Below are 72,089 nucleotides of genomic sequence, written 5' to 3' on the forward strand. Positions count from 1 at the left end.
GAGTGGATGCTTCCTCGAATACATCGTCACCAAACGGGGCATCGAGGTGAATTCGAGCAAAGCGAAGGTGCTACAAGAGATGCCCCCGTCTCGCAACTTAAAGGAGGCCCAATGGCTGACCGAATGGATCACCGCACTATCAAGGTTCATCTCCAAGTCGTCCGACCAAAGTCATTCGTTCTTTAAGGTGCTTCGTCGAGCGACAAAATTCCAATGGGATGCCGAATGCGATAAGGTGCTGGAAGAGCCTAAGGAATATCTCAATTCCTTGCTTGTATTGGCCAAGTCAAGTGCTGGCGAGTCGCTCTGGATCTACTTGTCATCCATCGAGTATACAGTTGGCTCGGTATTGGTAAAGTAAAATGGCTACGAACAACAACTTATGTATTTTTTAAGTCATATATTGAAAGATATAGAATCCCGCTACATCTGTCTTGAAAAATTAGCATACGCATTGGTGCTAACTGCTTGGAGACTCCGCCCATACTTTATGGCGCATCTGATCATTGTTATAACCAAAAACACCTTGGGAAGGGTCCTTCTAAACCCAGAGGTATCCGTACGGTTGATCAAGTGGACGACCAAGCTTAGTGAGTTCAACATTCAATATCAACCCCAAACGGCGATTAAAGCTTAGGTCTTAGCTGATTTTGCCACAAAAGTCCAGAACACGGAGCCAGAGGCAACTTGGAGAATATACATCGACGGCTCGTCCACTTAGCAAGGCAGTGGGATCGATATTTTATTGATTTCTCCTCGGGAGGATCGGATATAGCTGTCCATTCGGCTGGATTATTGGGCAGTGAATAATGAAGCCGAATATGAGATCTTGATAGTCGGCTTACGGCAGCTCGGCACGTCAGAGCAACAAAAATCCTCATCCACTCGGACTCCCAGCTAGTCGCCCAACAGCTATCATGGACATTCGAAATAAGTAGCTCCCGACTCAAGCTATATGCAGAAGCCTTCGAGAAGCTGAAGTCAAATTTCCAAGAAGTAATTATACAGAAGATCCCTTAAGCAGATAACTAGGTAGCAGACAAACTAGCTAAGTTAGCTAGTTCATTGCCCTCGGTTGTGATAAGCTAGCCGATCGAGCAGGTCTCATTGGTGGCGCACATCGATCAGATGGAGGGGATCTCCTTTCTGAGTGATTGGAGGACACTGCTGATTGAATTCCTCTGATCAGGAAGCACACGATCTGATCAGGAAGTAGCTCATCTATTGAAAAAGATGGCCGGATGATTTACGCTGATCGAGGACCTGCTTTAGAAGCAAGCCTTCTCGAGGCCGCTGCTCAAGTGTGTGGGATCGGAAGACAAAGAGTACATCCTCCAAGAAGTACATCAAGGTTCCTGTGGAAGTCATCCGGGTGGTCGATCACTAGCCCGGAAGATCCTTTTGGCTGGATATTTTTGGCTCGTGTTGTAAGAAGACACCGCTCAGACAGTAGCTACTTGCTCGTCCTGCTAAAAATATGATAATATCTTGCACCAGTTGACCGAGGAGATGAAGGCGCCCAAAGTTTCTTGCCCGTTCGACCAATGGGGAATGGACATCATTCGACCATTTCTAATGGCGACCTCTGAGCGAAGATTCTTGCTCGTCGTCATGGATTATTTTTCAAAATGGGTGGAAGTTGAGTCGTTAGCCAAGATAACCAAACAAATGGTCATCAAATTTGTCTAGCAGAACATCTTGTGTTAATTTGACATCCCCCGTCAGATTTTCTCGGACAACGGGAGGCAGTTCATCGACCGGAGGCTGAGGGAGTGGTGTGAAGGCTATGACATCCAGCAAGCCTTCACCTCACTGGCTTGCTCCAAGAGCAACGGCTAAGCAGAAGTCACCAACCGGGAGATCCTCAAAGGTCTACGAGCTTGGTTTGACTACACAGGAGGTAGCTGGGTCGACGAGCTCCCCAACGTCCTGTGGCCCTTCGAACGACTCCAAAGGAGGTGATCGGCGTAACATCATTTCATCTGGTGCATGGCGGTGAAGCGTTAGTCCTTGTAGAAGCCGGGGTAGAATCCGATCGGGTGTAACTCTACAATGAGGGGAACTCTGAGCGAAGACTTATGGAGCTTGATCTAGTGGACGAGGTATGGGATAAGGTGGTCGTTCGACTGATGGTGTACCGATAGTGGATGAAGCAGAACAACAACCGTAAGGTGATCCCAAGTCCTTCTAGGTCGACAATCTGGTGTGAAAGAGAATAAAGTAAGTCAGCAACGTCACCAAATTAGAAGCGCCATAGGTGGGGCCTTACAAGGTCATGCAGAAGCTCCGTTCGGGAGCCTACTATCTTGAGGACGAAGAAGGAAGATAGCTCGAGCGGCCGTGGAGCGCGAAGCATCTCCAACCCTATAGGGCCAGGTGAGAGGTGCGTGAATAAATATAAATGTACTTGTATAAGTGCATATATAGCTTCTGGATGCAGGATAAATATGAATAAAATCACAAGTGTTCTAGACTCTTGATTCAATCGGCCAAGTTAAAAGTTGAGCGATGACTATAAACCCTAGTCTTCACCGACGGTCGAGCGACGACCTTAAACCCTTGTCTAACTTAGTGGTTGAGCGGCGACCTTAAACCCTCATCTACATCAGCTGTCAAACGATAACCTTAAACCCTTGTCTACATCAGCGGTCGAGCTACGACCTTTAACGCTCGTCTACATCAGGGTCGAGCGGAGATCTTAAACCCTCATCTACGTCTAGGTCGAGCAGCGACCTTGAATCCTTGTCTACATTAGCGGTTGAGCGATGACCTTAAACCCTCGTCTACCTTAGCGGTGGAGCGACAACCTTAAACTCTCGTCTACGTCGACGGTAGAGTGGCGATCTTAAATCCTTATCTACATCAGCGGTCAAGCGGCGGCCTTAAACCCTCATCTATATCAGTGGTCGAGCAGTGACCTTAAACGTTCTTCGACATCAACGGTCGAGTAGCAACCTTAAACCCTAGTCTTTATCGACGATTGAGTGGTAACCTATCCCAGTCTTCATCAAGAGTCGAGTGGTGACTTTAAACCTGAGGCTACAACAAAAAATGACTGATCGACCGCTCTAAAGCTAAGCCTACTACGAATAAAGATGATCGACAAATATAACGTCGCTAATCGATAGTCCATGGAGCCACACTTAAGAAATTTTTTATAAAATGGTAAGTAGTTCGTAGTCCTACTTGAGCAGAGCGGAGATTAATGCATAAAAGGTAAAAGCATGCTGAATGGGCGATCTTTCATTAACACTTAGAAAAATTCTAAGGATCAATACAAAATGAGACAAGATTTACAGGAGCAAGTTCACTTGAGGTAATCTAATACATCGTCGAGGAACAACTCAGTCATCTTGTCCCAGTTGATGACCTTGTTTGTCTGAGCGGTCGGGATATAACCACCACAACAGCCGACCTTCCTCCCGAATGACCCTCCTTGCTGTCGATCACTGTGGCTTCTGAGTCAGCCACATCCGACGAACCCCAGCAAAGGCGCGAGAGACATCGAGCTGAAGGGTCTTCCCGATCTGCAACTTTTGCCTTGCAGACCCCAACACCGGTTGCCTCCCGACCCTCCTTTGAGTGGGGCAAGATCTCCATTCCTCCTCTCAAGAAGGGAGTTGTAGAGCTCCCTACTTCCATATCATCCAATCGAACTCCCTCGTTGTTCGTGCTACCTTAGGGGACAATTTGCGTGCCGCCGGTCACCTTCATGCCACCATCTTTGTTGGTGGCCCAAGTGTCCTAGATCCAACTAGTTCCAATGTCCCAATCAGGAGGCAGGGTGACTCAGACCCCTCTAGCCCGAGCAGGCAAAGGCAAATAACGACGATTATTCATTTGTCGACCAACGAGTATCGCAGTGTAGATGGCCCAGCATCCCTCACCTCGAGCACCAGATAAGGATCCAAGGGTCGTTTACACAGATATGAGTCGATGCCCGAGCCCATGCAACGGTCATCTCTCCAGGGGAGTTCGCTAACAGTCACACCCAGATGTCTACTGGGTATGTACGCTATTTTTGCATTTACTTTTTACTCATTTGGCACTTTACAATTTTCCTGTTGTTGTAGGTCTTGGTGGAGAGCCTGGCCATGTGCCATAGGCTTACCTATTTGGAGCACGATGTCCAGCAGCTACATGCTCCGAGCTACCAATTGTCTGCTTTACAGACACACTTGGAGTAGATGAGTGTTGAAGTGGCCTAATTAAAGGTCGACCTACAAAGGAGCTTTAAGCTGCTGGAGGCAGAAAAGGGCAAGAGATCCTAGCAGGCAACGTAGCTGGTGAGACTCAACAAGCAGGCCACCTCCTTCGACGCAAAGATCCACTCGGCCAACACTAGGAGGCTCCGAGCTATCGAGAATCTGGAAATCAAGAACAACGAGTTTCGGGTGTTGGCTGAGAGTCTAAAGGAGATGGAGGCTTCCTTGAATGTCGAACGGGAGGGTCGGTCGGAGCGCTCCACCGTGAAGACCCAGCTTGCCGCTATCTGACTTCTCCCAACTCCGCTCCCCAGCGCTTGCATTCCCTCTTCTTCGTTGAGCGGATCCTCATGAGAGCCGACCGACTATAGTCCACGACTCTCCAACTCGGCCATGGTTACAGTGTTGATCTCTGCGTCCACGAGCTTGCATTTGCCAACCAGACGTGCTCGTAACATGATTCGAGCTACAAAAGAGGAGGAGAAATCAATTAGATTCAGAGATTGGGGAAAGAAAGAGCATACCTAGATTGGACGGAAGCTTCGTGTATATTAGACTCAAGTCGAACACGTAGAGGACGCCCTCCAGTAGAAACTTATGGATGTGATACTTTGACTAGACAAGCTTGAGGCTGCCTGGAGATAGTCTGATCGGCTTTTATACTTCTTGAGTGGTGGTGGGTTCGTCACTTCTAGCTGCCAGCTGGTTGGAAAATCTGGCCTCTTGGGAAAGCGAACGAAGAAGTAGTGGTCCATCCAGTGCTTATTGGAGGATGATATTTTATCAAAGAAAATCAAGCCCACTCGGGCTTGGAACAGAAAAGCCCCCGGCTCAGATAGTTTTGGGTAATAGAAGTAATGAAAGAGTCAAGGAGTCAGAGAAATGTCGTGCAGGCAGAACAAAACTACAACCCCGCACAGTAGTCGAAAGGAGTTCATAATTAATTGATTAACAAAAATATGAACATATTTACAAATTGTGGAGAAAAAAGGGTGGGCAAGGAACCATAGACCGGTGGTGAATTGATCCTTAAAGAAACACAAAAAACCTAGTGGAGGTGTGCACGACCGATTGTACGCAGAAGGAATGGCAACTTCATGGTCGGATGGAAACTCATAGATGGATTTCAGGCTTTCAATATTGTCCTCGTCGAACCTGGACTCTGTGGAAGTATACTAAAGCCCAGGGACAGGGATAGGGACAGGGACAGGAGGTTGTGAGGAACTGCCCATTGAAAACAGAGGCAAGGAAGAACAACGAACATATTCAAATGAGAAAAAGTAAAGGAGCTTACGGGAAAGATCACCGGAGAAGAAGAAGAAGAAGAAGAAGCAAGGTGCCGTGGAGAAAGCTCAAAGGCGAAAGTGTGAGAAAGGAAGAAGAGGGCGATGCACGTGGGTTTATAAGTCTCACGGTTGATCGACCTGGGCCGTCCGATCTAGGATTACGAAAAACTAGGAGAAGATCCAGCCGTTGAATTTGAAAAGGTGTATGTCGTGTCGCCAGCGGATATCTGCCGGTCACATCAAACACGCGGCCACAAAAAGTGAGACACGTGGCGTTTAGCTAGTGGAAGACATTAATGAGGCTTAATTAAAAGGTATGGTCACGTGCTCGACCATAATAATCAAAGATTTGCACGGTCTTTTAGAAATCTGGATGACGTCAGGATGTTTAGTCGAAGAGGCACGAGGAAAGGAGAAAATCGCCAAGGGTTGTCGCTCATCGTCCCAACCGGGCATAGATAAGGGATTATCATACAGCCGAACGACCGAGGCACAATCCGCTTCAAAAGGCGTGGTTTGAGTAGTAGTTACGGACCTAGCCTGGTGATATATAGCCGAAGGGTGAAACTGTGGAAGCCACCAAAGACTCTACTGGTCCATCAGTCGGACTTGCAGCCTCCTTCGACTAGACTTGAGGGGGAGGCTTGTGATGCGGTGATAGAGGGAGGCCCACTTGGCACAGGGTCAACTGCCAAGGTGGAGGGCAAAGTCAAGGTGGCCAATGCCTAGGTGTTAAAAGGTCGAATGGAGGACAATTGTGACAGCTAGTTGGGACAGTCAAGGCTCGATTGGTGAGAGACATGTCCGAGCCGACCACGCGTCCAGCTCAGGATGATACGATAAGATAATTAGGCGTTTAGTACGGAGCTACAGGACGCCAAAGGAGACCGCATAGCTTGCCCGAACGGAGGAGGGCATGTTACTACACAGTCACCACACAGAAGAGCAATTGAGGTCAACAGAGTGGATGGGTCTCGGCAGAGCGGAGGGGTATCAAAAGAGCAATTAAGGTCGACAAGAGATTTTATCCAAATAAAATGTATTAAAGATGAATGTAATAGGGTACTAGTAAACAATGGATAAATAAAAGAGTGATGAAAGAGATATTTTCATCAACTTTTTATATAGGTTTAGGTGACCAACTTAATTTAGATAATTTAAGTATGTTAAATGAATATAGAAATTTAAACTTTTATCATAGAATTTAAACTTCATAAGTAGAATCAGTTTCAAATGAAATGCAAAATGAAAAAGTCATTGGACCATATGATATTCTAATAGAGGTATGGAAGTACTTAGGAAAATAAGGTATTGAATGACTTACAAAATTATTTAACATGATATTACAAAAAAAAATTGATTAATAGAAGGTAAGTACTCTAGTTCCCTTATATAAAAACAAGAGAGACATATAAAATTGTGCAAACTATAAGGGTAGTAAATTAATAATCATACGATGAAATTTTGCGAAAGAGTAATAGAAAAAAATGATTAAGGAGACCACGGTGACTGAAAATCAATTTGGGTCCATGTTTGGAAGGTCGATAATAGAAGCTATATTTCTGCTTAGGCAACTAATTAAAAAGTATCAAGATCAAAAGCAAAATCTACATATGGTATTCATTGATTTAGAAAAAACGTATGATAGAATTCCAAGAGATATTATATGGAGAATTCTAGAAAAGAAAGGTTTTAGCATAGCATATATTGAACTAATTAAGGATATATATGAGGATGTAATGACCAAAGTGAAGACTTTAGGAGGATTAATTAAAACATTTCCAATAAAGATAGGGGTTGTATCAAGGATTAGCTCTAAGTCTCTATCTTTGTATCTGAATCAAGGATGAATTCACTGGACACATTCAAAACAAAGTACCATGGTCATGTTATTTATAGATGATATTATTTTAGTAGATGAGACATGTGAAGGAGTAAATTGTAAACTAGAATCTTGGTAGGAAATACTAGAAGTGAAAGGTCTAAGAACTAGTAGAGTAAAGACAGAATCTATAGAATTTAAGTTTAACAATATTAGACGTAATGAGATAATTATTAAGATAAGAGATGACAAGTTGTCTAGAACTAAAAGTTTTAAATATTTAGGATTATGTTTATAAAATAATAGAGGGATTAAGATAGTTGTTTTACATAGAATACAAGTAAAATGATTAAAATAGTGGAGGGTGACGGGTGTTTAATGTGATCGTAAAATACCTCTAAAACTTAAATTGAAGTACTATAAAATGACGGTTAGACCTACTATGTTATATGATGCTAAATATTGGGTTATAACTCGAATACATGAGCAAAAGATGAGAGTTATAGAGATGAGGATGTGAAGCTGGATGTGTAGATATACAAAGATGGACAAAATAAGAAATAAGAAAATTAGAAAGAAAGTTGGAGTTACATCTATTGAGGAAAAACCCTGAGAAGCATGTTTAAGATGGAACAAATTTGTACTAGGACGACCAATAAATGCTCTGATTAGATAATATGAAATTATGACAAATATGCACATCAAACGAGAAAGAGGAAGATAAAAAAAGACTTGGTTAGCAACAATAAAATAAGCTAAATTTTATTTAAGTATTGATACAGGTTATGATAGGTCGGCCTGACAAGTGAAGAAGGGGTCAAGATCGAGAAAGATAAGAAAGATATATAGTCGGTCGAGTGAAGGCTGAGCGAGCACCCATGTGCTCATATATGCTCGGTCGGGTAAAGCCTGCCCGAGCGTAAAGGTACTTAGCCTTATCTATGAATTTTAATACATTACCGACCGATCGAAGGCCGAGCGGGCACCCACGTGCTCATATATGCTCGACCGAGCAAAGCCCGCCCGAGCATAAAGGCACTTAGCCTTATCTATGACTTTTAGTATATTACCGACCGACCGAAGGCCAAGCAAACACTTACGTGCTCATATATGCTCGGCCGAGTAAAGCCCGCTCGAGCATAAAGACATTTAGCCTTATCTATTACTTTTAGTACATTGTTGGTCAATCAAAGGTTGAGCGAGCACCCATGTGCTCATATATGCTCGGCCGAGCATAGTCCGCCCGAGTGTAAAGGCACTTAGCCTTATGTATTACTCGTAGTACATTATCGGCCGACCGAAGGCCGAGCGAGCACCCATGTGTTCGTATATGCTCGACTGAGCAAAGCCCGCCCGAGCATAAAGGTATTTAGCCTTATATATGAATCTCAACATATTATCAGTCGACTGAAGGCCGAGTGAGCACCCATGTGCTCATATATGCTCGGCCGAGCAGAGGCCGCCCTAGTGTAAAGGTACTTAGCCTTATGTATTACTCCTATTACATTACCGGCTAACCGAAGGGCGCATATATGCTCTTTCGGGCAAACCTCACCCGAGCATAAAGGCACTTAGTCTTATATATAGTTCTTAACATGTGACCAACCGATCAAAGGTTGAGCGAGCACTCATGTGCTCATATACGCTCGGCCGAGCAGAGCCCGCCCGAGCATAAAAAGACATGCTCAATAAGAGGTATTCTTAATATATGTAGCTGGCTTGAATGATCGACCAAGACATGTTTAACAAAGAATGTCCTTAATATATGAAGTTGGCTTAAACGACCGGTCGAAACATGTCCAATAGAAAATTTGGCAGGAAATATCTTCTAGAAGCTTCTTCAGTTATAATGGCGTGTCCCCAGCATAAATATAAGTCATAAATGACAAAAAAGGTACATCTGGGGTATAAAAAAATTCCTTAAAGGATTATTGTATGAACTATAGAAGATGACTTCATCTCCTAACAAACCCTAATGAACCAGGGACTACTTCATGACTACGAAGGTCACATGAAGTAGTATAAAAAGGGGGATCCTCTTCGTTGGCAAGGTACGTAAGTTCTAGCATCTAAACTCTGTTTCCAAATACATCAGTTACTGTTCTTCTTCTTCTTCCTTCCACCTTTGAGTGAGAAACTAACGTGAGCGTCGAAGGGCCTAGCTAGGGATCACCGCCCCGGTCTTAGCTCGCTAATGCTTTGTTGATTTGTCTCACTGTGTGTAGGATCGCGAAGAGGTTCTTTTAGGTCTCCCGGGGGCTATCTTCATAAAGGATCTTCATTCACCGGAGCTAGTGCACATCATCGTAAATTTTAGACAGTATCAAGTATAGATGATGATATAGTGTAAGATAGAGCCCAATGGCATAGAATGATCCATATAGTCGACCCCGCCCAGTGAGATGAGGCTTGGTTATTATTTTTATTATCTGGTCAATGTAGACTTACTTGACTTTTTACTAAACCAACTTAACATATTGATCGATTGTAAGTATCTGGTCAACCTTGACCTCCTTTACGTCTCATTTGGCCAACTAACATATTGATTAAACATTGAAACCCCAACTCAAGTCACCTTAAGCTTGATCAACTTGGTCAGCCTTGATCGGGGGTCAATTATGTTAGGACCCTTGGCGGCCGGTAAAAGGGGGGTGAACAACCCCTGCACAAATAAAAATAAAAATATCTTTCTCGGACAACTAACTTAATTAAAGAACACTTGCATAAAAAATGATAAAGAAATCAAAAAAATAGAGGCACAAAATTTTTTACTTGGTTATAACCGGAGAGATTGTTAATCCAAGGAAGTAAAGTGCACTAATATCTCCTTCAAGCGGAGAAGTTTCTTTACAGCAATGATCACATAAAAAGATGAAGCTAAACGAAAACTAGAAGCGTACAAGTGTTGTTGAAAGAATGCTTGTTGTTCTTAGCTGTAGGATCATTGGGCCGGCTAGAAGGGGGGGGGGGGGGGGGGGGGGAATAGCCTTGTAAAATAAAAAACAAAAGAACCCTTCTCGAACTCTTAAACTAACACTTGCATAAAATTAACTTAAACAAGAAAAAGCAAGAAAAGGAAGAGGCACCGGATTTGACTTGGTTACAACCGGGGTGGTTGTTAATCCAAGAAAGATGATCGCACTATCAATCTCCTTCAGGCGGAGAAGCCTCTTACAACGTTGAAGCTCAGGAAACAGAAGCTAACTACAGAGAGCGTACAAGTGTTTGAAAGAAATGCTTGAGTTCTGAATTGATGAAAAAGCTTTTGGACCAAGGCTATATTTATAGCCTTGGTTGGGGCGCCTGGAAGGGTTTCGGGCGCCCTGGGGGATAAAACTTTATCCCCCAACGTTCAGATCGCGTAAATCGCGATCTTGGTCAAAATCAAGGTCTGGGCGCCCCGGAGGGCTCCGGGCGCCCCGGACTGCTCCGAGTGCCCCGGAACCCAAAGTCAACAAGCGTTAACTTTTTCATCTAGGACCTCTTCTCTGGTTCAGTCCCGCCGTGGTCCGGTTCTTCTCCTCCGGATCCGCTCGCTTGGGTGATCTCTGCCATCCGGAAAAGGGCTCACCCGAGCCCAACTTCCGGTCTTCTCGAGCGGGCTTCCCTCTAGCTTCTCATCCCTTGGAATCGCTGCGTGTTTCCTTCTCGTCCGCCGGCGTACTCAACCGTAGTCTTCGTCCCTCGGATGCACCGCATGCCGTCCTTCTCGCTAGCTGCGTCTCTTGCTCCCCAAGCAATCTTCCGCTTCGGCTTTCGTCCTTTGGAACCACCGCACGCTTCCTTCTCGTCCGTCGGTGTACTCTTCCGCAACACCTTGTCCCTCGGACTGCCGTCCTTCTCGCTAGCTGCGTCTTCCGCTCAACTACCTGTGTTCCTAAGATCCTGCACACTTAGACACAAGGTTAGAACAACACAGGACCTAACTTAACTTGTTGATCACACCAAAACAACCTTGGGGTTCCAACAATCTCCCCTTTTTTGGTGTGATCAACCCAAGTTAAGCTAGGGTTAAAATAGACATTAAATAAAATTAAGTAAATTACTTAATTTAAAATTTAAGTGCAAAAAGATAGAAAAGATAAAAAAATTAAATCTATCTACCTCCCCCTAGACTTATACTTTCCCTTCTCCCCCTTTGATCACAAAAAAAATGGGGTTCTAAGAAAAACAATCTAAGGGTTAAAAATTAAGTAAATTTGAAAAAAAAATATTTAAAAGTAATTCTAAGTTAAAAACAATTCTAAGTAAAGATTATTTTTGAAAGAAATTTTTCTAACTTAATCATTTGAGAATTTTTAAGAAAAATTTTTCTGAGTAAAAAAATGACTTAGTCAATTTAAAAAAAAAATTAAGTAAGTAAATTTATAAATTGAAAAAAATATTTTGAATAACCTTTTTCAAGCACTAATTAATTCTTGTATTAATGCTTCATTAGTAAGTTAATTAAACATTTATTTCAATATTTTAGCTTCTAGGCCGTGGCGAGGCACTAGGCCTTCTTGGTTATTGGAGCAACAACCACTTCCTTAGACAAAGCCTCATAAAGAAATTCTTTGTTTAATTTTCTCACTTAAAGCGCTAATTTTAATTTTAAAATTAATTTAAGCATGACTTCGGAACCCAATATAAGTTCCAGCCTACTGGATTAACAAAAAAAATTTTAGGGACATATTTTCTTGAAATATTCTTAATTTGTCCCGGGTGATATTTAAAGTACCAATTTAAATTATTAAATCTTCTAAAATTGGTTTTAGATGAACATGCATAGTTTTTCAAGTTATCTACTTGAATTTTCAAATCATCATTTTCAAGTTTCAATTTTTCATTTGCTAGTTTTAATTTATCTAATTCTTCTAAGGGACAAAACTTAGCTAGAATTACTTTTAAATTTTTATTTTCACTTTCTAATTTGCAGCAGTCTTTTGTTAAAAGTTTAACAAACTTAAACATTTTATCGGGAGGAAGAGATCGTACCTGACTTATCTTGTCAATCTCGTTGTCCGTTTCTCCCCCTGAGCTACTGCTTTCTTCTGACGTGTCTCCCCCTTCATCGATGCTCTCGATGCTCATTTCGAAGAGCTTGAATCGCAGTCATCGTCTTGATGACTCGCCATCAGTGTGAGTCCGGAGAATGCTTCGACTTCCGATTCGGACGATATATCGTCTCACGTCGCCTTCAGGGCCTTTCATTTCTGGATAGGCTTCTTACCCTTCTCCTTGTCTTTGTTCTTCAGCTTGGGGCAGTTGTCCTTGACATGCCCTTCTTCGTTGCAGTGGTAGCAGCGGGTCGTCCTTTTCTTCTTCCCCTGCGCATGGTTAGTAGATTTAGATTTACAAAGTTTCTTGAATCTTCTTACCATCATTACCATTTCCTCATCGTCAAGAGAGGATTCCGATTCAGGTTCGTCTCTCGAAGCTTTGAGGGCGACGTTGTTCTTGGGCTCCTTCATTCCTGCACATCTTGACTCATGGACTTCAAATGTTGAAAAAAATTCTTCTAATGAAATTTTTTCTAAGTCCTTCAAAATGTAAAAAGCATATACTAGTGATGTCGATTTTGAATTTCTCAGAAATGAATTTAACGCGTACCTGAGCGAATCTCGGTTACGTACCTTTTCTCCGAGATTCGTGAGTTCGGTGATGATTTCTTTTATTCTGCAGTGTAGATGTGTGACTGTCTCGTCTTCCCCAAGTTGCAGGCTTGTGAGCTAATTGCGAAGCAGATCTCATCTAGCGAGCTTGGCTTCGGACGTACTTTCATGCAGCTCGAGGAACTTCTCCCAAAGTTCCTTTGCGGAGTTATATTTACCGATCCTGTTGACTTCTTGAGGCGGAAGAACGCTCAACAGATGGTATTCTGCTTTGCCATTCACCATGAAGTCGGTCTGCTCCCATTTTGTCCATTGATTTATTTCCTTGTCCTCTGGAGCTTCAAAGCCAAGTTTCATTATTAAAATTAATTCAATATCCGTTGTAAAAAATACCTGCATTAGTTTTTTCCAGGTAGCGAAGTCCCCTTCTTATTTCGGCGGGTGGATGCTTGGTTCGGCCATCTCGTTGCTTCGTTCGGCGGTTAGTCCTCCTGAAGCGTCTCGGCTCTGATACCACTTGTAGGATCGTTGGGCCGGCTATAAGGGGGGTTGAATAGCCCTGTAAAATAAAAAACAAAAGAACCCTTCTCAAACTCTTAAACTAACACTTGCATAAAATTAACTTAAACAAGAAAAAGCAAGAAAAGGAAGAGGCACCGGATTTGACTTGGTTACAACTGGGGTGGTTGTTAATCCAAGAAAGATGATCATACTATCAATCTCCTTCAGGCGGAGAAGCCTCTTACAACGTTGAAGCTCAGGAAGCAGAAACTAACTACAGAGAGTGTACAAGTGTTTGAAAGAAATGCTTGAGTTCTGAATTGATGAAAAAGCTTCTAGACCAAGACTATATTTATAGCCTTGGTCGGGGTGCCTGGAAGGGTTCCGGGCGCCCTGGGGGGATAAAATTTTATCCCCCAATGTTCAGATTGCGTAAATCGTGATTCTGGTCAAAATCAGGGTCCGGGCGCCCGGAAGGGTTCCGGGCGCCCTAGAGGGCTCCGGGCACCCCGGAGCCCAAAGTCAATAGGCGTTGACTTTTTTGTCTGGGACCTCTTCTCTGGTTCAGTCTCGCCTCGGTCCGGTTCTTCTCCTCCGGATCCGCTCGCTTGGGTGATCTCTGCCATCCGGAAAAGGGCTCACCCGAACCCAGCTTCCGGTATTCTCGAGCGGGCTTCCCTTCGGCTTCTCGTCCCTCGGACGCATCGCGTGCCATCCTTCTCACTAGCTGCGTCTCTTGCTCCCCGAGCAATATTCCGCTCCGGCTTTCGTCCCTCGGAACCACCGCACGCTTCCTTCTCGTCCGCCGGTGTACTCTTCTGCAACACCTTGTCCCTCGGACTGCTGTCCTTCTCGCTAGCTGCTTCTTTCGCTCGACTACCTGTGTTCCTAAGCTCCTGCACACTTAGACACAAGGTTAGAACAACACAGAACCTAACTTAACTTGTTGATCACACCAAAACAACCTTGGGGTTCCAACATTAGCTTCTTGGACTAAGGTTATATTTATAGCCTTGGTCGAGGCGCTTGGAAGGATTCCAGGCACCTAGAGTGGGACAAAAAGTTATCCCCGACGCAATGGTCAAAGACCACGTCGAAATGGCTAAAACTTGGGTTCCAGGCGTCCGGAAGGGTTTCAGGCGCCCGAACTGCTCCAAGCGCTAGGAATGGCTCCGGGTGCCCCGAAGGGAAAAGCCAACATTTTGTTGACTTTCTCTCCGGGCCTCCAGATTCGACTCCGGTTGCTTTGGTCCGGGTCTTCCGCTCTGACTCTGCTTGCTTGGGTAATTTCGACCATCTGGAATAGGGTTCATCCGAACCCAACTTACGACCTTCTCCTTGAGCAAGCTTCCGCTCCGGCTTCTCGTCCCTCAGAAATGTCACGTGCCTCTTTCTCGTCCGCCCGCGTACTCTTTCGTAGCACCTCGTCCCTCAGACGCACCGAGCCCGTTGGCTCTCTCCCGTGTCATCCTTCTCGTTAGCTGCGTCTTTTGCTTGCCACCCTATGCTCCTAAGTTCCTGTACACTTAGACACAAGGTTAAACACAACAAGACCTAACTTAACTTGTTTGATCACATCAAAACAACTTTAGGGTACCAACAATCTCTCCCTTTGTGATGTGAGCAACACAAGTTAAGTTATGGTAAACTAACATAAAGTAAAAAATAATAAATATGCAATTAAAGTATAAAAAATTAAAAAGGTTAAACTACCCCCCCTAGATTTATCTTTCTCCCCCTTTGATCACATAAAAAATGGGGTATAAAAAAAATCTAAGGATAACTTTTCAAACAAAAGAGAAAGTCAAGTTTTTTTTGAAAAACTCTAAAATTTTTGAAAATTATTTTGATAGCAGTTAAAATAATTTTAGAAAAAAAATTTTAAAAATTTTTTTTGGTATCAGTAATTTCCTAAGTTAAACAAATTTGCAAAAACTAATTTTGTTGAAATAATTTTTTTTAAAAAAATCCTAAGTTAAAAAGATAAAAAAAAATGAGTAACTATTTAAAGTATTATTTAATTATAATTAAATTCTTTATCAGTTAGTCAATTAAATATTTTATTTTATTAATCGGCTTCAAGACTGTGGCGAGACACTAGAGCTTCTTGGTTATTGGAGCAACAACCACTTTCTAGACAAAGCCTCTTAAGGAAATTCAAACATTTAATTTTTCTCGCTGAAAGCGCTAAATCTAATTAAAATTCAAGTTAGATAAGACTTTGGAATCCAATATAGGTTCCAGCCAACTGGATTAATTAAGAATTTTTTAGGAACATATTTATTTGAAAATTTTCTAATTTGCCCCTTATGAAATCTAAGATGCCAGCTTAGTCTATTATAGTTTTGAGTTCTAATATTCAAGCATGCATGATTTTTCAAGTTCTTTATTTCATTTTGTAAATTATTAATTTTCAATTTTATTTTATCAAATTCTTCTAATGGACAAGATTTTGTCAGAATTAATTTTAACTCTTTAATTTCTTTTTCTAGCTTGCAACAATTCTTTGATAAATATTTTATAAACATAAATGACTAATCAGGAGGAAGAGATCGTACCTAACTTATCTTGTCGATCCCATTATCCGTAGCTCCCACTGAAGTGCTGCTTTCTTCCAATGTCGCTCCCCCTTCATCGATGCTTATTTCAGACGAGCTTGCTTCGTTTTCATCATCTTGATAGCTTGCCATTAACGCGAGTCCGTAGAAAGCCTCAATCTCTGATTCGGACGACGTTTCGTCCCATGTCGCCTTCAGGTTTTTGTGCTTGTTCGTTTGGACGGGCTTCTTGTGCTTGCCTTTGTCCTTGTTCTTCAATTTAGGGCAGTTATCTTTAATGTGCCCTTTTTCATTGCAATGGTAGCATCTGATTTTTCTTCTCTTTCTACCCTGCAAATGGTTAGATTTTCTAGATTTAAATAAATTTTTAAATTGATTTACCATCATCGTCATTTCCTCGTCGTCAAAAGAAGAATCTGACTCTTGTTCATCCATCTTCGCCTTAAGGGCAATATTGTGCTTCGACTCCTTCTTTAAATCTGCACATCTCGATTCATGGACTTCAAAAGTTGAAAATAACTCTTCTAAGGTAACCGATTCTAAATCCTTAGAGATATAGTAGGCATCTACTAATGATGCTCATTTCGTATTTCTAGGGAAAACATTAAGAGCGTACCTTAGCGAATTTCGGTTGCTTACCTTTTCTCCGAGATTTGAAAGTCCGGTGATGAGCTCCTTAATCCTCGAGTGAAGGTGTGCAATGGTTTCGTCTTCTTCAAATCGAAGGTTGGTGAGGTGGTTGCAAAGTAAGTCTCGTCTTGCGAGCTTGGCTTTGGACGCCCCTTCGTGTAGCTCAAGGAACTTCTCCCAAAGCTCCTTTGCTGAGTTGTAGACGTTGATTCGGTTGACTTCTTGTGGCGGTAGGATGCTCAGTAGATGGAACTCTGCTTTATCGTTTGCCACATAGTCGGTCTGCTCCTTCTTCGTCCACTGGTATTCTTCCTTACCTTCGGGGTGCTACAAAACTAAAATTCATTATTAAAAGTAATTCAAAATTGGTTTTAAAGAATGCATGTATTCTCTTTTTTCAGCTCGCGAACTTCCCCTCGAACTTCAGTGGGTATATGCTCTGTCCGACCATCGATTTGGTGCATCGATCGGTGGTTAGTCCTCCTGAAGCATCCTAGCTCTGATACCACTTGTTAGGAACCTTGGTGGCCGGCTAAAGGGGGGTGAATAACCCCTAGACAGATAAAAATAAAAATACCTTTCTCGGACAACTAACTTAATTAAAGAACACTTGCATAAGAAATGATAAAGAAATCAAAAAGACAGAGGCATAGAAGTTTTTACTTGGTTACAACTGGAGAGGTTGTTAATCCAAGGAAGTAGAGAGCACTAATATCTCCTTCAGGAGAAGAAGTCTCTTTACAGCAATGATCACTCAAAAGATGAAGTTAAACGAAAACTAGAAGCGTACAAGTGTTGTTGCAAGAATGCTTGTTGTTCTGGGTTTCAGGCGTCCAGAAGGGTTCCGGGTACCTTGAAGGGGAAGTCAACATTTTGTTGACTTTCTCTCCGGGCCTCCAGTTTCGGCTCCGCTAGCTTCGGTCTGGTTCTTCCACTCCGGCTCGGCTTGCCTGGGTGATTTCGGCCATCCGGAATAGGGTTCAGCCGAACCCAACTTCCGGTCTTCTCCTCGAGTAAGCTTCCGCTCCGGCTTCTCGTCCCTCGAAAATGCCACGTGCCTCCTTCTCGTCTGCCTGCGTACTTTTCTGCAACACCTCATCCCTCAGATACACCGAGCCCATCGGCTCTCTCCCGTGCCATCATTCTCGCTAGCTGCATCTTTTTCTTGATGCCCTGTGCTCCTAAATTCTTGTACACTTAGACAAAAGGTTAAAAACAACAGGACCTAACTTAACTTGTTTGATTACATCAAAACAACCTTGGGGTACCAACAGATTACACAATAGTATATGTAACCAATGATACTAAACTTCCTTAACATGCCATGGCGTACTAAACTTCCTCTCAAGTCCATATTCTTCTTTTTTAACATGTCTTTATCATTTTATCAAGAAAATCACTTTTGAATGTTTATCTAAGCATATTAGAGGGTTAGGGATAGTTAAGATACTAAAAGTGAGTTTAAACGACTTAAATAAACTTATTTTAGTAAAAAAAAAATATATCCATCAGTCGATTGATATTTTGCATTTTAAATGACTTACATAGACATATTTTAGTCAAAAACACATCCATTGATCAATTGAAAACATCACCTCAATTTCATACCAACTTCAGAAATGAATAAGTAATTCTATGATTTTTCAAAAATTGTGAAATTTCATATAAATATTACTTATATCAAATACTAGCAAGAAAAAATAGTTTTATAGGAAAATACTAAAGGATCAAAAAGAACAAAGGGGGGGGGGGGGGGTTGAATCTCATTTTTTCTTAAAAACTTTTCTTTTTCAGTTTTAAAAACTCATCAAAAAACTAAGTATGCAACGGAAAGGTTAATAAAAAAAAATAAAATATAGCAGAAAATAAGTATGCTTTTGGTTTTACTTGGTTCAGAGCCTTCGACGACTCCTACTATAAGACCCACGATCTCTTGGATTGTATCGATAAGGAAACCCACTAAAAATCAAATCTCGGTTACAAATAAAGAAAGTGTAACATACTACACTATCTTATGCAAGAATAATAGTAATTAACTTTAAAAAAATGTTACCAACACTTGTATTAATTGAGGCTCATAACTCGAGGTTGGTGTCGCTCTAACTGCAGCAGTTAGATATAACAAGGTTGTAATAGAGCGGTAGCAGAGAGATGACATAGTAGAAAGAGCTAGAATGCTTATTACAAGAGTTGTATTCAAATGATTGGCCGTGATATTCTTTTATACTGCATTGGAGACACCTTTAATAACCTAAGGTGCCTCCATTCGAGCTGAAACTCTTTGTGAACTTTGGGCTCTATCCACTTGGAGGCGACTTCATTCGCTTGAGGGCCCCTCCAATGCTCCAACCTGAAGCACCATCATCAACTTGAGAGCCTCCAGCATTGAAATTTTATCCTCGACACTTATCTTCTTGGGGGCGTCTCCACTCTCCCAAGGCATCTCTAAGCCTTCACTCGGATGCCCTCCATCACTTAAGGAACCTTAAACACTGTTCATCTGAAGTTAATTTTTTGCATTTAACTCATGCAAAAATACGTTAGTCCAAATAACCAAATTCCCTGCAAAATAGCCTTAGCACATATACATAAATTAATTTATGAAATTAGATCTTATCTTACCAAGATGAGGATCTTGTCTTAGTCTCAATTTAGATTTTTAAAATGGATTTAAGTTGGATCAGCACCTACAGTCTCATTAGAACTCGTCCTTACTAGATATCTCTTATCTAGTGACTTACCTTACTTATCATTTATAGGTAAGTGACTTGTCGTCTGACCCACAAAGTCTTCCTGCTAAATGCTCCATTTAGATTTCAGCTATTTGTCAGGTCCTGCACACCCAACTATACTTCCTGTTAGATATCAGGTTCTCTCTTGACATATCTAGGCTTCATACTAGTTATCAGGTCTTCCTGACCTAAATGGACTTTACCCTAGCTTTTGATCTTCTAGACCCATCAAGTCTTTCAGCCTGCATACTTGGTAAATATATTATATAACACATAATATAACTTTAACCTTTTGTTATGTATCAAAACTTAAATTTAATTATTAGCACTGACTGCACCAACAAATATATCTTATTATCAAAGAATAATATAAAGTTTGAAAACATTGAAAACTTCAATGCTTCATTCTAACTTTGTATCAACTTGGTCTGTAGTGATTTCTATTAACATATAGACTTTACTAATATTTTTTAAAATACTTTTGTAATAGTTTTCAAATTTAATTTTGAGTCATGATTTATGAGCTAAATGTACATTATTTGCATATTAATTTTCTCCATGATGGATCATGATAAATCAATTGAGTTAAACTACATGCTCCAAAAACATCAATTTAATTAAGATCATAGATGAGGTTAATGAAATAGTAAATTAATTTAAAACATCAAATTGGAATGTCATTTTGTGCTCTCCATCCACTTTCGAAAGGTCAAAATTTCTTTGCTATGTCGTGTATTGAGAATATTTATTGCGGTGGATGTGTCACCTTAACGACCCTATAGAACGACCTCACATTTTGTAAATTTATATGTCATAAGGGCTTATTCAGTATTTCCACCTGTGCATTGAGAATATTTATGCATCCATAGTTAGGTTGTTTTTATCATGTAAATTTTTTTATTTTACTTTGTTAACATCATCGAAAGGAAAATGGGTGGAAATTAAGGAATATAGGAAGACCATGTTGATGCAGGAATAAGTTGGTCGTCTTGGTGGCATCATTCATGCATGTATGGATTTTATAATATTTCCATGTGTGAATCTTAAAGTAATAATCTTTATTAAAATTATTTTAATTAAAATTTTCACATATTAATCCCCAACCACACTAAAATCTTAATGGAAAAATTGATTATCGCCTATTATTTAGTTATTTAAAATTCACAAAAGGAAATTCATAATTCAGCTAAACTTCAAATTCTAAAATGATTCAAATCATACAAATAAGTTTACAGGTCTCTTGCTGAAATAATTGAAATCAGACGACACAGTCAAATAGATATATATACTTTTATCAGCTTGGTCAAATAATTAATTCATGGGTTTTGAACTTTAAAAATAGTAAAATATATATTAATTCATTGCTTGTCACCTTAACATGACTAACTACAGTCTATTGAGAACAGGAAAGAGAGACTGAGTGTTTTAATTTCTCCAATCAAAGATTAGTTGAGAACCAAGCGTATGATTCTTTCTGTTGTTGTCTGATTTTATTATTTTTATTTTTTAAATTTTGTTTCGTTTTATAAAAAAGATTAAATAATTTAGTAATTTTATTAATTAAATTTTTTATCAAAATTTTAATATAAAAATTTAATTAATAATTTTACATTTCACCAAAATTTTTAAAAAAATAAAATTTATATAAAAATTTATTTTTTAATGAAAAAGAATAAGAATTTTTTTTTAAACAACGACACTAACTTACATTTTGTTTTTCGTCAAACACCTCAAGTAGACTTGAGCCTGCCCTACAGGCTAATCACTCTCTCTTGTTTCTAATCCTTATATATGCTCTCTTATTTCTAATTCTTACATCAGCGTCTCTTATTTATACTTTTTTTAAAAAAAAATAATTAATCAGTCAAAGAAATATAATTCAGATTACTGGTTCTTTAGTCAAAGAAATATTTAGTTGACTGGGAAGGGCACCGATGTTGACTAGTAAAAGAAATACGCATTTCGAATTTTACATGAGCATACAGTGATGGACAAAGTGAGCTTTAGATCTTCTATAAATGCATGCGAAGAAGAGAGCTCAATCAATCCGATCAGAAACAATAGCATTTAAATGCTTTACTACAGCACTAGCATGGCCATGGAAGCTATTTCCTTCTTCTCCCCTTTCTTCTTCATCACCCTCTTCCTCGGCTTCTTCGTAACTTTACTGATAAAGAGATCAAGGAGCAGAGTGCATAAGCAACAAGCACAGGTAGTAGCTCCTCTCCCACCCGGCCCGCCGAAGCTTCCCCTCATTGGAAACATCCACCAGCTCGTCGGTGGCAACCCTCACCGTATCCTCCGCCAACTCGCCCGAACTCTCGGCCCCCTCATCTGTCTCCGACTCGGACAGGTTGACCTAGTCGTCGCCTCGTCCGTGGAGGTTGTGGAAGAGATCATCAAGCGCCATGATCTCAAATTTGCTAATAGACCCACCAACTTGACCTTCTCCAAAATATTGACCTACGGCGGTCGTGGAGCCGTCATGTCCCCCTATGGTGGCTATTGGAAGCAGATTAGGAAGATCTACGCCATGGAGCTGCTCAACTCCCGGCGCGTCAAGTCCTTCGCCACCTTCCGCGAGGTTGCCGTCCGTAAGCTCACGGCGGAGATCGCCAGCAAGGCGTCTGCTAAAACACCAGCCAATCTAAGCCAGCTGGTGATGTCCATGACTAATGAGCTAGCAATCAGAGCCGCGTTTGGTGACAAGTGCAAACAGCAGGGGGAATTCTTGCACCTGGTCGAGGAGGCAGTAAGCTGTGTGACCAGCTTCGCGGTGGCTGATATGTACCCCTCGCTCAAATTCCTTGATACTCTCACAGGATTGAAGTTCAAGTTAGAGCGAGTTGGTGGGAAGTTCGACAAAGTCTTCGACGAAATCATCGCACAGCGTCAAGTCGCACTGGCCGCCGACCAAGCAGAGGATGATCTAATCATCGATGTACTTCTCAAACTTAAAGATGAAGGAAATCAAGAATTCCCAATCACATCCAACTGTGTCAAGGCCATCATCATGGTAAATGAATTACACACATATATAATATCATATGTGAAAGAATGTTTATTATGTATCTTTCGATTCCTAATAGTTCATTATCTTTTAGGAAATATTCCTGGCAGGGACGGAAACATCATCGACGGTTATTGGATGGGCTATGTCAGAGCTTATAAAAAACCCCAAGGCAATGGAGAAAGTCCAGAAGGAGGTGAGGGAGGCTATGCAAGGGAAGACCAAGCTCGAAGAGAGTGACATCCCCAAATTCAGTTATCTAAATTTGGTGATCAAGGAGACACTACGACTCCACGCTCCTACGCCTCTGTTGCTGCCTAGAGTATGCACAGAGACGTGCGAGGTTATGGGCTATCGAGTGCCCGCCGGAGCTCGGTTGCTCATCAATGCATTTTCACTGGGCAGAGATGAGCGGTACTGGGGCTCTGATGCGGAGAGCTTCAAGCCAGAGAGATTTGAAGGCAGCTCAGTGGACTTCAGGGGCTTCAACTTTGAGTTCATTCCATTTGGTACAGGGCGAAGGATCTGCCCCGGCATGACATTTGGGTTGTTGTCCGTGGAAGTCGCACTGGCTCACCTCCTCTTCCACTTCGACTGGAAGCTTCCTCAGGGCATGAAGATCGAAGATTTGGACATGATGGAGATTTCTGGGACAAGTGCACCAAGGAGATCACCTCTCCTCGTGCTTGCCGAGCCAGTAATTCCTCTGCCATAGTCACTTTATCTCCAAATATGATATTACAGACGTTTTATATAGTCTTTTATATAAAATAAGGAAAACATACATGTCGAATGTTAAATAAAGTAATTAAACTCCTCAGCCAGTGGTACATGTACAAATCAATAAGTAGAGAAAAGAAGCAATATAAAGTTTTTGATAATACTATTACTAAAATTAATAGATTTATTTATATAAATTGTCTAAAATAATAATAGAAAGATTAAATAACGAATATAATCATAATAATTATAAACATAGTAATATAATAGACTTGGAAATATTATTTTTATTATTTAATTTATGTCAATCTTGATTGTGTGACAAATATAATAAATCTCAATTGATTGAAATCAATTAGGGATTATTTCCATTATTATCATTACCCCGGACAAACTCAATGGGATTGCCTGAACGTTGAGTTTGAGTGCTAACTTGATGAAACGTTGTCTAGATAATGGCTTAGTAAATATATTAGCAATTTGATCTTCCGTAGAGATATAAGAAACTGAAAGTTGTCGAGTCACCACACGTTCGCGAACAAAATGAAAATCAATCTTCACATACTTGGTACGAGCATGAAAAACAGGATTTGTTACAAGATAAGTTTCTCCAATATTATCACACTATATTTTAGGCGTGGCAGTTGGAAAAAAGTATAATTCTGAAAGAAGAGATTGTAGGCAAATAATTTCTGACGTTGCGTTAGCGATAGCTTTATATTCAGCTTCAATACTCGAGCGAGAAATTGTAGGTAGCTTCTTTGAAAGGCAGGAAATCAGATTTCGCCAAAGAAATATAGCATATCCACTAGTAGAACGTCTATCTTCAGGAGATCCAACTCAATCTGCATCACTGTAGGCAATCAACTCTCGTGAAGACTTACGATATAAAAGAAGACCGTGTAGAATAGTGTCTTTGAGATATCGAAGAATTCTCTTAGCACCTTCCCAATGATGTTCAGTAGGAGCATGCATAAATTAACAGGCACGATTTACAGCGAAAGCAATATCGGGTCATGTAATTATGACATATTGTAGGGCACCAACAATACTACGGTAGATCTGGGGGTCAGACATCGAAGAGGAGAATGAAGGTGCAGTGAAACAACCCTCAATGATTGGTGTCGAGATAGGACGTGCACCATCCATTTTAGCTCGTTGTAAGAGCCCAGTAATGTATTTGCTCTGAGAGAGAAGACAACCTTCAGAATGTGAGAGAAACTCTATGCCAAGGGAAAAAATGAGCATTGCTAAGATCTCGAATAGGAAACTCTTGACGGAGAAAATGCAGTAAAGTAGTAATACCGTTTTGATCATTACCAGTTATTAATATATCATCAACATAAATCAAAACAAATATTAAAAATTTCTCATTATATTTGTAGAATAGGGAAGAGTATGTTTTTAAGCTAGAAAATCCCTGAGTATGAAGGTAGGTAGATAGACGATGAAACCATGCACGAGGTACTTGTCGAAGACCACATATAGACTTCTGAAGTTGACATACATGTGTTAAAAGTTGCGGGTTGATGAATCCAGGAGGTTGCTCCATATAAATAGTTTCTTCAAGGTGTCTATGAAGGAAAGCATTAGAAACATCTAATTGGTGTATTGGCCAATTAGAGCTTATAACTATAGATAGTAGCAATGAGATAGTTGTAATTTTGACGACTGGACTAAAAGTATCATTAAAGTCAATACCTAGTTGTTGATTAAAACCTTTAGCAACAAGACGAGATTTGTAACCACTACAAGAAAAACCCTCATAGATATCGGTGGAACAACAACAGTTTTAAGCAAAAATCGATGTCTTTGAGTATTTTACACCGGTTTTTCCAAAAATCGGTGTCTATGAGCGCAGATTTTCGCTCATAGACATCGATTTTTTAGGCGATGTCTATGAGCGCCTTTTTTTCGTTAATAGACACCGATTTTAACAGCGATTTTTAAAAGCCGGTGTTAATGAACCAAAATAAAATAATTAATTTTTCCACCAATACTTAGCCAAAATTTGCAACACTTCACTCTTCCCTCCAAACCTAAACCTAGAGCGTCATCCACCGTATACACTTCACTCTTCCCTCCAACACTTCACTCTTCACTCAGCCTCACCTTCCTCTTCTCCTCTCCAAGCTCTCTACGGAGATATATCTGAGAGTTCTCGAGATCCAGTCGCTGTCAGATCTTCCTGTCGATGATGTAAACTTCCTTCCTTGACCCGGAATCTACGCGATTTCTTCACAGCAATGTACCTCTCTTGCGTTTTCCGTCGAGATCCAAGGACCTACGATTCTGGATCTGCTATTTTTATCTTCAGATTCTTGCTTAAAGTTATTGTGTTTGAGTTTTTTTTCATTATCTTGTTGGTCCAACGGTGCCTCAGATCGAGCTGCCTTTCCGATTTTGTTGCTCCGTCTGGTAATTTCTCTTTTCTACTTCCAGATCTGTACGATTTCTTTGCTGCATTTAGTTTAATTTCTCCTCGGATCCATCTTGTATTAGCTTTGCAGGTTGTGACCTATTGTTTTCACATGCGGAAGGAAGAACTTGCTTTCTTCCATTTAGGGTTTACTACTTATTTCGTCTTGGTGTTTATTAAATTATTACTTGGTTATGATGTTGAAAAAGCTTAAAATTAGCTTCCATCGTCGCCATTCCGCCGGGAAGTTCTTCAAGGTCTTGATTATTAATTATGTGCTAGGGCATAAAATAATTGAAGTTTTTTTTGTTCGACGACAGTTTCACCATTGAAATGACCAAGGGTTTCATGGTGTCGTATCCTTGGTTCCTCTCAAGGGAAATGCCCGTCCATTGGGTTGATTAAGACACGTTAATGTTCTTTATCTCGGGATATTGCTGAATTGTATCTGTTGATGATGATGACTTAGAAATTCATGTGCTGCTGGAAATAAATGGTACCGAACAAGACTGACATTTTGTGTTTGGATTATTTTTATGTTCTTTGCTTGCAATTTAAGGAAAGAAGGTATTTGCTGAAAGAATTTCCGGAGCTTATTCGCATTAGCGATCCCGTCAAGGTCCTTGAGGTGGGATGTGGAAATGGGAGCAATGTCCTTCCTATCTTACGGTGATGATTCTTTGTCTTTACCATCTTTTTCTTTGCAAATTAGGTTTCTTTTATGTCTTTTAGAGAAATATAAATAAATCCAAAATGAGAAAAAGGATTGAGATGTTTGACTCCTGAACTCAGGTTGGACTAGAGTTTGGTCTTGAACTTAGATGGGAACCATGCCGAGCTAAATTTCTTTGATTCAGGAAAATGGTGCAAACTATATTAAATCATAATGGAGCCTTTTGATTTAGGAAAATGATTCTCTTTGTTCACATCACCTAAAACATTCTCCTTCTTCCCTTTTATTTTTTGATTAATATAATAGTAGATGTAACTTGTAAGCATTCTTTGCGGATTTGGACCTCAAATCCCAAATAGGGAAAGCCATTACTAGCCTGAGGAATGGTCTGATAGCTGAATGACATGATCTCAGCCTTAATTTACATGATGCACAGTGTTTATGCTAAGTCATAGTTCAAATGACTTCATCTTGACTCGTTTTAGTAATTTGTAGACAATCTTAGCAACTCAGCTAAATATTTATGAGTCTAAAATTTCACTTAATTGCAAGAAGTGGGTGTATTGTTTGGGAAGAGTTCAACATTTTTAGGCATCCATTTACTTTCACACACTGTCATTAAATTCACCACTGTTCCTTGTATGTTCATTGATTTGTTATAAACATGTCAACCTTCTTTTTTATGATGACAAAACACAAGTTATGACATATTCGACCAGCTTATTCTATTTTTGGCATGTTTCTGGAATGAGTTAGCTGTATTATGTCATTTCATGTTATGCTAATGGGTACTCAAACTTTAAATACCATCTATTCTCAATTATGAGAATGTAAATTCTATGCTTAGCACTACATATTTAATAAATATTTCATGTTCACTTTTTAATATTTAATTATTTACAAATTTTTGTGAAGTGTTTTTTGTTGTGTATTAATAGATAGCATTATCCCAGTTAAGACTCATTAATGAAAGTCCATAATCTAATTTGCACGCATAACTTGAATCATTGGAATAGTAATAATTATCTATAGCATTTGACTTTAGTCTCCTTTTTGTTTGTTTAAGTTTATGCACTTGTACTAATAATAATATTGTTGTTCAGTGCAAAGCAGAATATTACAGTCTATGCTTGCGATTGTAGTGAAGAGGTCCTTAGAAAAGAAGAAGAGATGATAGCCACTGGAAGTGCTATTTCTCTAGTGCCTCGGTTCTTTACTTTCTTGCTTGATGTCTTTGTAAATGATTTCCCTGATTGGTTATTCTGCACTTCTTGTAGAAGGAATTCATCTCCAGAGCCAGCTAATTTCTCATCAGGTTGGTCTTAGATTTCAACTTGTAGCATGAAACCTTAATCTCATCCTCATCTAGTTATGTAGAATTTTATTTTCCTTCATTTTAGATTCTAGAGGAGAAAACTTGGAAATGTCACACATGTCAGCCTTCTTAAGAGAAGATCAGTGTTGCATTGGTGGAGTTGATTTCGTAACAATGGTAAGTTAGCCTTAGATTTCCAGTTGCAATGATAAAACAGTCGATTATTTATACATGTTTGTTGGGGCTTTTTAATCTCTGTACATGTCCCTTTCTATAATATGTGACCAATTCTTACTTTCTACTCTTATTCTCATACCATTTTTTGATCCTTAGCAGAAACATATCTGCTACCAACAATTTCTGAGATTGATAGATTGCCTCCATCACTGTAAAAGTAATAATACTGATTTAGAGCACTGGGGGCCTTTTCTGCATTCGCTTCTAGCTGAATAATGATTAGAGCTTTGGTCACATTAGTTCATCTACTGTTTCGGTTCATTTGCTCCAGAGCTCTCTAGGTGAGAAAAAACCTTAAGAATAGTAAACATCTAGCTGTGATGATCTTGTTGTTTAGGTTCAAAAACAACGGCTAGTTTATACCGTTATTTTTATTGTCAGAAGAAAATTTGACGCATTACCCTTCACTGATAATTTTCATTCACAATAGGAGATTGCAAGACACTCATGTTTGCACATATTAGCCCAAGTTCAGTAGACTTAGGTGAAACATTATGCTCACTAAACTTTGCTAGTAGAGTCCGAGGCATTGAACATGGTCCTGTCCGAAAGCAGACATATTTAGCAGAGAGTTTCAAGCTTAAACAAATGGTATATATATTTTGATTGCATATTGGGCTACTGTTGCTAGTTTTAAAATTTTGTTCTATTTGGCAATACATATGCAGGTTTTGTATCTTCTGCAATTATGTGATGCCTAATAAGAGTTATTGTACAGGCTGATAAGCTCCTTCAGAGTGAAAAAGAAAACATAAGGTTGAATGAAAGCTTGCAATTGATGTAGCTGAAATACGCATCTCGGGAGAATGTTTTCAAAACATTGCAAGATAAGTAAAGTTAGTCAACCCAGTGCAAAAAAGTAAAGTTAGTCATAACAAAGTTGTAGTGACCAAATTGCCCACATACTTTTATTAGTCTAGCTTATGAGGAACTTGAATGGCCTCAAGAAGGTGATCCAACTGATAGTAATTGAACCAAATGAAGATAGTGTGAATAAATTATTTTATATATTCCAAGAAAAATCATAATAATCTACTATACACCATGCATCACTATATTTAGCTTCTTTCAAATCAGTTGTCTTATAATAGATTATTTCAAATGTGCAGATCAAAGAAGCTGAGCAAGCAAGTAAAAATTACCAGCAAAAAGTTACTTATCTCATTTTCAATCTCTATTTGAGTAGAATTTACAACATCTTTAATTTTCCTTATGTAAGCAACAAACTGCTTTATATCCATATTGACTATTTTATTCTATTCAGGTAAGAGAACTGGAGAATCAATTAAATGGTGAGAGGACAACCAAGAAGGATGTTGCAAAGTTCCCAAAGCCTCCAGTGGCTCCTTTAAGATGGGAGGCCTCCTTTACAAAGAATCGCCAATCAGTTGTCACCCTCAGGACATCAAACAAGCAGAGGTACCCATTCAATAATAGATAAAGAGAATTGTCTATTAACAAATAAAACTACTGGGGAAGATTTAGTTAAATCTCTGCACAGAGCGAGAAGGATAACATTGGCACCAGGAAAAAGAATATTTGTGTATTATCTATTACCTTTTGATGTTGTAAGAAGAATAATTATGTGTAATTTGTGGATACTGACTTGATGTGCACAATATCTATTATCTTTGTATGTTGTAAGAAGAATATTTATGTGTTGGTTATATGGATATTGACTTGGTATGTTTAGATACATCGGTGCATTTTTATTTGTGATTTTCTTAGTGAATTAATAATATTAACTTAATTTTATGATTTGCTTGGTGATAATATTGGTTTTTCACTATTTCAGAAATCGAATTTGTGTCGTTAAATAATACTGATATTACATCGGTTTTCCACCGCTGCAAAATCGGTGTCATTAACTAATATTACATCGGTCGTATATCGCTGCCAAAACTGATGTTATTAACATATAATATTACATTGGTTTTACACCCGATGTCGTTAAGTGATACTACACCGGTTTTAACCCGATGTCTAAAATGACTGACCTTTTACATCGCCTTCATAGACATCGGTCGAAAATGTAATAGACATCGGTGGAAAATCGATGTCTATGAGGGTTTTTGTTGTAGTGAACGTTCAATAGAACCATCTGCACGATACTTAATTCGATAAACCCATTTAGAGCCCACAATATTCATGGATGGGGTACGAGGGACTAAGTTCCAAGTTGCATTACGAAGAAGAGCATCAAATTCTGTAGCCATCGTAGCACGCCAATTTGGATCTTTGACTACCTGTGTAAAACTAGAAGGTTCAACAAAATTTGAAGAAGCAAGAAGAGCACGTGGAAGAGGATAACGAATGGAAACTGGTTGACATCGTGCATAAATATCGCTTAGAGGAAGCATCCGCCGAGGAATATCATCATTAGAGCTACTCGAAGATGAGAGGTTAGACGGATGAGAATCAAAACTAGAGAGTGGATCTCCACTAGTCACCGAGTCCACAGGAATTTGTGGATATGGAGCATGAGAATCAGAACTAGAGAGTAGATCACCACTAGCCGCTGAGTCTTCAGGAATTTGTGGAGTCGGAGCAGAACCCAAGATACCATCCCCCATTGTTCTTTCAATATGTCCAGATGGAGCAATCTGTGGGGATTCTAGTATATTACTAGGTGGTATTAGAAATGTGCCACGATTATCTGAAGGAGGATCCGAGGTAGCAACTGTAAATGGAAAAAGAGATTCATCAAAAGTAACATGTCGAGAAATATATATCCGTCCGGTCAAAACATGGAGGCAACGATACCCATGATACAAATTACTATAATCAAGGAAAACACATTATTGAGAGCGAGGGTTTAACTTGTGTTTAGAGTAAGGTCGTAGCCAAAGATAACATGCACAACCAAAGATACGGAGGAAGAAGTAATCTGAAGAATAATTATAAAGTATTTCCAAGGGACACTTGTTTTGAAGTAGTGTAGTGGGTAAACGATTGATAAGGTATACCGCGGTTTGGACGGCATTATCCTAAAATTTAAGTGGAACTGAGGCATGATTAAGAAGAGCTAAGGCAATTTCAACCACATGACGATGTTTTCTTTCAGCGGATCCATTTTGTTCAGGAGTATGGGGACAAGAGACTCGGTGGAGGATGCTAGAAGAAGTAAGATGACGATGAAGCGCTTGATACTCTCTTCCTCAGTCAGAATGAAGGGAGAGTATTTTACGATCAAAATATCTCTCAACATGCTTTTGAAAATGATAAAAAATATCAAAGAGATAAGATTTTCTTTTCATAGGAAAAATCCAAATGAACTTGTTAAAGTTATCAATAAAAATAATATAATAAAGAAAGCCCTGATTAGAAAGAATAAGAGCAGGACCCCATACATCAGAGTGAATAATTTCTAAAGGAAAATAACAGTTACGAGTAAAGGAAATAAAATGTAGTTTATGAGATTTCGCTTTCTTACATGCTTCACATAAATGAGATGATGACGCTAAAGAAGTTTGTAAACCAAAACGATTAATAATATTTTGAACAAGACGGAGATGAATGATCAAGATGTGCATACCATGAGAATTTATCTGTACATTCTCCAATAATAAATTTTAATTGATTGAAATTAATTAGAAATTATTTTCATTATTATCATTAGCATTATGCTCATGGCTTCCAGTTGATTTTCCCAATGATTAGCTTTGAAAATATATAATTTGAAAAAGGATGAACGACAAATTTATCTTTTCAATAAAAATAAAAACTCATTGCAACTTATTTGATTCTGCGTGGCTGCAAAATTTGAAAACGAAAGATAGTGAATTTTATAAAATAAATTAGGATATAAATTATATTTGGGTTGTGGCTAGATTTTGTTTATGCCAACTAGGGATATGTAAATAATTCTAAGATGTAGGTTATTTAAATTATTTAATTATGAAATATTTTTAATTTTTTTTAAAAAAAATTGGACCCGCTTGCTAGAAGTCAATTATAAATCTAATATGATTTCCAAACTGTTGACTTGATCCATCATACTTAAATAAATATCATCAGTCACTCATGCACATAAATTTCTATCTTCCTACTCACAAATTTTGCTGATCAATAAAACTCAATATTTTTAATTGATGGAGAGGAATCTAAATTAATTTTGAGAGGCCATAATTTGTAATTCTATTTGAACCGTGAGATCTTTAATCTATCAAATCGAAAGTTGTTTAAAAATCTTCGATTGATTATTAGGTGTCACCCGTAGCGGCCTAGCCTTATTTTTAAAAAAATATGATTTATTAGAATAATTATTATTCTGTCAGATGTCACTAACCCTTACAATGTACTTGAAAGTCACAACAGAATAGAATGCTGTAGTCGTTGAGATTAAGTGGTAATTACAAAACTAGACGAAAAAAAAATGGATTTATCGAACTTAGATAGAGACAACGTGCATGATGACCAACGATGAACCTGGTAACAAGTTGGTGTTGGAGATGTTCAATGGGAACACGACCGTGCTGACGTCTAATGATGCAAGAGGATTTAGATTTTTTTATTATTATTTTTAGTAAATTATTATTTTATATATATATATTTTTTATTTTAGGTATTTTTTATTAAGTTCTATCTTTTATAATTTAAGATTTTGAGTTTATTTAGAAGTTTTACTATTTTGAGTTTTTTTTCTTTAGCTTAAAATTTCTTTCTTTTATTTGTGCGTTAGGATTTAGAGTTTATATAAATAATTATTTAAGTTAATATAAAGAGAGGTTTTTTTAGGATTAATAATATTTTAGACGGTGTATTTTTTATTATTCTTCTTTGAATCAACAGGTTATAGAAGATTGTTTTTTGTATTTATGTGTGAGTCAACGGATTCAATAGTCCGTAGAATAATCATTATCTCATCCGGCGTCAGTTGATATCAAAGCTCTTAGATCCTATGTATAGTCATTGTAGTCGTGATTATGGTCGTGATAGGCAGGTTCCAATTGAGAAAAACATGCACCGTGATCATAACACCCAAGACGAGATACTTAATGTACGTATAGTGACAAGTTGCAAAATTATCCTAGCATCTAGTGGTACAAGATTTTGAAGATCGTGAGGTATGATCAAGGTTATGACAGATAAATTTCTATTGAGGAAGTCTCATACTGTGATGTGATTGTAGTGCCCGAGATTTTAAATATAGTAAATTCTCTTATCCTAATTCTGTTTCGACTTTTGAAAATTCTTATCACCATCGTGCTACCTACTAAAAGAGAATTATTTAGCAAGACATAATAATTAGAATCTTCCCTTAATTAATCTATCAATTGACCGAGCCTTTATTAATCTGTCAATTGATCGAGTACTATAATGGTTTCTATAATTTGTATACCTCAGACAACCGTAATGAATCAAGTGGTTTATTTCCTTTATCTCTTCTCAACCCAATTACTATTTTATATGGTATCAGAGCTATAACCTTTTTTCATTTTATCTTTTCTCAACTTACTACTACTAAGATCTCTATTCCGATTGTGCCATTGCCATAGCCAATTCGGACCACTACTCTTGAGATCTAGAGGTCGATCTCTCCTCCCATCTTGTGGCACACTTGTCGTAGGTCGTAGGACTCGGTCTACTCTAGAAGTTCACGTCATCTCCGTTGCCAACCCTTGGAGAGCCTATCACGGGGCTAACTTCCCATCGGTCTTCTCTTTCGCAATGAGGTCCCTGTAAATTGCTCCCCATCCCTTGTCCTCCTCTCCAGATACTACCGCCGGTGACGTCATAAGAATTGTCCTTCCCTGGCGTACTACTCCTAGCAAATCAACACCATCTCTGGGATTCTTTAGTTCTTAGAAAACCTAAGCCGCACGCATGAATTCTAAAATACAAAAAACTCATATATAAGAAATATAAGAACAAAAGAATTTCATCAATTAAATATGGCATAAGAAAATAATATATAAACATAAAAATAAAGAACTTGATTGAAGAATCATCCTTGTCTTTAATATCATCCAGAAATAATCCATGAGAAAGAAGAAGAAGCAAAATGAAGAGATCTTCCAAGGGGCTTAGGGGATGATGACGTTGAAAAGCTCTAAGTCAATGTGGAACCAAAAGCTCTATCAAAATTATTCCTAAATCCTTGGGGACCTCCCCAACGAAAATAGATGACAACAGATCAGACTAAAAGGTTCTACACATTCAACCTGTAGGTCTCGGGTAGCCGACAAGAAGGGGGGGGGGGGATTTCCCTATTAAGAAATTTAAAATTTTTTTTTTGCTTTCACGCTTTAGCAAATACAACACAGGTTAGTTGAACAAAAATTAATTAACATAAATGAAAAAGAAGAGATAGGATTTACTTGGTTTGCAATCAGAAGATTACTAGTCCAAGATAATTAAAGCTCTGCTCAACAAATTTCCTTTAGATGAAGGCGGAGTAACCTCTTACAATATTGACAGCGTAGAATTGTAAAGACAGTAAAAGAATGAAAGCACAGAGCTCAAATTCGAGTGTTGTATTTAATGAAGAGGATTAAGGCTATATTTATAACTTACTGGTCAAACTAGCCATTTACTGACGTGACATCTCTGGGCACCTGGACCTATTCGAGGTGCTCCCAGCCATGCACTTTATCTGCTCACAATGGCAACTCAATAGTATGATGATAAAGATCCATCCTTGTCCGGACGCTTGGACTAGTCCAGGTGCTCGGAGTGTTGCTGATGTGGTTTCGAATGTCATCCGCAGCAGCCTCTGTTGGAAGAGGCGCCTAAGGGAGTTCGGGCGCCCGGAGTATGGGCGCTTGGACATGGTCTAGGTAGTGTTGACTTGTCCTGTCTTCCGCTTTGGTTGCTTAGGTGATTCTTTAACCATTCAGAGTTAAGCTCACTCGAACCCAAGTCTGACCTTCTCCTTGAGTAGTCTTTTGCTCCGAATTTTCGCCCCTTGAAAATGTCGCACATATCCTTCTCACTCCATCAGCGTACTCTTCTGCAACTTCTTGTCCCTCGGATGCACTGAGCCCATTAACTAATTTTCCATGCCATCATTCTCGTCCACTGTGTTTTCTGCTCGACTTCTTGTGTTCCTATATTTTAGCACACTTAAACACAAGGATCAAATACAACATGACCTAACTTAACTTGATTGCTCACATCAAAACTTATTCGGGGTACTTACAATCTCCCCTTTTTTAATGTGCATCAACCCCAAGTTAAGTTAGGGTAATAAAAAGAAACTCACATAGGTAAATTTTGATTTTGCAATTTACTACAAAATTTTTGTAATTTATAGTAAGAAAAATTGCTTAATAAAATTTTAATATACCTCCCCCTAAATATAATCTTCTCCCCGTTTGATCACATCAAAAAAAATAGGAGCATATATTTAAAAATTATATAACATTTTCTAAGGATTTCTAAAACAATGAGCAAGTTTAGAATTTTTTTTAAAAATATTTCTTTGAATATTCAAATTTCTAAAACTTAGAAATCACTTTTGGCAAAGATAATTTGAAAATTATTTTTAAGTTTGGAAAAATACTAAAAAAATTTTGATAGCCAAATAGAAATAGAAAGATGAATAAAAATGTTGATAACAAATAAATGTTTATTTTGACTAGTATGAATTATTTGATAAATAATAATTTTCTAAGTTAAATGTTTAAAAATAGAATCTAATATCTAAAAATCATGATATTTTTTCTAACTATAGAAAATCTAATGTTTATGCAAAAAAAAAAAAAAATTGAGATTTTCAAAAAAAAATCTAGATAATTTTTAACTATAAAAATATTGTTTTTGGTAAATAATTCAAAGTAAATCAGATAGTCAAAAAATGGCGAAAATTTTTCCTATAATAGATAACATAGTTTTTTATCAAAAAAAAAAACAAAAATTTTATAAAAATAAATCTATGAAATATTTTCAATTTTAAAAATATAATTTTTGTTAAGAAATTTATAATAAATTATTTAAATATCAAAAAATTTTGAAATTTTTTCTACTGATTAACAAATTTATTATTTTTCAAATAAATAATAAAATATAATTAATTTTGAAAAGAAGTATACAAAACAATAAATTTAACTATTAGACAATTTTAGCATGCAATTTAAAAATTAAGGCAAATTAAAATATGCATAAAAATTTATTTAAACTAAATATGATTTAGGAACCCAAAATAAATTCCTATATACAAGATTAACAAGATATTTTTTTTAGAATGTACTTTCTTGTCACTTTTCTGATTTGGTCTTTATGAAATCTAAAATACTAATTTAGCTCTTGAAAATTATTTTGTGTAGTAACAAGATTTGAGCATGCAGAATTTTTCAAGACTTCTATTTGTTCTTTTAATTTAGCATTTTCATTTTTTATTCTATCAAACTCTTATAATGGGCATGATTTTGTTAGAATAGTTTTTAATTCTAATTGTCCTTTTCTAATTTATTGTTCTTAGATTTGAGTTTTCATTAAGACTTAGACATTGATTTAATACCTAAGTATAACTAATCAGGAGGTAAAAGACATATCTCAGTTGCCATGTCTGTGTTGAAGCTTGATTCTCTCCCTTTATTATTGCAGTCCTTTGAAGTAGCCCTCACTTCATCGATGCTTTCGATGCTTGTTTCAGATGAGCTTGTTTCATCTTTGTCTTCTTAATGACTTACCATAACTCCAAGTCCAACGTAGACTTTTCCTTTGATTCGGATGATGACGATTCATCCCACGCCACCTTAAGATTCTTGTGCTTTGTTCCTGTTGGCCTTTTATTCTTGTTCTTCTCCTTCAATTTTGGGCAGTTGTCCTTAATGTGCCATTCTTCATCATAATTGTAGTATTTAATCTTTCTCTTGATCCGTGGAAGCTTCTTAGCCAGAGACTTGTTAAATTTATTGGTTTTAAGAATTTTCTTACCACATACTATTTTTCATCACTACAACAAAAACCCTCATAGACATCGGTTTTCCACTGCTGTCTATTACATTTTGGACCGATGTCTATGAAGGCGATGTAAAAGGTCTGTCATTTTAGATATCGGGTTAAAACCGGTGTAGTATCACTTAACGACACCGGTTTTCAAATCGGTTATTAACCGGTGTAGTATCACTTAACGACACCGTTTCATCAACGGTGTAAAACCGATGTAATATTATATGTTAATAACACCAGTTTTGGCAGCAGTATGCGACCGATGTAATATTAGTCATGACTCCGATTTTACAGCGGTGGAAAATCGATGTAATATCAGTATTGTTTAACGACACAAATTCGATTTCCGAAACAGTGAAAAACCGACAGTATCCAAGAAAATGCACAAATATTCACAAATTACACAAATATTCTTCTTCCAACAGTATCCATAAAATACATAAATATTCACAAATTACATAAATATTCTTTTTACAACAGTATTTATAAAATACACAAATATTCTTTTTTACATCAAAAGCTAATAGATATTGTACACATCAAGGTAGAACATTGTGAGTCAAAAATCAAGCTGAGGCTACATTAAATTATGAGAATCAGAATCTGTTCAACTTGCTATACTGCTCCATTCTTCTTGCGCCTTTCATTTCCCTAATCTCACCACTTTTCACCTTCAAATGCCTAGTTTTCTGAGTTAAAACATCCACTGTTCTAATCTGTCAAACAAAAGTATCATTTGATCTACTTAACTATAGCAAAGAACAAAAATAGAAGAAATATAAATGTTGTAGAAGTCCAAGAATATCACCATCAGAAAGAAAAAATCACACTTGGTGGACATAAAACCTCAAACATATCCAGCAAACTACCTCTTGCAGTTCCCTCTTGACATTTTCCAGCCCACCAATATCATCCCAGCTGACATTTGGTACTTCAACAACCTGATCAAAACCCAACAAACTATCAGCATATCTCAAGGTAGAAATAGAAGTGGTTTTTAGGCCATTCATCAACATATGACAGTAAACACAAGTTACCAACCAGACACATGAGGCTATAAAATTTCTTGAGTTGAAAAAGATAAGTTTAATTTAGAAAGAACACCAATGTCAAATTTCTCATTTTCAATTCTTGCAGCAACAATTTATTTTAAAAATTCATGTAGATAATCATATTTAGAAGGAAAAAAATAACTGAAAATGATTATAATTACCCAAGCAAAGACTTACAGTTTCACGGAGGGCAGATGGGTTACTAGATCCCCAAGTAGTCTTAAAGTGTTCATTTGTAACAGACATAGAATTGAGAATCTCAGCATCAATTGATTCATCTTCTAGATCAATTATGTCCATCTTTTCACGGATACACTTGAGAGCAGCTTCAGTGCATAAAGCAGCAAGGTCAGCCCCAACATAGCCATGAGTATCCTTAGCAATCCTTTCCAAATCAACCTGCATTGAATAAATCAAATTTCATAACTTGGACATTCACTACAAGATATCTGTTAACAAGGTAACAACAATTGGTAATGTTCACATACATCATCAGATAGCTTCATGTTCTTAGTATGGGACTAATCTATGTGAGATTAAGGCGACCAATTTGAGTTTTGAATTTTCTAAGATTCTCTTGCAGTCAATAATAGGCCTCAGATGAAGAACCTCCTCTGCAAAGGGGGAAGAATCATGCAATAACAGCTGTATTTAACTTTGAATTTATTGGCACATATAGAATCATTCTTTGAAACAGTTTTCTACAAGAAGCAAGATAAGCAAAACTAAAGCACGACATCAACAACTAATTTTTAACAATGTGCAGGGGATAGTAGAACTAGAACATAGTTTAGGAATACCCTAACTCTCATGGTTGATATGTTCTTTCAGTCTTTACCAAAAAAAGGCTCTATACGGTCCAAATTACTCAACCACAGCATGAGAGAAAATGAGCAACTCCAATAAAGAAATTAGTTTATCGAAGTTTGTGAGTTTTCATGTTGAAGTTTCCAGCTTTTATCACTATGATTTCCTATTGAACAGGTGAAAAACAGATTTACGGCTAGCCGTCTAAACAATTTGTATGTTGTGTGCATATTTTAAGCATTGGGGAAAAAAGCATATTAGATAATTAAAAAAATCACTTGCATGAAATACCCTCTGCATGTTCTGTTATTAACAACACAATCAAAATCAAGTGTAAATGGTTGCTTCCATAAAAGAGGATCCCGGTGTTCTTATTTGCTTCAAATTAGCTCATGAATGCACCGACTTGCTCTTGAAGAAAAATAAACTAATAGCAGAAATTCTTATCAAACAAAGTAATACAGATGTATATTTATGAAAATTGACTAGTGAGTTGGACTGGAAAAACCAGAAACTAAATGCTCCATTAATCGCATATTGGAATTACATAAAATTTAGATTGAACCAGTCGAACAATTCAATTGCATGGAAAAAAATGACCTAACCGGGTGGCAAAATGTCAGCCATTTTTGTTAAAAATTGGCCAAAGTGCAAAATGCACTTCGGTGTAAGGAATAATGCAAGGAAAATGTAGATGGCAAACTTGTCTTTATCTTTCATTCTTTTGCTTGACAGATTCATGATGTTGTGTACTTTGGTCAGGTTTATAGTGATAATGTTAAGGTGCTATATTTATTCATATCTAATACTTATTCTACTAGATTTTCATTTGCTAGGTTTTAGTTGGATTGTTAACTTAACATCACGTCATGTGCTAATTCTATTAGTTTTGGTTTTATGAAATGTATCTTGTTATGTTTACTATTTAAATTTCGGTTGGCATGAGGGCATTAATTTACTAACAAAATATTTCTTTCAAATATTTAGCAGATATTTTTTTAATAAATATACAACTCAACTAATTCATTAAAGTCAGTTCAATTAGTGATTTCAGTTGAGCCAATGCATGGGTCAACATGAAGATTAACCCATGATCCACTGGTACAACAAATGAAAGTGACCAGAAGCTCAGTTGGATCAATCCAACTGATTTTTAACTATGGAGGAAGCAACTTACTCTCCATTAAGTTGTGCAATCAGAGCATTAAATGTTGCACATCTTCGTGGATCTTTCCTTGCATGACGACCAACAATGGCATCAATCTCATCCACAGACACAAAAGATGGAGCCTAAAAGAAAAGAATAAAAAATAAGAAACAAAGATCAATAATCAGAATGATACTGCATCTCTATCAAGAGAATGATTAATTCTGAAACAAGTACAAAAGCTTAAATTAATGTATGTTTGTAAAGAACTCCACAAGAATGTTAATCTATAAGATATTTATCATGGATATTATTTCAAACATTGAATAGACCAACAACCAAAGGTTTGTGTGACACTAGATTATGTTTGAGATGACTGAAGATGAAAAAAGTAATATTAGTGATGTCTTGATCCACTCCTTTATCAAGGAGATGCAAGCAACATAATGAATTGGTGTCTTTTCCCTGAAAATAACCCAAAATGTGACATTTATATGTAAATTGTGTGCTCAAGAAAGTATGCTTGACAACTTTGGAAGGATAAGAGACAAAGAGAGGCAAAAGCTTGCATTCTTGGTGAGACCGAAGCATAGATGATGACCAAGAGGTGGCAAGATTCAAGAGTCTTCTAATATTAAATTTTAAGCTGCAAAAAATGTTAAATTTTAAGTCAAAAGAACTAGAAAAAGTAACAAAGAAAACAAATCACGAGTATCAGACAACTCTAGCCTCAATAAGTCTTGCTATAACAAGCTAGAATAAATTTTCATGTTGTTCCAGTAAATCAAAACCCTAACATAGAGTTGAAATGCACTGGTATGCATAAATTCATGAGATTACTTATGGAAGAAACGATTAGGAACTCTGATCAAGACTGAACCAAACAAGATAGATGTAGCTAACATAAACCAAATGAGTGAAACCAGTCACTCATGCATAAACGAGACATGGAACTAGCATATGTTGAATCAAATTACAAGAACTATGATCCACTCTAATTAGAACCATCAATGTGAGCTCATGAAAACATTGAATATTTACAAGAGAAAAATACTGCTACAACATTTCAGCATTTGCAAGTAGAAAAGTGATTATTAAGAACATTTATAATCATAATAGATACATGAATCAAATAATTTATAGATGAAATAAAAAAAAAATAAAAGCATAATTGATTGTCAGAAAGCTTCAAGCAATGACAGGTAGCTTGATTAGTTAGATTACAAAACGCAAATAACTATATAATAAATCCAGATTTGATCAAACCAGTAACTTAAATCAATAAATGAAAATGTAGAGGATGACTTAACAAAGGTTAAATAAGGGACCAGACTGTGTAAATACTTTGCACGCATGCTAGAGAAATCAATCATTATAGTTATTGTTATTTAAAAACCAGCTACACTTCATTAATACTTAAATATTTTTTTTATTTACTCAAGAATTTAGTTTACTACATCATATATCCAGTATTAGTTTGTAAGTAGGTAATTTGTATGCAAATCATACATAGGAGGTTTTACTATTCTATTAGACAATATGTTTCATGGGTTAGTAAATTGAATTACTACTCCTTTGGTATGACCTTGTTTCCATTTATCTTCCTCCTCTTTTGCCCTTATTATCCACACTTCTTTCAACTCTGCTCTTTCCTTCTTTCCTCTTTTTTTACCAACTCTTATATCAGTTGGGTACCTCAGAGTCCCAATTTTCAACCTTATGAAATATTATGGCTTCTTCCATAGACATCACTAATTCTATTATCAAATAAATAATATTATTAAGATAGAATACACCGTCAATGAAAATTTTAACATGAAAACTTTGACCAAAAAGGTTGAAAATTATCAAAATACTATCAAGAAGAAAAAATAGAAAATTCAAAGTATCATGTTCTGAAATTTGGGTATCAACCAAAATAAAAGATCAGCCAGCACAGATCTTGCATACCAAGATTATAAAAGAAAACTATGTATTATAAATTGTCTAAATTGACCAACCAACCCTATCATATCATATCTTGTCTATATGATAATCATCTATGAAAATGTTAGTCTCAACTCCCTCGCTCTAGAAAATATTAACCAAGAGATATTGTTACAGGCTTGGGTGCAACATCAGGTTCAAGAGCATTGAGGAGGATAAATGTCCAAATGATTTCCTTTGTGAGAACTCATTGTCTTATCCTTGTGGTTCCCTTCAATCTGAGACTGAGGGATGTTTATGCCTGGTTCAAGAGTTGAGAAGCCATCATGGGCATGGATGGGGGAAAGTGTTAAGCCTCAAGTGTAAGTAGATTGTGTGAGGCTTACACATCAAATAACGAGGGTGGGCTTCCACTGGGACCACAAACCAGAAGCCTATGAGTGCTTGGACCTAGAGATGGAGGTCACCACTTGCAATAGGAGGTGCAACGTTTGTGGCATCTCCATGAGGCATGAGCAGAACAGTGACATGTATAGGTTGGCAGAGCAGCAACCATGACTAGGAGGACAGCAGCAAGCATCAACCATGGATTGCCATGGGCGGTGGGAAAAAGGAATGGTAAACACAAGAGGGCCCTGGTGTGTTGCAGAAAGCATAGGTGGATCCTTGTTTATGGTGACAGTCACCCGAGGGAGATATCATCAATGATATTTTATAGATATTGATTATATCTTGAATCAGTAACAATCTTCTCCCCTCCCTCAACTGCCTCCACCGTCAAGTGATGCAGAGTTCCAGCGACAACCTGCTCCCTCGCCTTCACAGCACGCGCAAACTCCAGAAGCGCATTCTGCGCATCGACAGATCGAAAAACATTGGTCTGGAGAAAAAGTCCCAATTTTGGGAGAGAAAAAAAAACAGTAATTAGGAGGAGCGCGAGACCTGTTTCTTGTTGTGCTCGTCGACGGCGAAGCGAGCGAGCTCCTGGATCTCAGTGCTGTTCTCTCTTCCTTCGGATTCCCTCACGTTGCCGACCAACCATGCCATGGTGGTCGTGGGAGTCCTCTCGCTGTTAGGATCTCGTCGGCCCCTGCCTCAACCAGGAAGAGCGAAGAGAGGAAGGAGGAGGAGGAAGAGATGATCGGACGAGGAGGCAGAATGGAACGATTTATGTTGCGGTTTTGCTTAGGACCGAAGCAGGTGGTTTTGATCCTGATCGGGAGAGGCATTTACGTCGATCTAGAAGGAGAAGAGGGAGATGAGGCTAAGAGAGATGGTCGGAGGAAAGTGGTGGTGCCGTCGCGACCATATAGGTTTAGGGCTAAGTATGGGTGGACGACGCGATATTGGTTTAGGCTTGGAGGGAAGAGTGAAGTGTTGCAAATTTCGGCTAAGTATGAGTGGAAAAATTAAATTATTTTATTTTATCATAGACATCAGATTTTAAAAACCGCTGTTAAAATCGGTGTCTATTAACAAAAAAAAGGCGCTCATAGACATCGCCTAAAAAACCGATGTCTATGAGCTAAAATCTGCTCTCATAGACACCGATTTTCGGAAAAACCGGTGTTAAATACTCAAAGACATTGGTTTTTGCTTAAAACCATTGTTGTTCCACAGATGTCTATGAGGTTTTTGTTGTAGTGCAGCTTTGTTGAGAGATGTGTCAGAATCCAATTTGACCTTTCTCATGTTCAGGGTGACGTTGTTTGGCTCCTTGTCCTTTTTCATTCCTGCACATCTAGATTCATGTAATTCAAAGGTAGAAAATAATTTTTCTAAACTACTTACCTTGAGGTCCTTAGAGATTTAATAAGCATATATGATCAATGTCCATTCGGTAATTCTCGGGAATGCATTCAACGCATATCTTATTGAGTCTCGATTTGTTACCGCTTCTCTGAGGTTGTTGAGTCCAGTGAGTAGTTCCTTGATCTTTGCGTGCAGTTGAGCCACCATTTCTTCTTTTTCCATTTGAAGATTTGTTAGCTAATTCTGGAGCAGATTCCTTTTTGTAAGTTTAGCCTCTGAGGCCCCTTCGTACAACTCTAGGAATTTCTCCCAAAATTCTTTTGTTGATTTGTACGCACTGATTCTGTTGACTTCTTGAGGCAGTAGCACACTTAGTGTTAGATCGAGAAGCGCTAGAAGGGGGGGGGGCGGGTGAATAGCGCTCGTGGCTTTCACTTGACGTAATCGAAAACGTAACGAGTAAATGCACAGCAGGAATTAAACCAAACATACAGAAGACTCCAAGATTTACTTGGTTCGGAGCCTAGGGCGACTCCTACTCTAAGGCACACGCTTGTTGAGCATTTACTTTGGGAAACAACTATTATACGCAAAAGGTTACAAGAGTATTACAATTTAACAGTAAAAAAAATCTATACCGACAACAAGAATTGAAGATCTCGAAGCTTTGGGTTGTCGGGGACTTGTCGTAGCTTAGCCGGGTCATTTCTTGAGCAGCACACGAAGGATGAGTCACTTGGAATATGATGAATGGAGATGCTGGTCGAATACCCCTTATAATGGCTGTTGGAGGCGCCTCACAGCCCCTTGAGGGCGCCTCCATCGCAGCCGAGTCAGCCGCACGGATAAGCGTAGAAGAAGTCCTCGCTGATCCTCTTGAAGACGCCTCCATAAGCCTTGAAGGCGCCTCCAAGGCTGTCCGAGGTGCCTCAAGCCTCCATGAGGGTGCCTCCAGCCTTGTCGCCGCGCTTCTTCTCCTTTGCACCCAAGGTGCCTCCAAGCTCCATTAGGGTGCCTCAGGTACTGTTCGTCCGAGGCCAAAAGTGCTCTTTTGTCCCTGCAAGATAGGTTAGTCCACAAGACAACAATATATCCTGTAAAACAAGGTTAACACATAATTAACATAGTAACAGAATTGTTTTGACAGTCTCCAGATTGTCCGGTTCTGATTTCAGATTTCCAACCGGAAACCCTAGGTCAACGCCTACTGTTCCCTCTACGGGGAACGCGTACTGTTCCCTCTACGGGGAACGCGTACTGTTCCCTCTACGGGGAACGCGTTCTCACCTACTCCACTCAGGAGAAGTTACATTTTGCCAGTTTGGTCCTCCAGACCGACTGAGCTTTTGCTCGGTGCTCAAGTCTTCCGGTCTTCATGCTGGACACGCACTCCACAACTCGTCCAGACTTGCACCTGGTTCGCGACACCAGGATTTCCACCTAGGGTTACCGCCCCCTAGTATTTTTGCCCGAAGCTTTGACCCGCCAAGACTTTCCGCCTAGGGTTACCACCCCTAGGGTTTTCCCTTTGCCTAATTGCAGCTAGGACTTTTCTGCAATCTCATTCACACACATTAGATAACAAACCAACTTAACTCGAACCCTTTGACATAATCAAAACATTGGTTCGATCGTCGGATGTTTCCCGTACCAACAATCTCCTCCTTTTTGATTATGACAACACGATTCAAAATTAAGTAAAAATATGACAAAAATTAAATATGAAATCAAGAAATTTAAACATGAGCATGAATGTAAAATTTTAAATTCTTAATTTACTAATTTCTTCTATTAACTTTGACTCTTCTCTCCCCCTTTGACATACATCAAAAAAGAATAAGTAGAGAGAAAAAAATATTTTATGTAATTTTAAGCTCCCCGTGAATAGTAGCACTTAGTAGAATTTAGCTTTGAAAATACTTAGCTAATTTATAGATATTTTGAAAAAATATCTAACTTTTTCAACAACAACTTAAAAATTTTTATATCTTTTTTTTTTTTTCAAAAACAAACTTAGCCAAATTTTCAGCTTTAAATTGATTATGTTGAGAAAACACTTTGCCAAATAGCTAAACTAACTAAGTTTAGTTTCTTTAAAAAAAACTTGATTAAGTATTTACAAGAGCATAGTTAAGTACTTAACTTGAAAAATACTTAGCTCTCTTCAAAAAAACTTGGTAAAACTTAGCATTTGAAAATAATTACTTTGGAAAACACTTAGCTAAATTTGAAAACCCTTAAAAGTATTGATAAATATTTAATTTTTAAAAGGATTTTCTTGATAGAAGTTTAGTTTAAGTACTTAACTTAAAGAGGATTTTCATAAAAGCTTAGCTTGAGTACTTAGCTTTGAAGACATTTATATTGTCAATTGAGACTTAGCTAAATTTTGAAAGTAAGTGCCTCGTCAAGTACTTAGCTTTCAAAAGAAGTCGATTAAAAACTTAGCTTTAAAAGACTTTGATAAATCCTAAAAAAAATTATAAAAACTTAGCAAAAAAAATTTGATAAAAAGATGTTGATAAAAACTTAATTAAGTATTTGGATTAAAATGGATTTTCATAAAAAAACTTAGTTAAGTACATCAATTTTTTATTTTCAAAAACTTATTTTTCTAGATACAAAAATATTTGACCTTGATGAAATATTTGATGTTTAAAAAACAATTGAACTTCTTTTAAAAAGAAATATTTAATTTAATTAAAAAAAACTTGACTCTCATCGCTCCCCCTTAATTAATGCCATAATAAATTCTTAGGGTCCTAAAGTCCAAGTATAGTAATTGTTACATATGATTTTCCTAAATTTCCATCTCACCCATTCTAAGTTATCAAGCATGTTCACCTTATGAGTGAGTGTGAGACGGAGTTATCTTTATTTTAATTGTATCAATATTTCAAATTGAGGTAAGTTTGAAGATTTAGTGAGTTTGAATTTCAAATGAGTAAACATTTAAAATTTTGAAGATTTTGAGAATATAATTAATTCATTTTTAAATCATAATTTGAAAATATGATTTGAGAATTAATTGAGATTTTTTTAAAAATAATTATCATTAAGATTAACTATAATTTGAAAATTAATTACTATATGATTTGAAAATTGAAAATTTAATAATTAATGATTTGAATTATTATGATTTGAAAATTATAATTTTGTAGATAATGATCATAATTTAATTTAGAAATTTAATTATGATTTAAGATTAAAATTTGAAAATGAAATTTTAATAATTAATAATTTGAAAATGTAATTATGATTTGAAACTTAAGATTTTGACAATAAAAGTTATTTTAAAATTGATTATGAAAATTAAGTAAGATTTCAAAAATTAATTATGATTTGAAACTTAAGATTTTGACAATAATGAAAAAATTAATTAGGATTTTAAAAATTATGATTTAAAATAATCATGAAATTAATTATTATAAAAAATAATTATGAAATTAATCATGATTTTTTAAATAATTATCAAATGAATTAAGATTTTTTTAAAAATAATTGTCAAATTAATTAAGATTTTAAAATAATTGTCAAATTAATTATGATTTTAAAATTTTGTTATAATATTAAGTAAAATTTTGAAATTAATTAAGTTAAATTTATTAAATTGATTAAGGTTGATTCATTAGATTAAATTAACTTAGGTTAAATAAATTTGACTAAGTTCATCCTATGTCCATCTCACCCGATTCTAAGTTTTCAATCAGGGAATCTTATATAGTTTTGTGAGATGATTATCTTTTAATATAGATTATGTCTAAGGATTAATTTACATTTGAGTTAGACTTAGGTTTTCCAATTAGTCAACTAAATACATATTTCAAAGATTGGCTCCCAGGCTATGGCGAGGGACTAGGCCTTCTTGGATATGAGATCATCCACTACTTCTAGATAGAGTCTTTCAAAGAAAGTATATATTTAATTTTCTTTTTGAAACCCCTAGGTTTAACTAATCAAGTGTAAATTACACCTAGGTCCTTAATCTAGCCTAATCTAAACATATAATAAAAGTAGAAAAAAAATAAAGCAATCATCAAACAATCCTATTTGTTTATAAAGATAGTTTTTCGATTGGCCCCCCCTGGATCATAGCTTCGATATGATCTATCAAGGTAATGGACTTGATCCTTGGGGACCCAATAGTGTCCAAATCTGACTTGATTAGTCAAATTTGACTTGGGGACCCATGCTTGGACTACTTTTCTATTTGATCGATTTACAAGTGATAAATATGACTTGTGTTTGGCCTTAAATCCAAGTCCGGATTTGTTGTAAACGGCTCACTATTTTCTAAGAATCAGATCAAGATTCTTGGAACCCAATGTGAATCGTTCTAGTGTGTCCTTGATATCTTTAACTTGAGTTTTCAAATTGGAGTTTTCATCCTCAATTTGTTGGACTTGAGTTGAACTTTCAATTTGAACTGGCTCAGTCAAAGGATTCGAGTTAGTCACTTCCTTAAGGGTTGTTACCTCCTTTTGGAGTGACTTCACTCGGACGTTGGATTTAGCCAATTTTTTTAACAAGTAAGAAACTAACTTTTGTAATTTGTCTACTTGAGTGCCGGTGAATAGAGAACTTACAGTGGAGTTAGGCCCTTCCAAAATGGATACGGATCCGTGGCTTCGCTCGGACTCGGTATCTGATTCGCTCTCGATTTCAGACTCGGACTCGGTTTCGACGATGTTCGCTTGTACCGATAGAGCGAGAAGGCTCGTTTGTTCTTCTTTGTCGAATTCGGATTTGTATGATGACTCGGACCATGTTGCCTTCAACACCTTCCTTCTTCGTTGCTTCTATTTTGGACAATCTGGCTTGTAGTGTCCCTTCTAATTGCACCCGTAGCATGTAACTCCAGTCTTGTCCTTTGAATTTGGTTGAACCTCCTTGGACTGTATCACCTTTTTGATGTTCTTCTTGTTGAGACCCTTCTTCTTTTTGTAGATCCTTCTCACCAAGTCGACGAGTTTGGCTGTGAGCTCGTCGTCATCATCGCCTGAATCCGGTTCTTCTTCTGACTTCGGTTCGGTTCTGCGCTTTGTCTTAGCTTCTCGGGTTCTGCTTGTACCTGCAACCAAAGCTATACCCTTCTCGGCCGGACGTGAGTTAATCTGTTCATGTAATTCAAATTCTGCAAATAATTCATCTAACTTAATTGAAGAGAGATCCTTAAAAACCTTGTAAGCATCTACCATGGAGGCCCACAAGGTATTCCTCGGAGAAGCGTTTAGAAAATACCTTATTATGTCTCTGTTTTCTACCTTCTGTCCGATTGCATGTAGACTGTTGAGGAGATCTTGAATGTGGGCGTGTAACTGGCTCGCCGTTTTACCTTCCAGCAATTTTATATTATATAGTTTATTAAGAATTAAATCTCTCTTGCTTACCTTGGTGTCGGATGTTCCTTTATGAAGCTCGATCAACTTTTCCCACAGTTCTTTGGCGCTCGTGAACGGGTCGATGCAGTTCAACTCTTCTTTCATCAGTAAATATTGGAGGGTACAAGTCACCTTGGCATTTGCTTCTACCTTTTTGATAAGAGTCGCATCTCAGTTCTCGTATGGTATTAGCTTGCTGACATCGTCAGTTGGTAGTTCAAGGCCAGTTTTGACGATCATCCAGACTTCAAAGTGAGTCTGGAGATATGCCTCCATCTGACCCTTCCAGTAACCGAAGTCATCTCTGGTGAAGAGCGGTGGGCGGGCGGTACTATACCCTTCTTGGAGAGCCATTGAAATTTGTGATAAAACATGCACACAAAGCAAACAAAAAACTTGTCCCAGGTATAGATCCTGGATTAGCAGTGTGGTTTAAAACAAGAATAAAAGACGATCTCGAGTGGTGTTGCACCGACTTCGAGACAAGAACCCGATTATGAAAATTGAAAGACGGTAAGAATACTGATTCCGATTGACTTCGAAAAAATTGAAAAACACTATAAAAATTTTCTTGATTGGTGGTTGCATCAAATCAAAGCGACCCCGCTCTAATACCAATTGTTGGATAGAGAAGCGCTAGAGGGGGGGGGGGTGAATAACGCTCGTGGCTTTCACTTGACGTAATCGAAAATGTAACGAGTAAATGCACAACGGAAATTAAACCAAACACACAAAACACACAGAAGACTCCAAGATATACTTGGTTCAGAGCCTAGGGCGACTCATACTCCAAGGCCCACGCTCGTTGAACGTTTACTTTGGGCAACAACTATTATGCGTAAAAGGTTACAAGAGTATTAAAATTTAACAGTAAAACAAAACTATATCGACAACAAGAATTGAAGATCTCAAAGCTTCGAGTTGTCGAGGACTTGTCGTAGCTTAGCCGGGTTATTTCTTGAGCAGCACACGAAGGATGAATCACTTGGAATATGATGAATGGAGCTGCTGGTCGAATACCCCTTATTATTGGACCGTTGCGGCCGGCTAGGAGGGGGGGGGGTTGGATAGCCTGCAAACACAAAAACAAAACCAACCCTTCTCGAACTCTTAAACTAACACTTATAAAATAAAGTAAGCAGAAAAGAAATCATAAAAATGAGGCAAACAATATTTATTTGGTTACAACCCGGGAGGTTGTTAATCCAAGGCAAATGTAGTACTAAATATTCCTTCAGGCGGAGAAGCCTCGTACAGCAATGAAGCGCAGAAACAGAAGCTTAACTCTAAACTAAAGCACACAAGTGTTGGAATTACAATTCATGAGTTTATTGGAAAACTTCTAGACCAAAGCTATATTTATAGCTTTGGTTAGGGTGCCCCGAAGGATTCTGGGCGCCCTGGGGGGGGGGGATAAAACTTTATTCCCAACGTTCAGATTGAGTCAAATCTCGATCTGGTCAAATATCGACTTCTGGGTGCCCCGGTACGTTCCGGGCACCCCGGTATGGTCCGGGCACCCCGAACTGTTCCGGGCGTCCCAGGCGGGAAAGTCAACTTCGTTGACTTTTTTCAGCTCAGGTCTTTTGCTTCGGCTCCGTTTGCCTCAGACCGAGTCTTCCGCTTGCTTGGGTGATCTTTGCCATCCGGAATAAGGCTAACCAGAACCCAACTTCCGGTCTTCTTAAGCAAGCTTCCGCTCCGGCTTCTCGTCCCTCGAAATCGCCGCGTGGTTCCTTCTCGTCCGCCAGCATACTCATCCGCAGTCTTCGGCCCTCAGTCGCACCCCGTGCCGACCTTCTCGCTAGCTGCGTCTCTTTCTCCTCGAGCAGTCTTCCGCTCTCGCTTCTCATCCCTCAGAACCACCGCACGCTTCTTTCTCGTCCGCCGGTGTACTCTTCCGCAGCGCCTCGTCCCTCGGATGCACCGCGTGCCATCCTTCTCGCTAGCTGCGTCTTCCGCTCGACCACCTGCGCTCCTAAGCTCCTGCACACTTAGACACAAGGTTAGAAACACACAGGACCTAACTTAACTTGTTGATCACACCAAAACAACCTTGGGGTTCCAACACTTATAATGGATGTTGGAAGCGCCTCAAAGCCCCTTGAGGGTGCCTCCATCGTAGCTGAATCAGCCGCGTGGATAAGCGCAGAAGAAGTCCTTGCTGATCCTCTTGAAGGCGCCTCCATAAGCCTTGAAGGTGCCTCCAAGGCTGTCAAAGGCGCCTCAAGCCTCCATGAGGGCGCCTCCAACCTTGCCGCATGCACTTCTTCTCCTTTGCACCCAAGCCGCCTCCAAGCTTTATGAGGGTGCCTCGGGTACTGTTCATCCGAGGCCAAAAGTACTCTTTTGTCCCTGCAAGATAGGTTAGTCCACAAGACAACAATATATCCTGCAAAACAAGGTTAGCCCATAATTAACATAGTAATAGAATTGTTTTGACAGTCTCTGGACTATCCGATTCTGACTTTGGATTTCCGATCGAAACCCCTAGGTCGAACCGATGCCCACTGTTCCCTCCGTGGGAAATGCGCCCTCACCTACTCCACTCAGGAGAAGTTACCTTTTGCCAGTTCGGTCCTCCAGACCGACTGGGCTTTTACTCAGCGCTCAAGTCTTCCGATCTTCATGCTGGACGCCCGCTCCACGACTAGTCCAGACTTCCACCAGGTTCACGAAACCAGGATTTCCACCTAGGGTTACAACCCCCTAGGATTTTTGCCCGAAGTTTCGACCCGCCAAGACTTGTCGCCTAGGGTTACCACCCCCTAGGGGTTTTCCTTTGCCTAACTGCAGCTAGGATTTTTTTGCAATCTCATTCACACACATTAGATAACAAACCAACTTAACATGAACCCTTTGACATAATCAAAACACTGGTTTGACCGTCGAATGCTTACCGCACCAACACTTAGAAGATGATATTATGCTCTGCTATTGGCTACGAAGTTGTTTTGCTCCTTTTTTTTGTCTAAATATATTCTTCTTTTTCTTCTCCTTATTGATCTTTGAATGCTACAAAACCGTATTTGATAGTTAAAAGAATATCAAAATATGTTTTTAGAAATACCTCCATCCAATATTTCCAGAGTGCGAACTCCTCCTTAAACTTTGGCGGATAGATGGTTTGTCCGATCACTGTCTCATTGCTTTAGTAGGCGATTAGTCTTTCTAGAGAGGTTCTGTGCTCTAATACCATTTGTAGGTCCCGGGTGGGCAAGAGAGGGGTGAATCACCTTATTATGAAATTTAAAAACTTTCTTTTGCTTTCATGCTTTAGCAAAGACACTATAGGTTAGTTGAACAAAAGTTAATTAACATAAATGAAAAAGAAGAGGCGAGATTTACTTGGTTTGCAATCGGAAGATTGCTAGTCCAATGCAATGAAAGCATCACTCAATAAATCTCCTTTAGATGAAGGTGACATAGCCTCTTACAATGTTGACAGCGCAAAACCATAAGGATAGTAAAAGAAATGAAAGCACAGAGTTTAAATTTGAGTGTTGTATTTAATGAAGAGGACCAAGACTCTATTTATAGTCTACTGGTCAAACTAGTAGTTTTGTTAATGTGGCATCTCCGGGTGCCTAGACCCACTCTAGACGCCCCTAGCTGTGCACATTATCTGCTCACAATGATTACTCAATAGTGTGATGATAAAGATTCATCCTTATTCCGGTGCCTGGACTAGTCCGGATGCTTGGAGTGTTGTTGACATTGTCCCAAACATCATTTGCATCAACCTTTGTTCGAAGAGGCGCCTAGGGGAGTTCGGGTGCTCAGAGCCTGTCCGGGCGCCTAGACATGGTCTAGGTGCCTGGAGAAGTCAACACAGTGTTGACTTGTCCAGTCTTCCATTCCGGTCGCTTAGGTGATTCTCCGACCATCCAAAATTGAGCTCACTAGAACCCAACTCTAGCCTTCTCCTCAAGTGGTCTTCCACTCCAACTTCTTGTTCCTCGGAAATGCTGCACGTATTCTTCTCGCTCCACTAGTATACTTTTCTATAGCTTCTCATCCCTCGGATGTACCAAGCCTGCCAACTCACTTTTCGTGCCATCCTTCTCATCCACTGCATCTTCTGCTCAACTTCTTATATTCCTAAGTTCCTGAACACTTAGAAAAAAGGATCAAATACAACAAAATCTAACTTAACTCACTTTATCACATCAAACTTACTCGGGGTACTTACACAACCCACATTCGATAACCCGAAATCTAATAAACTTAAGTTAGATCGCTTTAATGGATTCAAGTTGTACTCATATGCACAACTTATAATTAACCCCACCAATTAGATGTTGGTGCAACATCCCTCAGGTCAAGGTTGATCTGGTTGACCAAGCTTGAGTTTTGGTTTGGGTTTCGATGTTTGACAATGCAAGGTTGATTGAAGAAGAGTCAAGTAGGTCAAGGATGACCGGATACTTGACTGGGAAGTCCTAGTGAGTGAAGCTAGGCAGGAGGAAAATCCTGGTGAGTGAAGCCAGGTGAAAGACCTAGTGAGTGAAGCTAGGCAATTGGGAAGTCCTAGTGAGTGAAGCTAGGCAGGAGGAAAATCCTGGTGAGTGAAGCCAGGTGAAAGACCTAGTGAGTGAAGCTAGGCAATTGGAAAAGTCCTGGTGAGTGAAGCCAGGCAAGAGAAATCCAGATGGGTCAAGGTTGACCAGACATCTGGTGAGAGTCCAAGTAGGTCAGAGGGACTGACCGGATACTTGGCAAGAAGAGAAAAGTCCAAGTGGGTCAAAGGGATTGACCAGACACTTGGTGAGAGAGTCCTAGCTGGTCAAGGGTGACCGGATGCTAGGTCTTATGTACCAACAAGTCATGGTTGACTAGATGTTGGTTTAGGGGGCTTTGGACTTGGTTTTGGGCAAAAACCAAGATCTGGATTGGACTTGGTATTGGGCAAAATCCAGCAGGTTTGGATTGATCCGTGGATTGATCCAGCAGGTTTGGATTGATCCGTGGATCGATCCAGCAGATCTGGATCGATCAGTGGATCGATCCAGAAGATCTGGATCGATCCGCCGATCGATCCGGTGAGTCCCCGCGAACAGAACCCCTCTGGATCGATCTGTGGATCGATCCAGAGGTCCCAATCGATCAGTGGATCGATTGGGACGCTGCTGCTTCACGCGATAAGCGTTGGATCGATCTGTGGATCGATCCAGGCGTTTTTTCAGAGCACAGAGGCGCTCTGGATCGATTCATGGATCGATCCAAAGCCTCCCCGATCGATTGGGAGCATTCCAATCGATCGGGATTCGACCGTTAGCGTCGATTTAAGCCGCAGGCGTTCATTTCCTTTGGTATCACTTCATAGATTCATTTCAGATCTTCACCAGTTTCTCCACAACTCTTCTCAAGCTCGAGATCGCCAGTTCTTGAAGGTTCTTGGAGGCTCTTCCAAGTCAAGAGGCGGATCAAAGCAAGAAGAAGAAACTAGGGTTAGGGTTTGTGCACTCATTGTAAGCTTGTAAGCTTGTATTTCTTTACTACCCTTTCTTCTTCTTGTATTGAGTCTTGTAGGGCTTCTCCGCCCTTGGTAGTTACCATAAAGGAGAGTTTCATTAGTGGAGGGTGCGTGCGTTATGTGGATCCTTGGATTAGTCACCTCCCTTGGAGGTGGATACCAAGTAAAATCCAAGTGTTAGCGTGTTTGTATTTGTTTCTTTGTATTTCCGCTACGCATCCTTGAAGAAACAAGCAACGCCGAGCACCGAGCGAACGCGACGAGCTATTCACCCCCCTCTAGCTACTTTTCGGTCCTAACAAGTGGTATCAGAGCGAGGCCGCTCTTCACCGGAATCATCGCCGGAAGGGTCAAGCATAACAAGAAGAGCTAGAGGGTGAAGAAGTTGAAGCAAAATTGTCAAAGTCAAAGAAATTCAAAAGCTCAACTTCTACAATGGAATTCCGAGATGGGCTCGGATTCGACACGAGGGTGGCTCCACCATACACTTCCACGAGCTTCAATTCTTGGAAATCAAGAATCGAAAATTTTCTTATGATGGAGATAGAGCAATGGTTTGCTCTTATGGAAGGCTTCAAGACTCCAACAAACTCAAAGGGCAAAGTTCTCAAGAGGAGCAAGTGGAGCCAAGAGCAAGTCCAAAGGTGCGAGGCCAATGACAAAGTGACCAAGCTTTTGGTCAATTTATTGCCAAGCACCATCCTTTGCAAAATTGTAGAAGTTGAAGATGCAAAGGAATTATGGAGTAAATTGGCCAAGCTTCATGAAGAGTTCCCCTCCACTGTACCTAACCAAGAAGAATCCAAAGAGGGTGACTCATTGGAGCAAGATCAAGAGGAGGACTCCGAAGTTGAGAGATGCTCAACTTCCGAAGAAGAGGAAATCCAAGAAGCTTCATCCTCAAGGGAATGCATCGAAGGGAACAAGGAGGGAGCATACTCCTTGTTTCATATTCAAGATGATGAAGCCTCCACCTCTAGGATTGAGGGGGAGCGATCCTTGGTGACGCCGGATCAAGAAGAAGGAGAAGCCTCTACATCCGGGTCAAGAGACGAAGAGGAGGAAGAAGATTCTACCTCCACAAGTCAAGAAAAATCAAATGGAGGGGAATCAAGGTCCAATCAAGAGGAAGCTTCCACCTCCGGATCCAAAGGAAAAGATGCCACCCCTACATGCAAAGGTATAAATATTTCAATTAATAATAAAAATCATATTATATGCTTTGAATGTAGGGAACATGGACACTACAAGAGCAAGTGTTCTAAATTGGCCAAGAAGAAGGGCCAAGTGGCACAAAAGGGCAAGGTGAAGCCCAAGGAGACCATCCCTGGAACAAAGAAGAGCAAGGAGCACATTGTGTGTTTCTCTTGCAATCAAAAGGGGCATTACCGGAGTCAATGCCCTAAGGGGAAGAAGATGGTCAAGGCTCAAGGAGGAAGCTCAAGTCAAGGGGGAGCCTCTAAGGTAAAAAGGAAGGTAACTTTTATTGAGCCTACCCCTCTAAATTATGGTAAAAAGTATGATAGTTCTAACTTATATCATTTTAATGCTATTTACCATGAAAATAGGAAGCATGATAGCGTTAAGGAAAAACATATAGCTTTTCATGCTAAAACCACCACACCTAGAGCTAGGAATGTATGTAAAAGTCTAGGCAAAAACTCTAAGGATTTTAGCTACAAGCCTAAAAATAAAAATGCTCATAAATTTAATGGAAAACCAAAGACTAAGGACTTAGTGATAGAAAATCAAGTCTTGAGGTCAAGGCTTGATAAAATGGAAAAGACCCTAAAAAGGATGGAAAATATCCTAAAAGGGCAAAATGAGCATAGCCTAGGTCTAGGGGTACAAAAGTCATCCAATGGCCATAGAGGTTTGGGATACAAACCCAAAGCCAAAAAGGATGTGCCTAGTTATCATAGGGTTCCATATAGTTATGGAACAAGCCCTAAGTCTAGTGGGCAAGCCAAAAATACAAGGGAAGATATCCCTAGAAGTATCTTTGCAACCAAAGTGGCTAAGACTTCTAAGAAGTCTAAGAAAGTCACTAACAAGGTCACAAGGGAAGCAATCCCTAGAGTTGACCTAGAAAATGTGACCAAGGCTTCTAAGAAACCCAACAAGGTCACTAGGAAGGTATCTAGGGAAGTTATCCCTAGTGAGTACCTAGAGCATCCAAGGAGCACCAATAGGTGTTGGGTTCCTAGGAGCATCTTCTCTACCCCATAGATGGGTTAGAGAGTGTCAACTCCGATTAGAAGGGTAGTTAACCCAACTTTGAGGAAATTGACACTCAAGGAGCATTTTCAAGGTTTTTGTTAACCTTTGAAAATGAAATGGAATTATTATTTACTCCTTGAAAGAGTAAAATGTGCCTAATGGTAAAAAAAAAAAATTGATTTTTTTCTTAAAATGGCATAAATTGGGAAAACCTAGAGAAATACCAAGTTGGGATTTTGGTATTCTCTTAGAAATTTAAGGCAATCCGGGCTTTGATTTATGTGATTATTCTTGAGGAAAAATGGAATATGCCAACATTTGAGGATATGCTTAATTTTTAAGTGGCATAAACAAATCAAGAGAAATAGAAATGTAAATTTAGGTTTTGGCATTTCTTTGAAGCATTTAGGGCAATCTAGGTTTAACGTTTTAAGTTAAAACAAGTGGTATATTTTGAGTTAGCTAAGTGGTTAAGGATACTTAGAAAGGTAATCTAGGTATATTTTATTTATGCTAAACCTTGCCATAATTGTTTGCCCATTATATGCCATGGCATCATGTTTTTTTTATTATTATTCATATTTTATTATGAAAAATCTAAAAATACCATGTCATGACATTCATACATCATGTAGTTATAGAAATCTTTCTTTTGAAAGCTATTTCTTTTTGATGTATGCCATAACATTATCATGCATTGTGTTTAATTCCTTAAAAGCAAGGACAAATGGCATTTATCAACAAGTGTTGTCAACAAGTGGTATTAACAAGTAACATCCTAAGTGGATGTTCAATATCCACAAAATGCCTAGATAGATATGCATGATCCCTAGATTAGGACAAAACCAAAATTTACATCTCACAAAAACCTATAAGATGACTTGTATGTGTTTTGTGCACAATAGATACAAGTGAGATGTTAGGATGATGAACAAAACTCAATATGTTGATTTAGTGCATTTCTTTGAGTTTTAAGTTCATCAAAACACATAGTTATGTGTTTTCCCATCATTGGGAAAGTTAATGTACAAGTCATGTGCATTAAGCTCAAGGAACATGGTGGGATATTGGTTGTGAAAATGTTTTTAAAATGATTTTGGAAAACCTTGGTGAAGGCTATCTTTTGATAGTAATCACCATTGAATAGTTAGACACAAACTTGAAGAAAACACTAAAGTTTTTGTAAGTTCTCAAGTTTGTGTCAAATTCTTAAAAATATGATGTATTTTTATAGAAAACTATTTTTCCATGATAAATTATAACCTAAATAATGTCTACACAAATTTTTACGATTTTTGGAATTTTGTAGAATTTTCTAGGGGTTTCTGAAATTGGCTGAAATTGAATTTCAGCAATTTCAGGCCTTCAATCGATCAGTGGATCGATTGGAGTGCCTCAATCGATCAGCCGATCGATTGAGAAGGCATTTCTCGCGAACAGAAGTTCGCTGGATCGATCGGCCGATCGATCCAAGAAGACTGAATCGATCAGTGGATCGATTCAGCAGGGTTCAATCGATCGGAACCCAACTCCAATCGATTGAAGATGCTGATTTTGGCTGGGAAAGCTTATTTTCAACATTTTGAACCTATTTTAGTCTAGGTAACCATTCCAAACTCCTGAAAATACATTTGTATACATAAAAAGGGTGTTTTCGTGTGGAAAACAAGGATGGATTGGTTAAGGAAGGCTAAGTTGAAGTTTAGGTTGAGGTTTGTTTCAAATTTTGAATATTTGAACCTCAAAACTTCTAAAATTGGGTTTCCTAAAGTTTTAGGGATTCCGAGTCATTGTTGGTGCAATGACAGAAGTTACCACCATGTCTTTAGGGGGAGGGACTCTTTAAAGACATGAAAATTATTTTTCATGAACCTTGAAGGTGGTTAACCTTCTGTTAAGAACATGCTCAAGGTTGAGCGTTTGAACTTTAATGGGGAGTGGATATCCGCATTGTTCAAGTGGTTTCAAGTGGATAATGCTCAAGGATGGGCATTTGCCTACATTGGGGGAGAATGTAGGGTTAAGGATAATGAAGGGTATGGGACGTTCATTATCGTGTTGATCACAACGAGTGAAGTTGTGAACAACGATGAGCAACTCTTCAGGGGGAGAGTTTTCAACAAGTGAATTTGTTGATGTGTGCCCAAAAATGGGGCATGGTTTGATGTGTGCCAATAGGGGGAGAATGAAAGGGAGTAAGTTAGGCTTTTATCACCTAGAGGGAGTTTGCCCTCTTAGGAGGAGAATGAAGGGCTTAACTTATGTATTCATTACCTAGTGGCATGAAGAAGGTTTAGGCTATGGGATTAGCCTAACTTACATGTGGTATTGTAAGTGATAGTGTTGGTATTGTCAAACATCAAAAAGGGGGAGATTGTTGGTGCAACATCCCTCAGGTCAAGGTTGATCTGGTTGACCAAGCTTGAGTTTTGGTTTGGGTTTCGATGTTTGACAATGCAAGGTTGATTGAAGAAGAGTCAAGTAGGTCAAGGATGACCGGATACTTGACTGGGAAGTCCTAGTGAGTGAAGCTAGGCAGGAGGAAAATCCTGGTGAGTGAAGCCAGGTGAAAGACCTAGTGAGTGAAGCTAGGCAATTGGGAAGTCCTAGTGAGTGAAGCTAGGCAGGAGGAAAATCCTGGTGAGTGAAGCCAGGTGAAAGACCTAGTGAGTGAAGCTAGGCAATTGGAAAAGTCCTGGTGAGTGAAGCCAGGCAAGAGAAATCCAGATGGGTCAAGGTTGACCAGACATCTGGTGAGAGTCCAAGTAGGTCAGAGGGACTGACCGGATACTTGGCAAGAAGAGAAAAGTCCAAGTGGGTCAAAGGGATTGACCAGACACTTGGTGAGAGAGTCCTAGCTGGTCAAGGGTGACCGGATGCTAGGTCTTATGTACCAACAAGTCATGGTTGACTAGATGTTGGTTTAGGGGGCTTTGGACTTGGTTTTGGGCAAAAACCAAGATCTGGATTGATCAGCCGATTGATCCAGCAGGTTTGGATTGATCCGTGGATTGATCCAGCAGGTTTGGATTGATCCGTGGATCGATCCAACAGATATGGATCGATCAGTGGATCGATCCAGAAGATCTGGATCGATCCGCTGATCGATCCGGTGAGTCCTCGACGAGAACCCTCCGGATCGATCCGTGGATCGATCAGAGTCCCAATCGATCGATGGATCGATTGGGACGCCGCTGCTTCGCGAATGGCCGGATCGATCCGTGGATCGATCCAGCGCTTATCATAAGCGCCGGATCGATCCGTGGATCGATCCAAAGCCTCCCCGATCGATTGGGAGCATTCCAATCGATCGGGATTCGACCGTTAGCGTCGATTTAAGCCGCAGGCGTTCATTTCCTTCAGTATCACTTCATAGATTCATTTCAGATCTTCACCAGTTTCTCCACAACTCTTCTCAAGCTCGAGATCGCCAGTTCTTGAAGGTTCTTGGAGACTCTTCCAAGTCAAGAGGCGGATCAAAGTAAGAAGAAGAAACTAGGGTTAGGGTTTGTGCACTCATTGTAAGCTTGTAAGCTTGTATTTCTTTACTACCCTTTCTTCTTCTTGTATTGAGTCTTGTAGGGCTTCTCCGCCCTTGGTAGTTACCATAAAGGAGAGTTTCATTAGTAGAGGGTGCGTGCGTTGTGTGGATCCTTGGATTAGTCACCTCCCTTGGAGGTGGATACCAAGTAAAATCCAAGTGTTAGCGTGTTTGTATTTGTTTCTTTGTATTTCCGCTGCGCATCCTTGAAGAAACAAGCAACGCCGAGCACCGAGCGAACGCGACGAGCTATTCACCCCCCCTCTAGCTACTTTTCGGTCCTAACATTAGAGATAATAACCAACAATCTCCTACTTAGGCTACTTGTGAGTTGTATATGAAATACAAGTAAAATTTTAGTTGATATTAAATTTTATGGGTACAAGATACCCTTGTAACAATCTGGTCAATTAACTTCATTGGTATAGGACTAAAGAGGTCATAACTATTGTATATGATCGTAACAAGCTTCAACAGTAATCACAATACCAATGTCATTAATGACATATATCAAGATGTCGATGTGTAAAGTAGAAATTACATAAAATATGATAAGTACATGTCCATTTCCAACTGATCCTAAGATTATCCCAAAAAGGTCAGATCATATCTGCAAATACTTTATACTAAACTACAAGAGTAAATCATGATGCAAGCTTTATGATTCCAAAGAAATCTATATCACATTTACAAATACTAAATGCTAAACAATAGTAGTAAATCATGATATTACAATTTAGAATGCCCAACAAACAAATAAATCCCATGAATGTTTTGAACTTTAAGTACGTACAATAATCAAAATAAAAATATTTTTCTTTATTATCAAATTTAGGGTAATAAAATAAGTACATACTCCCACTAGCTGAGTTCTTCTTCTATAAGGACTCTTATATCCAAAACATGCTCATGAAATATCTTAGCCATTAAGACTTTGGTGAGTGAATCGACCAACATGGAATCTGTGCTGATGTACTCTACCATGACTTGATGACTTTGAATACTTTCCTTTACCGCTAGAAACTTGATGTCAATGTGCATAGACTTCGATGAACTATGTTTGTTCTTCGCATAAAGTTCTGTGACTTCATGATCATAGTAGATTCTCAGTGGCCTATCAATGACATCAACAATTTGCAATACTATGATGAAGTTCTGTAGCTGAATTCCGTAATTGGATGCTTCATAGCATGCTACCAATTTTATTTTCATAGTCATTTATCATTATCAAACAAGTACTTAATATTATTTAATTGATCAATTTTGAAATTGTAGAGGGAGAAAAAATTAATTGCTGAAAATGAGGAAGTTGATAGATTGATGCTTTGGTGTAGAGCTTGTAAGGACAAATCTAGCAACATAATAAATATGGTGATAGAAGAAGTCGTTGAAAAACTTATAAATATTTAGTTTTATCTAATTAGCATATTGCCTAGCTAAATGATATTGGTGTTTTTGGATTGCTTTGTTACATCACTTATTCTAGGATGACTTATTGGAAAAGAAGGTCAAAGGAGAGTTCAAATCTTCTGGGATGAATGATGTATTAACTACTGCCTTAGGAAATCAGGAACACTATGGACGGGTTAGAGGTGTGGGAGGATGTGTAAAACCCCAACTCTACTTTAAAACTCCAAGAAAGAATAGGGAATTGGTCCCAAAGGATTCGATCGACAACTTCAAAGAACATTCGGAGGAGAATAAGATCTTGAAGGCTAAAGTAGAGAAATTGAAGGCTCAACTTGCTCAGGTCATTAAGGATCAAACTTGTAAGACTGTGATATCAAACAAGTCCTCAAACATGAATGACCCAAAATGGAGAGATGATGTGAAGGTTTATGAATGTGACACTTTAAACTTGGAGGTTCTATATTTCTCAATTCTATGTCAAATTAATATCTTTTTCCAAATACAAATTTTTATATACAATTTCTTATTATTTTTAAAGTGAAAAAAATATAATTTGGCTATGAAACAACGTCAAAATGTGGTAGTGTATGACATAATACTATCAGAAGGAGATCCAAATATATTGATTCATCATGTTCCACTTGGGGAAGAAAATTTCAAGGTATCTATTAATATTATTTTAGATGAAGGTGCAGAGCTTACAATCCCAATTTGGTCTGGACCAACAATCATCAATGATGCTGTCGGAACAATTGTTGCTTGACCTCAAGAGTTGATAATTTTACCAACGAAGAAGGTACTTTCAATTTTTATGAAAAGTTGGTATTTGAAAAAAAACCTCAATTATTTTTTGAATACTCATATGAATGTTTTAAAACATTGTAGAAGAATGTGAAATCTTAATCATTTGCTCTTTCAGATGTTCATGGTCATCAAGACAAGTACAAGGAAATTGAAAAAATTTTGCTGATGACATTCAAGTGTATATATTTGTATGTTGTTAGATTTATGCCCAAAGATGAGAGAATACACATAGAATTTGATGAAGTTATGTTTGTGTAATACCCCGATTCTGAGATTCTAGTTAAGTATGACTTAAAAGGTTAGATGGTACTATCCATATCACCAAGGTGCACCTTCCTTTTCGGAAGCCCAAACTTAAGAACTCCAAAGTTAAGCGTGCTTGGCTTGGAGAAATTTGAGGATGGGTGACCTCTTGGGAAGTTTTCCAGGGTGCGTGCAAGTGAGGACAAAGCACGCTAAAAGGACCTCCGGTGGTCTGTGGAGCTAGTCGTCAACCTGATGGGCAATACTGGTGGTGTTTCCGATTCGGTCTGGGTGGGGCCCGCCTGGGCCGGGGCGTTACAGATGGTATTAGAGCGATCTTGCGACCGTGAGTGCGCCTGTGGTAGGAGAACCCAGGGCGCCACCTAGCGAGGGAGATTCTGGGGTTTATCTGTGGTGTGATTCGTGGTTACACAATGAGGATGTTGTGTCTTTAAGTGGGGGTGATTGTAATACCCAGGTTCTGAGATTCTGGTTTGGATAATACCATCTAACCTTTTAAGCCATACTTAACCAGAATCTCAGAACTGGGGTATTACATTTTGGATGTCCTAAAAGTGTATGGTTGTTAAGAGAAGATATCTTGCGCTTTATGGAGATTAATGAGATAGATGTTAGGCAAATTTTGGTTTACATGGGGTATGTTATGTCTTAAATACAATATTTGTTCACATGCTATGCTTTATTCACAATATTTGTTCACATGCTTTTTCTTTGGTTTACATGAGGTATATTTAGATTTGCCATTATTTTTCCATTACATTGCAATTACCTTGCAGTTACCTTTATAAATACTTGAAGAAAGAAAATAGAGTTGAGTACGTTTCCTTTGTGGATCATGGTCACATACCTACATGCTGTGTGGGTGAAGAAGGCAGGAAATTGTCACAACATATTGCTGCTCAGTTGGGAGCATCTAACAGAGATAGCATCTGTTTCATCCCATACAACACTAGGTAAGATTTTAATTATTTATTAATTCCTATTACATACTATTCAATGTTATATTTTTAATTGTACAGGTACCATTGGATTCTAACTATAATTAATGAAGATAAGAATATGATATATTTATTGGGCTCATTGAGTAACAGGAAGCGAGACTATGCTTGGCAAACTATTGTGACCAAGTAGGTAGTTGATTATGCTTATTGTGAATGCATTCAATTAATTAGAGGTTGAAAAAAACTTTCTATTTTTTATAATGTAATGGGGTCAAGATATATAATGCATCAAGGGATATTTCAAAAGAACCACATTTTAAATAATTGATGGTATGTATTATGACTATGTATTTAGACATTAATGAATAATTCTTATTATTTGGATTGTGACTTATCGCATGATATTTTCAATTTCCTTAGGGTAATATAAAATAAAATGGTGGTGTTGAATGTGGATATTGTGTAAATACGGTACATGAAAGAAATAGTCTTGGATGAATATCTACAATTGGAGAGGAAGGTGAATTTCTTCTTTATGAAATATCTTCTTTATGAAATATTGATTCATTTTGCATTGACCCTTAAACTTCTTTTAATACTTCAGTTTGCAGCATCAAAAAATAAATACTATTATAATCTCAGTATAATGAAGTCAGAAGTGCATAGAGTGAATTCATCTACTTCTATGTGGATGTTTAAGTGTAGGCTATGATATAAATTTTGGATTGTATTTAGTGATTTATGGATACAAAATCTTTTGGGTTATGATTAAATATATCTTTATGAATACATTTTGGGTTGTATTTGATAGATATTTGTGATATATTTATTCAATTTTAGTGATGAAAAATATTGTATTGTAGTAAAATATTATGATATACACTTTTGTAAATTAAAATTATATCATAGTAAAATATGGTCAATTACTTCACCACTATAGATAAATGATGGAGTAATATAAGACAAAAGACTTCGATAAATTTAAATAGTGACATGGTTAAAGAAACTATTTACTTCATCATTATCAAATTTGCGAAGTCGTTCGTATAAATTACTTCGCTAAATTGATTTTTTTGTTATAGTAAAATATGCTCTATTACTTCTATACTACGATGAAGGAATGCAATAAAAAATACTTCAACCAAGCCAAATTATGTAGAAGTAAAATTAAACATTTACTGCAACAGAATACAAAAATTATGAAGTCGTATATATATTTTACTTTGTCAATCAAGGTAACCTATGAAGTAACATATCATCAACCACTTCAGTACTTTTATTGATTTTGATGAAGTAATAGAGCCTTTTTACTTTAAAAATGGTTCAATTTTGAACTGATTTTGGACCGGTGATAGATTTCGATAATTGTGTGACGAAGTAATAAATTAACATTTTTTACTTCATGTGCGTTTACTTCGGTAATTATCTACCTATTACTTTAGATAATATCCGAAGTCTATTACCTATTTTCACATAGTGTCAGCTTGCCCATTTGTCTGGGGGTGATAAGGAGTGGAAACTCTATGTGAAACTCCATATCTTCTTAGCATAGCCTTCATGTGTCTATTGCAAAAATGTGACCCTTGGTCACTAATGATCACCCTGGGTACCCCAAACCTGCAGAAAATATGTGACCTGATAGAACTACAAACAACTAAGGAATCATCAGTTCTAGTGGGGATGGCCTCCACCCATTTATAAACATAATCAACTACCAATAAAATATATGAAAATCCAAAAGAGACAGGAAATGGACCCATGAAGTCAATACCCCAAACATCAAAAATCTCACAAAATAACATGTAGTGTTGAAGCATTTCATTCCTAGGTTCTATGCCCCCATTCCATTAACACCTATCACATTATTTATAAAAAACATAGGCATCACGAAAAAGAATAGGCCAATATAATCTACATTCTAAAACTTTCATCGCAGTCCTCTGTGGTTCAAAATGTCCCACAAAGTCAGTTGAATGACAAAACGTAAGTACATATTGAAACTCAAAATTAGGTATACATCTCCTAATAATTTGATCACTACAAAATTTCCACAAGTATGGATCATCCTGTACATAATATTTTGCATCACTTTTTAATTTGTTCTTTTAAGTTTTTGAATATTGTGACAGAAAAACACGTGCAACTAAAAAATTAACCAGATTTACATACCAAGGTGACTCACCATGCATCTGATAAAGCTGCTCATCTTTAAAATCATCATCAATATTCATATGATCAGAATCTCCCTTGATCCTGCTCAATTGATCTATAACCAAGTTTTCCTTCCTGCTCCTATCACATATCTCTAGGTCAAATTCTTGAAGCAAAAGCATCCATCTAATCAATCAAGGATTGTCATCCAACTCTTTCAGGAGGAACTTCAAAGCTGCATAATCAGAAAATACAACAATGTGAGAACAAAGTAAATATGATCTGAATTTATCTAATGCAAAACAATAGAAATAAGCTCTTTTTCTATCGTGGCGTAGTTTGCTTGAGTTGCATCCAATGTTTTTAAAGCATAACTGATCACATGTGGTGCTCCATCTACTCTCTAAGAAAGTACAACTCCTACAGCATGGTTAGATGTATCACACATCAACTCAAAAGGAAGAGTCCAATCTGGTGGCCTAATGATAGGTGCTGAAATCAAAGCCTCCTTCAACCTCTCAAAAGCTTTCTTACACTTCTGATCAAAATGAAATTCCACATTTTTTTTGAAGCAACCGAGATAATGGAAAAACAATCTTACTGAAGTCTCTAATAAATCTCTTGTAGAATCCTACATGTCCAAGAAAAGCTCGAACATCTCGCACACATGTGAGGTAAGATAAAGAAGATATAGTGCTAACTTTAGCAAGATCTACCTCAATACCTCTCCTAGAGACTATATGACTTAAGACAATACCATGATCAACCATAAAATACTATTTTTTAAAATTAAGTACTAAATCAATCTCAATGCATCTATTTAAAATCCTAGACAAATTCTTTAGGCATGCATCAAATGATGAACCATATACAGAAAAATCATCCATAAAAACTTCCATGTACTGCTCTAATAAATCACCAAAAATACTTATCATGCATCGCTGAAAAGTTCTTGGAGCATTGCAAAGTCCAAAAGGGCATGCGTTTGTAAGTGAATGTACCAAAGGGGCAAGTGAAGGTGGTCTTCTCCTGGTCCTTCGGGTCGATACAAATCTGAAAATATCCTGTGTATCTATCAAGGAAGCAGTAGGGTGACTTTCTTGCAAGTCTCTCTAGCATCTGATCAATACAAGGCATGAGTTAATAGTCCTTTATACTTGTTTGGTTTTGCTTCTTGTAGTCCACACAAACTCTCCAAGAATTTTTTTAATATGGTGGGCACCAACTCATTCTCTTCATTAGCTACCACTGCCACTCCTGATTTCTTTAGAACTACATGGATGCGACTTACCCACTTACTGTCAGCAATAGGATAACTGATGTCTGTCTGTAGAATTCTAGTCACCTTTTTCTTGACTACATTAAGGATTAGTGGGTTAAGTCTCCTCTGTGGCTGCCTCACTGGTTTCACATCCTCCTCCAAATAAATCCGGTTCATGCAAATAGAAGGACTGATCTAGGAATGTCAACAAGTGTCCATCCAATGGCTCTCTTGTGCTGCCTCAGAATTTATAATAATCTCATCTCTTGCTCTAGCTCCAAATCATGGGATATAATGACAAGTAGCTACTGATTCTCTTTCAAATAAACATACTTCAAATGTTAAGGCAATGGTTTCAACTCAAGTGGTGACTAATCAATAGATGGTAATCTTAGGGGTAGTGTTACTACTTAGCAATCCTCTCTACACATAAATCTTCTCCTATGGGCAATCCTAGGGGTAGTGCTTATTCTAAGCAATCCCTTACACATAAATCATCTCCTCTGGATGAAAATAATCCATATGAAATAACATCCACTCCCATGTCTAAAACATCCTCCAAATCTGTAGAAAATACCTCACTTTTTCCAGCATCAATAAAATATGAATCTGATTCAATATTTGAAAAGAAATCTATGATGTCCAACTCCTCTGAGATATCCACACTAAAAAAAGAATGATCCTCTCTAAGATATCTCATAGCATCAAAAATGTTGAACTGGATCACTGTGTCTCCTATCTCCATAGAAAGTGTGCTTGCATGAACATCAATCTTTGTCCTTGTAGTCTTCAGGAATGTTCTTCCCAGAATAAGAGGTGAGCTATTGGCTGGATAGTCTTGCTCCATATCTAGGATATAAAAATCTACAAGGAAAATGAGTTCTCTCACCTTCACCAATACATCTTCAATAACTCCAGCTGGGTGAGCCCGACTACGGTCAAATTCTATAGGCTACAATAGTCCAATCCCTAATGTCTGAAAAAATGATCTTGGCATAACATTAATTAAAGCTCCCAAATCTAGCATAACATCCTCAAATAAATTACTCCCAATCTCATAAGGAACCGTGAATACTCCAGGATCTTCACACTTCTTAGGTACTGGTTGAATAAGTGATGATACATTCTTTCCTATACTAATCAACTTATTCCCCTTCAATTTCTTTTTATGTATACAAAGATCCTTTAAAACTTTTGCATACTTGGGAATTTGCTTAATCATTATGAGTAAAGGAACATTTACCTCCACCTTGCTAAATAACTTCACAAGCTCTTGAAATTCTCTAGCCTTTTCCTCCTCTACATTCTTCCTTGGTTGTACTTTTCGTTGGGGAAAAGGTAGAGGAATTGAAGGATCTGATTCTTGCTGTGTTGGAATTCTTGCTTCTAGAATTACTGAAATATTGGAATATGGAATTTACTGTACCGCCTCAGAATTTCTGGTACTTCCAGAGTTCAAATAACTCTTCTTCTATTATTGCACTAGGTTTATAGGATCAATATGAATGGGGTTTGAGCTTGAGTTTGGATGGAAGTCAGTTGCTAAAAAGTCCAAATCATGGTTGTTTGAGGCTATTCGAGGGCTACTGGAATCTGGAAAAGGAACTATAGGAATTTTTTTTTACAACGTCATCTGTAACTTGCTTTCCACTTCTCAAAGTTAATGCAGTAACATTACCCTTAGGATTAGGTATTGATTAAGAAGGCACTTGACTTGATTCTTGAGCTTGCATTTGATTAATACTGGAAGCTAAGTGTCCAATCCGCCTCTCAATATTTTACAAGGTAGAATCAGTTCTTTGATGGTGTTGCTATTGCTGTAATAAATGTTTCATCATTTCCTTCATTCTAGATTGATGTGCATCTGAGTTTGAAGTGTTGGAGCTTCCTTGAATCAAACTCAGTCTTGATAGAGTTGAAAGTTCTTGCTGATTTTGATTATGCCTTTATTGAAAATTCTGTTGTTGCTGATTATGCTGCAATGGATACTGACTTTATTGATTATGTTGAAAATTAGGCTAATATGGCTGATGCTGCTAGAATGCATGCTGATTATACTGAAATGAATTCTGAGCAGGTTGAAAGGTTGCTGAAAAGTAAGACATTGCTGTAAATTCTAACTGGAAGTTGGTTGTTGATAAAATGAATTACCATATTTCAAATTTGGTAGATCTCTCCAACCAAGATTATAAGTAGAAGAATGAGGATCATATTTTTGTGGGAATTGAGCTCTAGAAAATGTTGCTAATGACTCATCTTGATGTAGATTGGGACATAACTCTGAATTGTGATTTTGGCTCGAACAAATACCAAAAACTCCCCTTGATTGATATAGAAATTATGTACTCAGAAATGAAGAAGTTTGGCAAGCATTGGCCAATACCAATTGCTTTATCAAAGAAGTCAACTCCAACAAAGAACTCCTTATCTCCTTTTGATCATTAGAGAACAATTGAACCTCTCCTATTCCTTTTGTAGTTAATGACCTACTCCCAAATTATTGTGAATTCTCTGCCATATTAGAAATAAGATCCCTAGTTTGCTCTGGAGTTTTGTTCACTAAAGCTCTTCCAGCTGCTGCATTTATTATACTTCTATCCATGGGTAACAAACCCTCATAGAAGTACTGGACTAATTTTTATCCCTTATTCATATGATTTTTTTTTGGCGCTTTAGAAGTGTAGCACTATGACAAATGCAAATATAATACAAATGTTGGGATTTTAATTTTTTCAAATGAGTTGAAATGATCCAAGGGCGTCTAGTAACCAAAATGCAATCCAAGAAATCACCATGGGAACTAAAATACAAAACAATTCAGATGAATCATGACTATTCCAAAGTTATCCAATATCCCGTCTTAAGTGAAGTGAAGGTAAGATCCTTAAGGTTCTTATCTCCATATAATACTTAGCTAATTTTATACTACTAGAGATAGAGAAAAGAGATACATTAAATCTACTAGCACTATATCCATAATAACATGAATCAAAAAATGAATGTGCTAATAATTTTACTATTAGACAAGTCAGCAGCAATGTGAGGATTGATGTTCTCGATATGCCACAAAATAATTTTGAAAAGATAGTCAAAGTGGCAATCAAAACAAATTGAATAAAGACTGACAAATACTAACATGAAAATAAGAAAAGGTATAGATGCATCATAAAACTGAAAAATGAAAATAAGAAAAACAAATGAAAGTGCTAAAAATGTAAACAAAAGAAATGCAAAGGACTCAAACTGTGTAAACATCCCCCCCAGACTTAAACTTTTTATCATCTCGATGAAATCAGTATGGTGGTGGAGGTGGAGGAATGGGAGGTCCTTATCCTTGTCGACCAGAAGGGAAACTAGGCATACTAGGGTCTGGCCAAGGTACTCATGGTAGTGGTAAAGAGTGTCTACCTAATGTCTTGTTATAACCATAACCTTCATAAACTCTCTCATTCTTGCCTAGTTAGTGTTATAATCCTAAACAAACTTAGCCACATGACCTTGGAAATTCCTCGTGAACTGGAAATGATCATGTACCTCTTGGAACTGGTCGTCTGACAACTTCAAGCGACCCTCCAACATTTGTTGTTGGGCACTATACTTCTTATGAAGTGAATCCAAAGAGGCACAGAAATTAGAAAAATTAAATCTGGAAGGACCCGCACCCTAGGAAAAAGAATGCCTAGCAGGTTTTGGATATCCGGATAGTTGCGGGTGTCTAGATGATGAGGGCTTGATGTGGAGCTCGGTGTCCTCTACCAGCGGTGGACAAACTCGGGAGCTACGTCAGCAATAACTCAATTAACAAGGTTGTGAAGTGTGGTATGCTTGGAAAAAGGTGGAGGTATTGGAAAACCATCCTTTCTAGGAAAGGCAAACTCGTTCTCATCCCGAAAAATCATTTCCATGGCAAGACATGCATCGATATCGATCTTGTTATTGCCATGAATGACTTCTAACTCATCAAGTTCACAATCCAGATTTCTAGCTATTTAGGTAATAAATCTGCCAAAGACTATCAACCCCCGAGGTTGCTTTCCAGGCTCTCACAAGGTTTTACAGAAAATGAAAACTAGTATCAAAATCAACTTTATTAAGCATAGCCCAAAGAGAGTAAAGTTCTACCTTTCTAACTACCCCATCACTATCCCCTCTACCAAATATGATTTTTCTTATTACAAGGTGAAGGTATCTAAATATGGAGTTTTGCATGTGGGGAGCCTTAGCTCTAGAGGGATCATAAGGGGTTTTTAACTCAGTATAGAATTCCAAAACCCATTCCAATTAAAATTCGAATCAAATCTGTGAGAACCACCGATAGGTAGGCTGAAATAATTATTAAAATTACTAAATATCCACTGGAATTCTTGGTTCATTAGTCTAAAACTGATATTACCAATATAATCCTCTTTGGAAGTGAAGTGGACCTCAATTGAACTTAAAAACTCAAGGACAAGACAGGGATATGTCGGTAGATGTGTGTACATCATATTGTTCAAATCAAAAGTGCTAATCATCCAATCCATATTATCCCTAATACCCAAAATATTCATGGTAGTTGGATTCATATATCTAGTGCAAACAATCTTTTTAACAATAAGAGAATCATATCTAGATTTATGTTCTTCATTTATAAAAATAATACGATACTAATTGTCGTTACCTTTGTCGCATGCACTCCGCTTGCCTTTGCCCTTTGATATATCTTTTCCTTTGCCTTTGCCCCCTCCCAGTTCTTTTCCTCCGCTAGATCTGCCACTTCCACATCGGCTTCTTTTCAAACGATGAGATATGATGGGAAAATAAGTGAGGGAGAATGATTAATTGAAGAAAAAGGAGGAGAGATTTTGTGAGAAGAGGTAGATCATGAAAAATGAGGTAGAAGAAGAAGAAGAAGGATTCTTGGATTTGAATTTAGATTTAGAATTTAGATCTAGATCTCGATCTTGGAGAGAGAGAGTCTAAGATTTAGATTTGTGATGTAGATGAAGTAAGATTGAGGAGAAAAAGGAATGGAGAGAAGAAAGGTGGAGAAGGTGATTTTGAGGTGGTGGTGCGGTGGACATGGCCTCGGCACAACCATGTCTTAAAGACACAGCCCGGTCGAGGGTTTCTCCACACAGTCGTGTTGATTGACATGGCTAAATTCTTCTTCCTCTCGGCTGGGTTCACATAGCCGTGTTGATTGACACAACCTAGGTCAGCTTCCTCTCTGCTAGCTTCACACGACCATGTGGATTTACACGGTCATCCTCTTCTTTCTCTCTACCAGGACCACACGGCCATGTGAAGTCACATGACTGCCCTCTTCTTTCTCTCTGCCAGGACCACATGACCGTGTGAAGTCAAACGGCCTAGTCCT

At 38.2% G+C, this 72,089-nt stretch overlaps 2 protein-coding genes and 1 long non-coding RNA gene across 3 annotated transcripts; 2 read left to right on the top strand and 1 right to left on the bottom strand.

Annotated features, from left to right (window-relative positions):
- Window positions 1–21,353: 21,353 nt before the first annotated feature.
- LOC121996138 (alpha-humulene 10-hydroxylase-like) lies at window positions 21,354–23,213 on the top strand. Its single transcript, XM_042549979.1, has 2 exons — window positions 21,354–22,344; window positions 22,433–23,213. The coding sequence occupies exons 1-2, from the start codon at window positions 21,400–21,402 to the stop codon at window positions 23,051–23,053; spliced, it is 1,566 nt and encodes a 521-aa protein (XP_042405913.1). The 5' UTR covers window positions 21,354–21,399; the 3' UTR covers window positions 23,054–23,213.
- Window positions 23,214–25,674: 2,461 nt separating this feature from the next.
- On the top strand, window positions 25,675–27,383 carry LOC121994683 (uncharacterized methyltransferase C3H7.11-like; the record flags this gene model as incomplete). The annotated part of the gene is made up of 3 exons (XM_042548636.1): window positions 25,675–25,734; window positions 26,037–26,146; window positions 27,254–27,383. Coding segments are annotated over exons 1-3 (300 nt in total), but the record flags the coding sequence as incomplete, so codon positions are not given.
- Window positions 27,384–37,254: 9,871 nt separating this feature from the next.
- On the bottom strand, window positions 37,255–37,867 carry LOC121993809. Its single transcript, XR_006115420.1, has 3 exons — window positions 37,827–37,867; window positions 37,467–37,538; window positions 37,255–37,313 (listed from the first exon to the last, which is right to left on the bottom strand). It is a non-coding gene; the product is annotated as an uncharacterized LOC121993809 (long non-coding RNA).
- Between the last annotated feature and the right edge of the window lie 34,222 nt (window positions 37,868–72,089).

The sequence above is a fragment of the Zingiber officinale genome, chromosome 6A (genome assembly GCF_018446385.1).
Source record: "Zingiber officinale cultivar Zhangliang chromosome 6A, Zo_v1.1, whole genome shotgun sequence".
In the NCBI taxonomy this organism is placed as follows: Eukaryota; Viridiplantae; Streptophyta; class Magnoliopsida; order Zingiberales; family Zingiberaceae; genus Zingiber; species Zingiber officinale.

Coding starts and splice junctions, on each gene's coding strand:
- LOC121996138 (XM_042549979.1), top strand. CDS start 21,400: ATGCTTTACTACAGCACTAGCATGGCCATGGAAGCTATTTCCTTCTTC. Junction 22,345..22,432: donor GTGTCAAGGCCATCATCATG/GTAAATGAATTA, acceptor ATTATCTTTTAG/GAAATATTCCTGGCAGGGAC.